At 44.1% G+C, this 72,089-nt stretch overlaps 1 long non-coding RNA gene across 1 annotated transcript; it reads left to right on the top strand.

Annotated features, from left to right (window-relative positions):
- The first annotated feature begins 13,472 nt into the window (after positions 1–13,472).
- On the top strand, positions 13,473–69,998 carry LOC124787969. Its single transcript, XR_007016045.1, has 3 exons — positions 13,473–13,581; positions 25,520–25,723; positions 68,972–69,998. It is a non-coding gene; the product is annotated as an uncharacterized LOC124787969 (long non-coding RNA).
- The last annotated feature ends 2,091 nt before the right edge of the window (positions 69,999–72,089 follow it).

Here is a 72,089-nt window from a genome sequence, read left to right as displayed (position 1 = left end):
CCACAATCTATTGGTTATGACCTGTAGATTAAAACTGAAGAAACTGCAAAAAGGTGGGAATTTAAGGAGATGGGACCTGGATAAACTAAAAGAACCGGAGGTTGTACAGAGATTCAGGGAGAGCATAAGGGAGCAATTGACAGGAATGGGGGAAATAAATACAGTAGAAGAAGAATGGGTAGCTTTGAGGGATGAAGTAGTGAAGGCAGCAGAGGATCAAGTAGGTAAAAAGACGAGGGCTAGTAGAAATCCTTGGGTAACAGAAGAAATATTGAATTTAATTGATGAAAGGAGAAAATATAAAAATGCAGTAAGTGAAACAGGCAAAAAGGAATACAAACGTCTCAAAAATGAGATCGACAGGAAGTGCAAAATGGCTAAGCAGGGATGGCTAGAGGACAAATGTAAGGATGTAGAGGCCTATCTCACTAGGGGTAAGATAGATACCGCCTACAGGAAAATTAAAGAGACCTTTGGAGATAAGAGAACGACTTGTATGAATATCAAGAACTCAGATGGAAACCCAGTTCTAAGCAAAGAAGGGAAAGCAGAACGGTGGAAGGAGTATATAGAGGGTCTATACAAGGGCGATGTACTTGAGGACAATATTATGGAAATGGAAGAGGATGTAGATGAAGATGAAATGGGAGATATGATACTGCGTGAAGAGTTTGACAGAGCAATGCAAGACCTGAGTCGAAACAAGGCCCCCGGAGTAGACAATATTCCAGTGGAACTACTGACGGCCGTGGGAGAACCAGTCCTGACAAAACTCTACCATCTGGTGAGCAAGATGTATGGAACAGGCGAAATACCCTCAGACTTCAAGAAGAATATAATAATTCCAATCCCAAAGAAAGCAGGTGTTGACAGATGTGAAAATTACCGAACTATCAGCTTAATAAGTCACAGCTGCAAAATACTAACACGAATTCTTTACAGACGAATGGAAAAACTAGTAGAAGCCAACCTCGGGGAAGATCAGTTTGGATTCCGTAGAAACACTGGAACACGTGAGGCAACACTGACCTTACGACTTATCTTAGAAGAAAGATTAAGGAAAGGCAAACCTACGTTTCTAGCATTTGTAGACTTAGAGAAAGCTTTTGACAATGTTGACTGGAATACTCTCTTTCAAATTCTAAAGGTGGCAGGGGTAAAATACAGGGAGCGAAAGGCTATTTACAATTTGTACAGAAACCAGATGGCAGTTATAAGAATCGAGGGACATGAAAGGGAAGCAGTGGTTGGGAAGGGAGTAAGACAGGGTTGTAGCCTCTCCCCGATGTTGTTCAATCTGTATATTGAGCAAGCAGTAAAGGAAACAAAAGAAAAATTCGGAGTAGGTATTAAAATTCATGGAGAAGAAATAAAAACTTTGAGGTTCGCCGATGACATTGTAATTCTGTTAGAGACAGCAAAGGACTTGGAAGAGCAGTTGAATGGAATGGACAGTGTCTTGAAAGGAGGATATAAGATGAACATCAACAAAAGCAAAACAAGGATAATGGAATGTAGTCTAAATAAGTCGGGTGATGCTGAGGGAATTAGATTAGGAAATGAGGCACTTAAAGTAGTAAAGGAGTTTTGCTATTTGGGGAGCAAAATAACTGATGATGGTCGAAGTAGAGAGGATATAAAATGTAGGCTGGCAATGGCAAAGAAAGCGTTTCTGAAGAAGAGAAATTTGTTAACATCCAGTACTGATTTAAGTGTCAGGAAGTCATTTCTGAAAGTATTCGTATGGAGTGTAGCCATGTATGGAAGTGAAACATGGACGCTAAATAGTTTGGACAAGAAGAGAATAGAAGCTTTCGAAATGTGGTGCTACAGAAGAATGCTGAAGATTAGATGGGTAGATCACATAACTAATGAGGAAGTATTGAATAGGATTGGGGAGAAGAGAAGTTTGTGGCACAACTTGACCAGAAGAAGGGATCGGTTGGTAGGACATGTTCTGAGGCATCAAGGGATCACCAATTTAGTATTGGAGGGCAGCGTGGAGGGTAAAAATCGTAGAGGGAGACCAAGAGATGAATACACTAAGCAGATTCAGAAGGATGTAGGTTGCAGTAGGTACTGGGAGATGAAAAAGCTTGCACAGGATAGAGTAGCAGGGAGAACTGTATCAAACCAGTCTCAGGACTGAAGACCACAACAACAACATTGAGATTATGTGATGCTGATGATTATTGGAGTTTTGGTGGATAAGAGGTAAAGTAAGTGAGGTGCATATTTTTTTTGTTGGTCTTATGGAACAAGGAGGATGAAGATAGCAGACTAGAACACTAAAGTAGAAGGAAGATAGTCTATACACACACTTTGTTAAATCACTAAGCAGTATATATTTTTTTTTGAAGAGAGGAAGTATTTGCATATCTTGGCTCACTGACAGTTGTTCAACAACAGTACATTTGATCTGGCTTGGCAAACATTGATCTTGACATGATGACTATGACGTTGACTTAACTATTATTGACTGTTATACATTGCTGCCATTACTACTTGATACACATGATGAACATCAAATTTTGACAGAATTGCATTTACACAGTTAACACTATTCAGTTACACAGTAGTACTTAATGTGGATGAAAGATGAGTGAGTGTGTTTTGTGTGTTTTCCTTTCCTAATCCTACCCACCTATCTCCTGAATATTATTTTATTTGTTTGTAGTGGCTTGCACTGACACCCATAAATATTATAGGTTTACTGGTATTTGAGTATTTGTAATAGTTAATATGACATTTATCTGATATCATTTTTGTGTTTATTAGAATTTATATGTTTAGTGTTTAAAAGCATTTGTATGTGCATTCAAACTATTGTTCATGCCTGAACTGTCTGATTAGTGAAGGTGAATATTATGGACTGTTACCTGCACTTTTCAACGTAATGTGTGACACTTAGGAATGATTAATTTCTGCTGATGAACAGTGTGATTAGTATGTGTATTCAAACTCTTGTTCATGCTTGAACTGTGTGATCAGTGATGGTGAATATTATGGACTGCTCTCTGGACCTGCTCATCATTGCTAGGTGCAACTGATGGACTACTTGTATGGAAATGAAGTCACTTGTTGCTGTCTGCACCTACTCAACATTGCTGGGTGCCACTGATGGACTGATTCTACTGAACTAATGTGACTTGTTGCTGTCTGTGCCTACTCAACATTGCTGGGTGCCACTAATGGAATTGCTTCTACTGAAATGAAGTCACTTGTTGGTGTCTGCACCTGCTCAACATTGCAGGGTGCAACTGATGGACTGCTTCTACTGAAATGATGTCACTTGTTGCTGTCTGCACCTACTCAACATTACTGGGTGCACAGATGAAGCTACTTCTATGGAAATGATGTCACTTGCCGGTGTCTGCACCTACTCAACATTGCTGGGTGCCACTGATGGACTGCTTCTACTGAACTAATGTGACTTGTTGCTGTGTGTACCTCTTCAACTTTACTGGGTGCCACAGATGGAACTGCTTCTACTGAAATGATGTCACTCGTTGGTGTCTGCACCTGCTCAACATTGCTGGGTGCAACTGATGGACTGCTTCTACTGAAATGAAGTCACTTGTTGCTGTCTGCACCTACTCAACATTGCTGGGTGCCTCTGATGGATTGCTTCTACTGAACTAATGTGACTTGTTGCTGGGTGTACCTGCTAAACTTTACTGGGTGCCACTGATGGACTGCTTCTACTGATAAGATGTCACCTGTTGGTGTTTTTTTTTTGTACTGTATAAACTAATCATTGAAAGCATTTTATGTGAACATTTGTATAAACTGATTTTTTGTGTATTGTGTAAACTATTATGTAAAGCCACATGTATGAAAAGAATTTGTATTGCCTACTGTATTTTATATATCAGGTTATTGAAAGGTCAGTGCAAAGCCAAAATTTTAACTAATTATGTGATATTTAGGTATTAATATTATCTTTTATTTTTGTCTGTATTTTTCTGGACGAATTTGGTGGTATTTTCACCACCAATGCTGGCAAAAATACCATCAAATTCTGGCCTGTGGAGGAGGGGCATATGAAAGGTGGCTACACTGAGCCACTGCGCCAGAGATTGCGCCACCTCCACAGTGCTTGGAGAGAGCTCGTAGTAGTCAGTGCCTGTTAAGAACTCGTGGAAGTCAGTGCCTGTCGAGGTCTCGTGGTAGTCTGTGCTGAGATGTTGTAGCAGAGAGTGTTTGTTGAGATGTGCTATTAGGCAGTGCTTGCTGAGATGTGATATTGGAGAGTTCTGGTTGAGATATAATGTAAGGATTAGAATGATTTTCATCAATATAAATGAGGTAATTAACCCAGTTTGTTTTTATTTTAGTGTCCTAAATAATGCGTCATGACAGGTTCAGTCAACAAAGCATCTGGCTTGTGTTCTTGTATTAGAGTGTAATTCTGGTTTTCTTGAGTAATTATGGTATTTTTATTTCCTTTAGTTACTTCAGTATAAATGGTATTTAAAATTTCTTGTCTTGTTGAAGAAGAACCGTGCCAGATGTGTACGTTGAGTCACACTCCCACACACAGAACAATTACATATGTGCTTTGGTTTCGTAGGTTTCATAGTTGCTGGGGACTTAATTAATTAACTGTGTTTATGAAAATTTTCATTTCATTCTTTGTTGTTGTTCTTTGCAGTCAGATAGCGTAATAATACTAGTCAGGGCCAACCGTTTACGAGACAGCGTAATCGGACATACAGCTACTAAAAATCTAAAAATATTTTCAATCTTGTATTTTAATTAAGCCCCCATGCAAACTTTCACGATTCGAGGAGCGGAAGTTAGGTGGCCTAACCTCCTCTGCCTGTTTTCGGGGGAGGAAGGTAGGGTGGTAATGAGCGGAGCTCGAAACCTCTGCGAAAAAACGGCCGAAGGCATTGGAGACATCCTCAGGGGCCACAAGGACGTCATTCGCGACCGTCAAGCCAGAAACTGGTGAGTGGACCTTGGTGCCAGATAGCCGGCGCAGGCTACCCCAGACAACAGAAGGAGTAAAACTGTTAAAGGTGCTTGTGAAAGCAGCCCAGCTGGCTTTCTTGCTTTCTTTAATAATACGACGACACTGCGCACGTAATCGTTTATAATTGATACAATTCGCCACTGTAGGGTGGCGTTTAAAGGTGCGTAAAGCACGTCGACGAGCACGTAAAGCGTCTCTATATGCTGCGGTCCACCAGGGGACCGGTACGCGACGTGGAGAAGAAGTAGTGTGAGGGATGGAATATTCAGCAGCAGTGAGAATGACTTCCGTGAGGTGTGCGACCTGACTATCGCAGCTTGTGAAGGTTTGATCCTGAAATGTCGCCCTGGAAGAGAAGAGCCCCCAGTCTGCTTTGGAGATGTTCCAACTAGTTGAGCACGGAGAGGGGGTATGATGCAGGAGATGGATAACACACGGAAAGTGGTCGCTCGAATATGTATCGGACAGTGCATACCACTCAAACCGGCGTGCAAGTTGGGTAGTGCATATAGAGAGGTCTAAATGGTAATAGGTGTGAGATGTGCCGAAAAAAAAGTAGGGGCGCCAGTATTGAGGCAGACAAGATTGAGCTGGTTGAAAAGGTCTGCTAACAGGGAGCCCCTCGGGCAGGATGCTGGAGAGCCCCAAAGGGGATGGTGGGCATTGAAGTCTCAACAAAAATGGTGCAGGTAGCTGAGCAATACTTTGCATCATGTCTGCCCTGGTAACGGCAGATGACGATGGAGTGTAAACGGTACAAATGGAAAATGTAAAAGTGGGGAGAGTAACTCGGACGGCAACTGCCTGCAGGCCGGTGTGCAATGTGATGGGATCGTAGTAAATATCATCCCGGACCAGCAACATAACCCCTCCATGAGCCGGAATACCTACCACAGGGGGTAGGTCAAAACGCACAGAGGTGTAGTGTGCCAAGGCAATTTGATCGCATGGGCGTAGCTTCGTTTCCTGGAGGGCTACGACGAGCGGACGGTGCAAGCGGAGCAGCAACTTCCTTTCGGTTGGAGCGAATGCTGCGAATATTCCAGTGAATAAGTGCCATCGTGAGAAGAAAAGGAAGATAAAAGAAGGGGTCACCTCTAAGGCCGCTGAGGGCCTGGCTTCGAGCGACCACTGCCGCTGCTATCAGTAGGCGGACAGTCATCGTCCATTGGTTCTATAGGTTCATCGGCCATCTTGTTAAGATGGCCAGGAGGGGGAGCTTCCTCTGCAGGTGAATGGCCATATGTTCGGCTACCAGCGGTGCGGCCAGGCGAAACGGATGACGGCCTGGGGCGGCAACCGCTGGGTGGCGCAGGAGAAGAAATGCGCCGTGGCGGAGAAGGAGAACTGTGCTTCCTATGAGCCTTCTTTGAAGGTCGTTTAGTGGAAGTACTGGTCGATGGCTGGGAGTTCGAGGTACGCAGGAAGTCTGCACGGGGCGGTTCCTTCTTGAAGGTCCGTGCATCTGACTTCTGGGTCTTCGTCTTGGCAGAAGCTGATGAAGGTGCTTGTGTCTGAGGGGTGACGGGAGGAAGAGGAGACGTCGACCGCGCGATCTTGGCACTGGCCGAACGGACGACCGTGGTGCTGAAGGTCAGATCGCATGTCTGCGTCGTCACCTCCCTGGTAGTCCGAGGAGAGGCGAGGACAGTACTGTATTTCCCCGCTGGGAGCAGCGTTGGCTTCCTACTAGCAAATAGCTTGCGAGCAGCCGAGGTGGACACTTTCTCTTTGACCCGAATTTCTTGGATACAGCGTTCTTCCTTGTAGATGGGACAGTCGCGGGAGGATGCTGCATGGTCACCCTGACAGTTCACACAACGAGAAGACGGAGGTGGACAGTCACCCTCATGGGCATCCCTGGCACAAGTCACACATTTAGCCGCATTGGAACAAGACTGGCGAGTGTGATTAAAACTCTGACACTGGTAGCAGCGCGTAGGTGTCGGGACATAGGGGCGAACAGAAATAACCTCGTAGCCTGCTTTGATGCGCGACGGCAGCTGAACACTATCAAAGGTCAAGAAAAGTGTCCGGGTCGGCACAAGGTCATTGTTGACCTTTTTCATGACCCTATGGACAGCCGTCACGCCCTGCTCAGGGAGGAAAGACTGAATCTCCTCGTCAGTCAATCTGTCGAGTGATCTAGTATATACCACACCAAGAGACGAATCAAAGTGCGGTGAGCCTCCACCTGGACAGGGAACGTGTACAGGAGTGTGGCCCGAAGCAGTTTTTGTGCCTGAAAGGCGCTCTCGGTTTCTAGTAACAAGGTAACATTACGCAACCCGGTACAAGACTTGACAGATCCGGCTATGGCATCGACGCCCTTCTGGATAACGAAAGGGTTGACAGAGGAAAAATCCTTTCCGTCCTCAGATCGAGAAACTACGAGGAACTGTGGGGCAGGCGGTAGTACTTTTGTCACTGGCGGCTGGTCAAGTTTCCGTCTGTGGGCAGAAGTCGAGAGAGAAGCAGAAGAGAAATCCATTGGGAGGAATCCCCCATGATTGCCAGCGTCTCCGATGGCGCGCTCCTTCCTTGTGGGGACCCTCTCAGAGGGCACTCCCGCCTTAGGTGAATGTTTACACCTCAGGTCACACCTCCCGAGAAAGACGGAGGGACCAATCGGCATGGTCGGAAGGTGTCAGCTCAGGCAATCACCCCTCCCTGGGCGTGGCCTTTACCAGGGGTACGTGCGTGCCTTACTTGTCTACCCAGGGCGGGGAATTACGCGTTACCCCGTCACCGGCTACGCGTGCGAACGCGTGGGTCGGCCTTCAGGCGCGTACAGGGAGGAAGGAAGAAGAGGAAAAAGAAGAGACAGAGGGAGAGAGAGGACAGACTGTCTCAAACGCCGAGGCGGAGACCAGAGAAGGCAAGGAGAAGAAGGCAAGGAGAAGAAGGCAAGGGAAAGTGTAAGTAAGACAGTGAGATGGAGAAGAACAAAGAAAGGAACCAACCAAAGGAAGGAAGAAACGAGAAGAAGTGAAAAACCAAAATGACCGCAAATATAGGTCGTGGAACCGTCCGTCTCCGGACGCAGGCGCTAACTACCCCCTTGAGGGGGAGGGACTCCTTTTAGTCGCCTCTTACGACAGGCAGGAATACCTCGGGCCTATTCTAACCCCGGACCCGCAGGGGGGTTGCTGTGGCTGAAAACAAGACCAAGATCAGCATGCAGGAAAATGCTCTATTATCGGGATCATGCATCATCCCACAAGTCAGCAATAACAATGACGAAAGTGCAGTTGATTTGGTTTCTCATACATCCTGTTCACCAGATTTAGCCCCAAGTGACTTCTTCTTGTTCCCTAACTTGAAAGTTTTATGAAATGAAGAACTGATAGTTGCAGTCAACGAGTATTTTGCAGAGTTTGACAGAACATATTATTCGGATGGGATGAAAAAGCTGGAGCATAGCTGGAGCAAGTGTATATCCCTCAAAGGAGACTAGGTCGAGAAGTAAGGTGAACTGTTTACGAAACAAACACTTTCTTTTGCTTTCTTATCACACAGACCATCGTATGTAAACTTTAACAAATGTGCGTCTTGATGTGAAAAGCCGTCTGGATAAGATCCTGTCGGTTTGAAACCGGTTACGGCGATATTTACGTAAATAAGTAGAATTATCAACAGCGGCTGTTTGATGTCTTCTTCTCTGGAATAATCAATTTATAATAATGATGTGGTAGGCGCAGAAGTGAATTCCGTTCAAATGAAAATGGGTAAGCGATGAGTTTGTTTCAATCCACAGACGTGAGCCGACAGGGAAGGCCGTTAAGCCGTTCACTTTGAGTGTACAGAGTTCAGCGTGTTGCTGAACGCTCAGAAGCGATGCGACTTGTGCATACTGTGCTTGGGCCCCAACGAGGTGTAAGCGATGGCATCTGGCTCAAGCGGCAGTTGTCGGCTGTATCTAGCTCATAAATTGCACTGTTTACGAAATGGAGGGACGTAAAATTCCTACATTTGCTCTGTTAAAACGTACATTTCTTCCCTTGCCCATATACTAGTCAGGTTTTTCTGCCTGTAGTACACGTAAATGAAAACTTCAGTATCCGTGAACATGATGTAGGGGAAAAAGGAAATTTTTTGGAAATTTGTGGTAAGGTCTTATGGGACCAAACTGCTGAGATCCTCGGTCCCTAAACTTACACACTACTTAATCTAACTTAAACTAACTTACGCTAAGGACCACGCACACGTGCCCGAGGGAGGACTCGAACCTCCGACGGGGGAAGCCGCGAAGACCGCGACAAGACGCCTCAGACCGCTCGGCTACCCACCGCGGCGAAAAAGGAAAGGTACCATGTCCAGTGAACAAGGACATCGCTCATAAAAGCTGCATTACTAATAGTTCGGTACAACTTTACAAAAGTTCTCCATATGGGGTAAAAATTATTTTATCATTCTCGCTTTTTAGTAAGGTCGTTCTTGTTTGATCACTGATCTCTTTCAATAACATAATCTGTACAACATATGAAATACAAAACTTAAGCCGGCCGGGGTTGCCGAGCGGTTCTAGGCGCTACAGTCTGGAAACGCGCGACCACTACGGTCGCAGGTTCGAATCCTGCCTCGGGCATGGATGTGTGTGATGTCCTTAGGTTAGTTGGGTTTAAGTAGTTTTACGTTCTAGGGGACTGATGATCTTAGAAGTTAAGTCCCATAGTGCTCAGAGCCATTTGAATCATTTGAACAAAACTTAAATGAAGAAATGGCAAAATGTCTTCCTGCAAGTAGTGGAAGCTGCCTTGTAGATTAAGCCAATCGAACAAACTCACTCCTCAAAAAGAGCGCACTTATATTTATAACGTCGAATATTGTAGTATATACTTACATTAAACTCATAAGAAAGTATTAGAACCTATTAAAACGCAGAGGTCGTAGTGAGACACGAACCACCATCACTCCACACCTTGCCTTCTGCATCTGTGACGCTAGTGACGTCCCTAACGTAACCAGCGTGGTATGACTCTACCTAGCATCTTACTATCTCCTGAGACCTTTAAACGTAGCTATGTTACTAACTGAAATTTAATTATGGCAAATTGTACGACGAACAATGCGTTTTTGATAGATCTTCAATGTGCCGTTGCTTTCAAACGGCGTATTCTTATAATACGGCACACAAGAGCGAAAATTCTTTAACCACGATATGACGTTCCTCGTCATTTCATTACAAGAATCATAGAACTATAGAGAAGTCTTTTTGAGATTCTCAGTTTGGTGGTGTCCAGAAACGGCCTGTACAGGTGGTCCATTGATCGTGACCGGGCCAAATATCTCACGAAATAAGCGTCAAACGAAAAAACTACAAAGAACGAAACTTGTCTAGCTTGAAGAGGGAAACCAGATGGCGCTACGGTTGGCCCGCTAGATGGCGCTGCCGTAGGTCAAACGGATATCACCTACGTTTTTTTAAAAATAGGAACCCCCATTTTTATTACATATTCGTGTAGTACGTAAAGAAGTATGAATGTTTTAGTTGGACCATTTTTTTCGCTTTGTGATAGATGGCGCTGTAATAGTCACAAAAATACGGCTCACAATTTTAGACCGTCAGTTGGTAACAGGTAGGTCTTTTAAATTAAAATACAGAACGTAGGCACGTTTGAACATTTTATTTAGGTTGTTCCAATGTGATACAAGTACCTTTGTGAACTTTCATTTCTGAGAACGCATGCTGTTATAGCGTGATTACCTGTAAATACCACATTAATGCAATAAATGCTCAAAATGATGTCCGTCAACCTCAATGCATTTGGCAATACGTGTAACGACATTCCTCTCAGCTGCGAGTAGTTCGCCTTCCGTAATGTTCGCACAGTCATTGACAATGCGCTGACTCATGTTGTCAGGCGTTGTCGGTGCATCACGATAGCAAATATCCTTCAACTTCCCCCACAGAAAGAAATCCGGCGACGTCAGATCCGGTGAACGTGCGGGCCATGGTATGGTGCTTCGACGACGAATCCACCTGTCACGAAATATGCTATTCAATACCGCTTCAACCGCACGCGAGCTATGTGCCGGACATCCATCATGTTGGAAATACATCGCCATTCTGTCATGCAGTGAAACATCTTGTAGTAACACCGGTAGAACATTACGCAGCAAATCAGCATACATTGCACCATTTAGATTGCCATCGATAAAATGGGGCCAATTATCCTTCGTCCCATAATGACACACCATAAATTACGCCAAGGTCGCTGATGTTCCACTTGTCGCAGCCATCGTGGATTTTCCTTTGCCCAATAGTGCATATTATGCCGGTTTACGTTACCGCTGTTGGTGAATGACGCTTCGTCGCTAAATAGAACGCGTGCAAAAAATGTGTCATCGTCCCGTAATTTCTCTTGTGCCCAGTGGCAGAACTGTACACGACGTTCAAAGTCGTCGCCATGCAATTCCTGGTGCATAGAAATATGGTACGGGTGCAATCGATGTTGATGTAGCATTCTCAACACCGACGTTTTTGAGATTCCCGATTCTCGCGCAGTTTGTCTGCTACTGATGTGCGGATTAGCCGCGACAGCAGCTAAAACACCTACCTGGGCATCATCATGTGTTGCAGGTCGTGGCTGACGTTTCACATGTGCCTGAACACTTCCTGTTTTCTTAATTAACATAACTATCCGGCGAACGGTCCGGACACATGGATGATGTCTTCCAGGATACCGAGCAGCATACATAGCACGCGCTCGTTGGGCATTTTGATTACAATAGCCATACATCAACACTATATCGACCTTTTCCGCAATTGGTAAACGGTCCATTTTAACAGGGTAATGTATCACGAAGCAAATACCGTCCGCCGCTATCGATAGGGGATCTCAAGTTGATTCCGTATTTCCAGATTTCCGGAAGCCTTTTGACACCGTTCCTCACAAGCGACTTCTAATCAAGCTGCGGGCCTATGGGGACTGGATTCTTGATTTCCTGTCAGGAAGGTCGCAGTTCTTAGTAATAGACGGCAAATCATCGAGTAAAACTGATATGATATCAGGTGTTCCCAAGGGAAGCGTCCTGGGACCTCTGCTGTTCCTGATCTATATAAATGACCTGGGTGACAATCTGAGCAGTTCTCTTAGGTTGTTCGCAGATGATGCTGTAATTTACCGTCTAGTAAGGTCACCTGAAGACCAGTGTCAGTTGCAAAGCGATTTAGAAAAGATTGCTGTATGGTGTGGCAGGTGGCAGTTGACGCTAAATAACGGAAAGTGTGAGGTGATCCACATAAGTTCCAAAAGAAATCCGTTGGAATTCGATTATTCGATAAATAGTACAATTCTCAAGGCTGTCAATGCAACTAAGTACCTGGGTGTTAAAATTACGAACTTCAGTTTGAAAGACCACATAGATAATATTGTGGGGAAGGCAAGCCAAAGGTTGCGTTTCCGGTGTGGGATCCTTACCAGGTGGATTGACGGAGGACATCGAAAGGGTGCAAAAAAAGGCAGCTCGTTTTGTATTATCACGTAACAGGAGGGAGAGTGTGGCACATGTGATACGCGAGTTGGGATGGAAGTCATTAAAGCAAAGACGTTTTTCGTCGCGGCGAGATCTATTTACGAAATTTCAGTCACCAGCTTTCTCTTCCGAATGCGAAAACATTTTGTTGAGCCCAACCTACATAGGTAGGAATGATCATCAAAATAAAATAAGAGAAATTAGAGCTCGAACAGAAAGGTTTAGGCGTTCGTCTTTCCCGCGCGCTGTTCGGGAGTGGAATGGTAGAGAGATAGTATGATTGTGGTTCGATGAACCCTCTGCCAAGCACTTAAATGTGAATTGCAGAGTAGTCATATAGATGTAGATGTTGCGTGATACGACGTATTTATACGTTTGCGGCTATTACAGCGCCATCTATCACAAAGCGAAAAAAGTGGTCCAACTAAAACATTCATATCTCTTTACGTACTACACGAATATTTAATAAAATGAGGGTTCCTTTTTAAAAAAAAAAATCCGTTGATATCCGTTTGACCTATGGCAGCGCCATCTAGCGGGCCAACCATAGCGCCATCTGGTCTCCTCATTCAAGCTAGACGAGTTTCGTTCTTTGTAGTTTTTTCGTTTGATGCTTATTTCGTAGGATATTTGGTCCGGTCATTATCAACGGACCACCCTGTATACATATGGGCTTCAATTGAAAGGCAACATGGCGCGTCGCGACTCTGTACTGAATGGAGATGGCGTGTATTTGACGTAGGTGGCGATCTGCTATCTCTCTAATCAGCTTTCAGACGCACGTTTAGAGTATCTGAGGTGCTAGACATCGCTCTGCACGTGCAGAAAGACTCCACAACGTGCTATTCGGCGCTATGACGTCGGAAACTCGGCTCGCTCAACGTTCGAATGCGCGGCCCGTGAGCCGGCGGCTGTAGCAGGTGCGCTCAGCGGCTGTTGATTCGCGGCTGCTCTGGCGGCGGGCGTTGTCTGCGTGGCGACCGGCGGGAGGGCGACCTTGCCGCACTCGCCGGCGCGCCGCCGCCAGCCGCGGACGTGGCTTGGCCCACTCCAAAATCCGGCGCTAACCTTGTGCTGGACGTGCCGTGCACTGCGGCCGCACCCACGCCACACCGCCCCGACAGGTATGCGCGCGTCTGCCTCGCTTCCCTCGACTAGTCGCGCGTTTCTCGCTCGCTTTTCTCTTGTCTCACCATCGATCGCAGCTCATGTCGTGCAGCGACCTGCCTCGAAGGTGGCGCTACACATGTACTTGCGCCCTATCCATTTACTGTAGCCGTTGTTACAATACTGTCCTGTACTCGCACTCTGAGAAGACTCTCGGCGAAGTAGTAGCTGAACTGATGGAAATTGTAATGTCATCGACCGGTATTGACTTCTTTCTGCTCGCTGTCTACATTATCGAGCGTACAATACTGCATTCGGCGACTCTGCATTAGCGAATGCAGAAAAACCATGTTCAGTTGACGGCCGCTGAAGTGTTATGTGCAGTTAACTTCGAAAAAAAAAAAAAACTTGTTTATTGACATATTTGACTTGTAACGCGCTGCGTTGTCTATAAGCAAAAGTTGGCTGCAACCGTGAGCAAACGAGTCGAGATATGTTGACTTCCACCCATTCAGCTACCATCAGGCACCTTGCCACGAGTATTCTTGGAGTCCAAGTGTAGCACGAGGGTAGTCCATGTTTTAACTGTTGTTTTTGTGGTCTTCAGTCCAGAGACTGGTTTGATGCAGCTGTCCATGCTACACTATCCTGTGCAAGCTTCTTCATCTCACAGTACCTACTGCAACCTACATCCTTCTGAATCTGTTTAGTGTATTCATCTCTTGGTCTCCCTTTACGATTTTTACCCTCCACGCTGCCCTCAAATACTAAACTGGTGATCCCTTGATGCCTCAGAATATGTCCTACCAACCGATCCCTTCTTCTAGTCAAGTTGTGCCACAAATTTCTCTTCTCGCCAATTCCATTCAAAACCACCTCATTAGTTACGTGATCTACCCAACTAATCTTCAGCATCCTTCTGTAGCACCATATTTCGAAAGCTTCTATTCTCTTCTTGTCCAAACTATTTCTCGTCCACGTTTCACTTCCATACATGGCTACACTCCATACAAATACTTTCAGAAAAGACTTCCTGACACTTAAATCTATACTCGATGTTAACAAATTTCTCTTCTTCGGAAACTCCTTCCTTGCCATTGCCAGTCTACATTTTGTATCCTCTCTACTTCGACCATCATAAGTTATTTTGCTCCCCAAATAGCAAAACTCAGTTACTACTTAAAGCGTCTCATTTCCTAATCTAATTCCCGCAGCATCACCCGACTTAATTCGACTACATTCCATTATCCTCGTTTTGCTTTTGTTGATGTTCATCTTATATCCTCCTTTCAAGACACTGTCCATTTCGTTCATCTGCTCTTCCAGGTCCCTTGCTGTATCTGACAGAATTACAATGTCATCGGTGAACCTCAAGGTTTTAATTTCTTCTCCATAGATTTTAATCCCTACTCCAAATTTTTCTTTTGTTTCCTTTACTGATTGCTCAGTATACAGATTGAATAGCATCGGGGAGAGGCTACAACCCTGTCTCACTCCCTTTTCAACCACTGCTTCCCTTTCATGCCGATCGACTCTTACATCTGCTATCTGGTTTCTATACAAATTGGCCGACCGGAGTGGCCGTGCGATTCTAGGCGCTACAGTGTGGAGCCGAGCGACCGCTTTGGTCGCAGGTTCGAATCCTGCCTCGGGCATGGATGTGGGTGATGTCCTTAGGTTAGTTAGGTTTAATTAGTTCTAAGTTCTAGGGGACTGATGACCTCAGAAGTTAGTCTCATAGTGCTCAGATCCATTTGAACCATATTTTTTTGTACAAATTGTAAATAGCCTTTCGCTCCCTGTATTTGACCTCTACCACCTTCAGAATTTGAAAGAGAGTATTCCAGTCAACACTGTCAAAAGCTTTCTCTAAGTCTACAAAAGCTAGAAATGTAGGTTTGCCTTTCCTTAATCTATTTTCTAAGATAAGTCGTAGGGTCAGTATTGCCTCACGTGTTTCAACATTTCTACGGAATCCAAACTGATATTCCCCGAGGTCGGCTTCTACCAGTTTTTCCATTCGTCTGTAAAGAATTAGTGTTAGTATTTTGCAGCCGTGGCATGTTTTAACTATCACCTCAAAAAAATAATGTTCCGTAATTTACTCTTTGTTTTCAAGTACATGTCCGCAGTCCTAATACTCACTGAAATCCCCGCATTGCAATACCGTAGTAAGCCGCCAAAGGAGCCAAAATATAGTGGTACAGCCCAAGTATAAGGTGGCGTATCGTGCCGCAATTCTTTTCCAGCAGCAACGGAAATACTACAGCTATGTCAGGCCAATCCAGATGACTTACGTAGCCTTCTGGTATTGTACGATGCGACTGCGATATTTCCCCTACTGCCGAAAAAGACTTACGTTACGATACACCGCCTCATCCCTGGACTTTACCTTTATATTTTGGCCCTTCCGGTGACGTGCTGAGGTACTGCGGCGTGCGGATTTCAGTGTGTACCAGGATTGCAATCAAACAAGCAAACAATTACCACAACCAACTTTCCTTCTGCAGCGTAGTGTGTGCTGACTTGAAACTTCCTGGCAGAGTAGTACTTACACGAGAAACGCGTTAAGTCCCAGGTTCGAGTCTTGGCCCAGAACACAGATTTAATCTGCCAGTAAGTTTCACATCAGCGCACACGCCGCTGGTACCAGTCCCCTAAGCTATGGCTAAGCCAGGTCTCCGCAGTATCCTTCCCTCCAGCAGTGCTAGTCCCGCAAGTTATGCTTGACAGCTTCTGTGAAGTTTGGACGGTAGGCGATGAGATACTGGTGGAAGTAAAGATGCGAAAGCGGCTCGTTTATCTTGCTCGGGTAATTCAGTTGATAGAGCACTTGCCCGCCGAAGACAAAGGTCCCAGCTTCGAATCCCGGACCAGAGCAATATTTTTATCCTCCACGAAGTCTCAAACAAAGAATTAATTATGCAACTTCATTTTTTCGAGGTGATAATCTCTCTTGTCACGTAGTTGCCTATTTTCTTACTGATTTTTTCATTTTGATTTCACATCCTATGTCTACATACAACCCTCGACTTGCGCGCCCATCTCTATTTCAAGAGGGAATTACACTTCCAAAAGACTAGCGGTGGCCCAGCGTGTCGTATGGCGAGCTGAAATTAGAAATAACACCCAAAATTCTCGCGGCTATTGTCAGTTACACAAAACTTCTCATGTTCTTTTCCTGGTGCATTGTTTCTTCTGTGGCCTCACAGGGACGTTTCGAGCCCTGCAGTCTTCACCTCGGGCCGAATCTACTGCACTGCTGTACATTGTCAGTTAGCTGAAAACTACCTTCGGTGCGAATCCTGTTTGATTCTCTTCACCAAAATGTTAACCCAGCATCTACTAACTAGTCTGTGGGGTGCTTTTTAACTAAAAAAATCGGTACTATGGTTCAATAAAGGGATTCAAGTTGCAGCACAGTTTAATCATGTATGGCTGAAAAGACAGCAGAAGGGAAAAAAAGGAGTAATGATGCAGTCAGAAGTGGAGCTCGATGTCCGCATCATGATCGGTCCGTCCCTGTCGGCTCGCTCTCACGTCTACAGCTGATGCTGCTGTTGCTGTTCTTAGTATGTAGTCTTACTGGAGTAACGTCAGCTAGATCCTACAGGACACAACGATGTTGCTAGCAACACTGATGTTTTCCCACATCGTAAATTCCCATCTGGAATAACTGTTCTATCGCAGGTGGTACTCTTCAGTTGTAACTTTCGATTTACTTCCACGTCATTGTAGGAACGGAAGACAGCCTGACCCATTCTGGTTATTTTTAAACCTCATTAGAATAAGAACGTGTAGCAGAAAAAAAAATCTTTCCTGAATTCAATAAAACTAATTATATCGAGTGTCAAATAACCCACAGCTGAGATAGCGGACAACCTCTCGTGTAAAATTTCTTGAAACACAGATAGCATATCTAAATCCCTTCTGATATCACAAACTAGATATTATGAGTGCGGCACAGGAAAGTATTGCCTCCGGTATTGGGGACTTGAAATAGGCGAGAAATCTCAATTCGTCCACCTTTTTCCAAACTTTGATAGATATTGTTTCAGGGAGTTCGTTCCAAATTATGGTGCGGCATTATTAGTAAATACACAGATATGATTGCTCTGATTCCAATTTATATTTGTTTCTGTATAGCATAACATTCAAATATCTTCAAAACAGTACAAATGGTCTATGGTATGGCCTGTGAGTCTTATTTGGATATAAACTTATTCCGTTCGCCCTCGGCCTTTGCTGCTGAAAATAGAAAACGCCACTTTACTCTTCGCCTTCAAGCTTACATTCAACACTGCTCTGATCTGTTTCGGGTTTGTTTTTGTAGCAGTGTTGGTTGCACTTCGACAGTGATACACTGCAGTGGCAGTGTCTTGAAGGGAGGATAGAAGATGAATGTCAACAAAAGCAAAACGAGGATAATGGAATGTAGTCGAATTAAGTCTGGCGATGCTGAGGGAATTAGATTAGGAAATGAGGCACTTAAAGCAGTAAAGGAGTTTTGCTATTTGGCGAGCAAAATAACTGATGATGGTCGAAGTAGAGAGGATATAAAATGTACACTGGCAATGGCAAGGAAAGCGTTTCTGAAGAAGAGAAATTTGTTAACATCGAGTATAGGTTTAAGTGTCAGGAAGTAGTTTCTGAAAGTATTTGTATGGGGTGTAACCATGTATGGAAGTGAAACATGGACGATAAATACTTTGGACAAGAAGAGAATAGAAGCTTTCGAAATGTGGTGCTACAGAAGAATGCTGAAGATTAGATGGGTAGATCACATAACTAATGAGGAAGTGTTGAATAGGATTGGGGAGAAGAGAAGTTTGTGGCACAACTTGACAAGAAGAAGGGACCGGTTGGTAGGACATGTTCTGAGGCATCAGGGGAGCACAAATTTAGCACTGGAGGGCAGCGTGGAGTGTAAAAATCGTAGAGGGAGACCAAGAGATCAATACACTAAGCAGATTCAGAAGGATGTAGGCTGCAGTAAGTATTGGGAGATGAAGATGCTTGCACAGGATGGAGTAGCATGGAGAGCTGCATCAAACCAGTCTCAGGACTGAAGACCACCACAACAACAACAACAACAACAAAAACAACAACAACAGTGCAGTGTAGAGAGGTTTACTGACGAAGAGCTGGGTGACATGCGCTGCAGCGATGGCAACCACATCACAGTTTAGTCAGAGTTGCTGCCTTTCTCTGTTGCTTTTCTTTTGCGTTACATGTTTCGTTGATTGCACGCTACAGGCGTTTTTCATTATCGTGAAAGTACCTTCACAGAAGTGACGTGAACTGCGGCAGCAAATCGAACATATCATAACTACATTACACTGAAGTGATAGCGATATGCACATATACAGATGATGGTAGCCTCACACAAGGTATAAAAGGGCAGTTCATCGGCGAAGCTGTCATTTCTACTCAGGTGATAAATGTGAGGGTTTCAGGTGTAATTGTGGCCGCACGACGGCAATTAACACACTTTGAACGAGGAATAGAAGTTCGAGCTAAACGCATGAGACATTACATTTCGGAAGGGTTCGGGAATTCAATATTACGAGATTCACAGTGTCAAGAGTGTGCTGAGAGTACCAAATTTCAGGCATTACCTCTCACTACGGACAACACTTAACGACCGGGAGCAGCGTAGTTTGTGCAGGGTTGTCATTGCTAACAGACAAGCCTCCCGGCGTGAAATAGTCACAGAAATCAGTATGAGACGTACGACGAAAGTATCCGTTAGAGAAGGGAAGCGAAATTTGCGGTTAACTATAGCAGCAGACGAACACCGTGAGCACAACTTCGCCTTCAGCGCCTCTGCTGGTGCCATGATCATATCGGTTGGACTCTAGATGATTGGAAAACCGTGGCCTGGTCAGATGAATTCCGATTTCAGCTGGTAAGAGCTGATAACAGGGTTCGAGTGTGAGGCAGACCCTAGGAAGCCATGGACCAAGCTGTGCACGTTGGTGATGACTCCATAATGGTGTGGGCTGCGTTTACATGGAATGGACTGGGTCCTCTGGCCCAACTGAACTGCTCGTTGACTGGAAATGGTTATGTTCGGCTACATGGATATAATTTACTACCATTCATGCATTCCATGTTCCGTCTGCAGCTCGTGGTCGTGCGGTAGCGTTCTCGCTTCCCGGGTTCAATTCCCGGCGGGGTCAGGGATTTTCTCTGCCTCGTGATGACTGGGTGTTGTGTGCTGTCCTTAGGTTAGTTAGGTTTAAGTAGTTCTAAGTTCTAGGGGACTGATGACCATAGATGTTAAGTCCCATAGTGCTCAGAGCCAGAGCCATTCCATGTTCCCAAACAACGATGGAATTTTTATGGATGACAGCGCCATGTCACCGGGCCACAATTGTTTGAAGAACGTTCTGGATAATTCGAGCGAATGATTTAGTCACCCGGATCGCTCGACGTGAATCCCATCGATCGTTTATTGGACACAATCGATAGGTCAGTTCGTGCTCACAATCCTGTACCGGCAACACTTTCGCAATTATGGATGGCTGTAGAGGCAGTATGGCTCAGTATTTCTCCAGCGGACTTCCAACGGCTTGTTGAGTCGATACCATGTCGAGCTGTTGTACTACGCCGGGCAAAAGGAGGTCCGACGCGATGTTAGGAAGCATCCCATGACTTTTGTCACCTCAGTCTATTAAACTGTGACGAGCCACTGCAGGCCCCAGCTTCCCTTACACCAAAATACTCAAAAAATAGCCACGAACAACCTCCAACTTCACACTTATGCTGTGCTCACTACGTCCAAAGAAGTTCGTAATTGGAAATCCACTTTACCCAGTATTTATTTGTTCGCAAATGTTTATTTTCCTGGGTGTGATTTAAGCAAACAATGGAAACTTAAGTTAGGATAGCTGAACGGGGTTTGATTGGAGTTAATCTTTAATAATAGTTCAGGTCTTCCTGCTGCCCCACTTCGTTGCGTGCTCATACTGGTGCTGAGAGCGTGTATTGCTTTTATGAGTAACCGATGGAAACCGATACTACTTTTTTTTCCAGAAAGCAAGCGAGTACTGCGAGTCTCTGACGGCAGCCTGGTTCAGATTCCATGGGAGGACAGACTACAGCAGTGACGTCAGACGACAGATGCGACTGCCGTCGTGCCTGCGACCTAGGCCTTGCACTACTTGTACGCTGGAGATGAAGGGCAGGCAACACAGCAGCCATTGTGTCTCTGTTTGCTGTTCTTGTTGAGTTCACGCGCTGGCACCTGCTTCTCTTTCCTACTCTCGTTTCAGTCATTCTCTGAGAGATTCAGGAGAGTAAGGGGACTACTTGAGTCCTAAGTTGGGTTCATACAGCGTTTCTGGCTACTAGATGTTGCACCCTCCAGAATGACTTGTTATTGGCTCATTGCTGATAGGTAAAGAACTGTACCAGCGGTATGTGATGAATATGAAACAAAGTATACTTATGCTTTCCTTCCAGTGCCAAGTTAACTGTTCCTGGATGGTGTAGAAGATATTCCTCTAACCTATCCATTCTTATGCTAACGATTTTACTTCGACTTCTTTCCTTCCAATTATTTTTGATACACTTTCATTTGAATCTTGCCGTTCCCCACTTAACTTTTGACATTCACCGGTAACACCACATTTAAAATGCTTCCAGACATACTAATTACAATAACTTACTAATCTTATATATATATATTGTAGAGATATTTACTGTGAACTTTTTTCGTGAAACTCTCTTTAGAAGTTCCAAAACTTTTTGGACCACTAAATATTTTGCATATCACTGCACTGACAGAGTATGTTGGTATAGAATTTAATAATCAGATGCATACATGCATTGATCTCATAGATGATTGCCTGAATCTGATTTTAGTTTCAGATCTGATATCATGGGAGACGGACCTTTGGAGTAGTTTTTAAACTATGTGAAGAAATCACTAGCAGCTGGTATTCACGAAATAACCTGTAATTCTCCTAGTTTGAATGAAAAATACTGGGCAGCCAGTTCTTTGGTAAGGATACATCTTGATATCGAATCTAGCTGTTTTCGGAACGGTTAAGATACAGGGCTACAAAGAAGTGCGTGCTCTGTAGGAGATGTCGATGAGTTCACCTCATCATTGTCAGGCGACTCAGTTAATCATTTTTCTTTTCTGTTTCCCCTGGACTTCCAGTTTCTTTCCCCTACAACAGCGGTCTGTGTATCTAAAAAAGTACCAAGACTTACCACCATCCGTTTCGATGTTACGTCATACTTTCCCCCATGAGGGCATAGATGAGGTGATTGCAGAGCTCAGATGAGGGCAAATCCGTACAATGCCGGATAGAAAGAAAGACAGAGTTTAGAGTCTCGTTGACGTGGAGGTCATTAGAGAAAGCTGGCAGACAGATTCCACTGCGATCTTGTTCTAGGAAAAACGCTGCCTTTCATTTGGAGGTTGGTTGGACAAGGAGTTGATTGCCCTTCCTTCCGAATACGAGGCCAGTGTCTTAATTATGCCCCTCCATTTTTCCTCTCCTACCACAACGAATATAAAATTCTCGGTACATAAACCGCGTCGAATCAAAGATAAAATTCAAGCTTTCGAAGGTCACTGTTATTGTTCTCATAGTTGCGAAATCAATTTTGAACCGTAGGGATTTCTACAATGGCGAGCCAAAGAAACTGGAATACTTGCCTAATATCGTGTAGGGCCCCCGCGAGCACGCAAAAGTGCCGCAACATGACATGGCATGGACTCGACTAATGTCGAGGAATTGACACCATGAATCGTGAAGGACTGTCCAAAAATCCGTAAGAGTACGAGGCGGTAGAGATCTCTTCTGAACAGGACGTTGCAAGGCATCTCAGATACGCTCAATAATGTTCTTGTCTGAGGAGTTTGGCGGTCAGCGGAAGTATTTAAACTCATAAGTGTTTTCCTGGAGCCACTTTATAGCAATTGGGAACGTGAAGGGTGTCGAATTGTCCTGCTGCAACTGCAGAAGTCCGTCGGAACGCACAATGGATATAAATGGATACAGGTGATCGGTTGCTTACGTATATGTCACCTGTCAGTGTCGTATCAAAACGTATCAAATGTTGTGTGTGAAATCCTATGGGACTTAACTGCTAAGGTCATCAGTCCCTAAGCTTACACACTATTTAACCAAAATTATCCTAAGGACGAACACACACAGCTATGCCCGAGGGAGGACTCGAACCTCCGCCGGGACCAGCCGCACAGTCCACGAACGCAGTGCCATTAGAGCGCTCGGCTAATTCCGCGCGGCAAAACGTATCAGGGGTCCCATATTACTCCAGCTGCACACGCCCCACAGTATTACAGAACCTCCACCTGCTTCAACAATCCCTGCTGAGATGCAGAGTCCATGGATTCATGTGGTTGTCCCCTCGCCCGTACACGACCCATCCGCTCGATACAATTTGAAACGATACTCGTCCAACCAGGCAACATGCTTTCAGTCATCAACGGTCCAATCTCGGTGTTGACAGGTCCAGGCGTGCAGTCATCAAGGGTACATGAGTGGACCTTCGGCTCGAAAGCCCATATCAATGAAGTTTCGTTGAATGGTTCGCACACTAATCCTACTTGATGGCCCAGCATTGATATCTGCCGCAGTTTGCGGAAGTGTTGCACTTCTGTCACGTTCAACGATTCTCTTCAGTCGTCGTTTGTCCCGTCCCGTTCTTACAGGATCTTTTTCCGGCCGCACGGAGATTTGATTTTTTACCGGATTCCTGATATTCACGTTACACTCGCGAAATGGTCGTGTGGGAATATACCCACTTCATCGCAACCTCGAAGATGTGTCCCATCGTTTGTGCTACGACTATAACACCACGTTCAGACTCACTTAAATCTTGATAAACTGCCATTTTAGCAGCAGTAACCGATCTGACAACTGCGCCAGACCCTTGTGTTATACAGGCGTTGCGGACGGCAGCGCCGTATTCTGCTTGCTTACATATCTCCGTATTGAATACACATGCCTATAATAGTTTCTTTGGCGTGTCAGTGTGTATGGACATACCCCACTTTAAGCGTTGCTAGGTGCTCTCCACAACAGTAAATCACGTAATTTCCCATAAGTATTTCTTCTGGAAGCATTTGAAATGTGGTGTTATCGAGGAATGTTAATTGGTAAGTGGAGAGATAAGGCCCAAATGGACATGTTGGCTTAGCGCTGGAAAGGCCTGTTCAGAGGAAAAGTTAGAGCAAAAAAATGGCACTGAGCACTATGGGACTTAACTTTTGAAGTCATCAGTTGTAGTGTAACGACGTAAGTTTTTTATAACCGATTTTCGTTTGATATATGACCATGTGCAGACTTCGTCACCTACGTCAGTTACAACCCACTTCAAAATGATTTATATGCTTTTTAAATTGTCATAGAATGGTTCTTGAACGAAACTGTAAAACATCAGTTGAGTCGTATGCAAAGAATTACATCACTTGGGCCGATTTGTCTTTCGTAAACTTTTTCGATTTAAATTTCGTTTGTTTCTCCTCAGAAATTATATTGACACACGTTATCTTGATTTAATCGATATCAGAATCACACATTAAATAAACCTTTGAGATTCAAAGTTTCGATGAACGCTGTCAGCATCAATAATCTTGTCAAATATATTATTATTCATAAATAATTCCTCAGAACACGTGTTTCAACTTTAGTAGCATACACTATTTTATTAGCTTCCTACACATACAGATGTGAACTTGACCGTTGACAAACAATGACTGACTTTTTAATAAGATTACGCTCTATATGACGTCATTGTTGGACAAAAAGAGTACAAAAATTCATTTTTAATTTTTAGAAGCACGACGCAACAACTCGGTTCCAGGATCTTCTGTTGCTCCTTGGCTGTCGACCCGCGACGTATAGCGGCCAATTTCCTCTCTGGTCGCGGCAACGAAGATGCTGTCTCCGTTCGTTGCGCCGCCCTCTCAGTACATGAAACACATAAAAAAATACAAAACTTTTAGATAATTCACAGCTATTACAAATATTAAGAAAAATACATAAACAAAACTAAATTAAACTTATAGTCACCTGCAAACTGGGCTGACATTGGTGGATGGGTGACGCTTAATTTCGTCCCACTACACAGTCCCCTAGAACTTAGAACTAGTTAAACCTAACTAACCTAAGGACATCACACACACCCATGCCCGAGGCCGGATTCTAACCTGCGGTCGCGCGGTTCCAGACTGCAGCGCCTAGAACCGCTCGGCCACTCTGGCCGGCAAACTTATAGCAGCGGACGATGATTATTATATGGGGGATGCAGAGTGTAGCAATCACATAGAAATGGGAAGATTGGCATAAGACAGAAAGTGACGGGAAGAGGGTTTCAAACACTTCATAGACTAATGACCTCTATTTTTGAAGTTTCAGTGACGGTCACTTAGAAATTCTTTTAAAAGAGGAACTGATATAACTTTCTTTGCTAATGACCGCTTTCATTTTAATTTTACCTAGTTTCATCAGGCTCGAATTGCAGCATTCTGACTGCCGATTTATATTCATTTTACTTTGTTATCTTTTTTGTTTCTTTTTTCTTTTTTGTGAGAGACGGATAGAGAGAGGCACTAAATAAGAAAACTGGACTTAAATTCGGGAGAATGAGCATTCAATTATAGGACCAGTAATCCAGACGTCACTGTTTTTTGTGATTTTCTTAAACCACTTTGTTCCCATATTATTCCGTAGATTAACGTTTTGTCTCGAAGAAACTATAAAACTTAACCAACTGCAAATTAAAAATAGATGTAGAACGAGCCCCAACTAATACATATCTAATCACATGTGTTAGTTCTGCACGCGGAAATTTATTTCTATTTTAGGTCCTCGTCCAGGTTTTGAACGTTGTTGACATTCCGGTAACCGATGTTTCTTCCTTGCGCAAGAATCTGAATGGAGTGTGGAGCACGTGCGCGGCGTGTTACAGGGGATGCCGAGCTGTGTGGGCGCGCGCCGCCCACGGCCTGAATAGCGAGCCGTAGCGTGGCGTGGCGTGGCGTGGCGTGGCGCTGAGCAGAGGCCCGGCGCGCCGCCTTGAGGAAGGTCCGGGACGCGACCGCCGCCGCCGCAGCCGCCGTTTGTTTGCTCTGCCGCTGCCGCGAGGTCACTGCGCGCAGCACAGCTCTCGCTGGTAAGCACTCCCCCACTCCCCCCCCCCCCCCTTCCAACCGTGCTTGGCGCCTAGTGGCGCGATAACAGTTTTCTTCAACAGCTGAGTACTACTCCTCCAGCGACGATGGTATGAGCCAGCAGAGAACTCGTACAAAACTCGGCGTAGCTGGGGCCGTATTCAGTAACACTTTCTAAAGCATCATTCAAAAAACGGAAAGAAGGAAACAAATATTCCGCGAGCTGTGTGTGTGTGTGTGTGTGTGTGTGTGTGTGTGTGTGTGTGTGTGTGTATCCCATATGTCCCACACAAAAGCATGTAATTAATGTAAGCCGGCCGGTGTGGCTGAGCGGTTCTAGGAGCTTCAGTCTGGAACCGCGCGACCGCTACGGTCGCAGGTTCGAATCCTGCCTCGGGCATGGATGTGTGTGATGTCCGTAGGTTAGTTAGGTTTAAGTAGTTCTAAGTTCTAGGGGACTGATGGCCTCAGATGTTAAGTCCCATAGTGCTCAGAGCCATTTGAACCAATTAATGTAAGAACGGCAAAATTCAAAATTAGCTTGTCTTCCATCTGCCGGGCACGAGAAACTGTATTAGGTAGCAGGGCTGGAGACTGATCAGGATTGAAAAAATCTTAATAGTCCTGAACGTTCCAGTTATTTTAGGACGAAACCTCTGGATAAAATTTCATAGCCCGGAGCACGTCCAAAAAATTCAATGGTCGAGTCTCACAGTGACACGTGCTATATGCGTGATGTCAGAATAGCAATTTGTTCTTTAAAATGCTAACAAATTTTGGTAATCTATTTATAATGTAACGTCCTAGTTCCAGAGTAACGAATCTCCACTAACACAGTTCGCTGTCGACGCTTGTCAGAACATGATGATAATATCAAGAAGGAAATAATTCTACGTGTCGGAGCGTGGAATGTCAGGAATCTGAATGTTATAAGGAAGCTACAAACTCTGAAAAGGAAAAAGCAAAAGCTCAATCCTACAATAGGACTCCGTGAAGACATACAGAAAGAAGGAGCGGATATTTTGTCAGATCAATGAAGGATCTTATTAACAGCAGGAGAAAATTGTATCACGAGAGTAGGATTCGATATGAACGATAAGGTAGCATAAAGAGTAAGTTACTGTGAACATTTCAATAACAGGATTAATCTCATCAGAATTGACAGCAAAGCTACGCTAAGAACAATGGATCACATATGCATTTCGACGCCACAAGTAGAAGATGAGGACATACAGAAAATATATGAGGATACTGAACAGGTAATTCCGTATGTAAAAAGAGATAATAATCGAATAACCGCGGGGAACTGGAATGCGGGACTAAGTTGTGGAAGAATATGCACTCGGTAGTAGAAATAAGAGGAGACGAAGTAACTGAGTTCCGCAATGTATTTCAGTTAGTAATAACGAATATACTGTTCAAAAACCACAAGAAAAAATGTTCAGAGACATGGGAACATTCCAGCTGGATTACATCATGATCAGGCAGGGATTCCAAAATCAGATACTGGATTGCCAGGCGTACCAACGAGCAGATGTAGAGACTCAGTTCACAATTTAGTGACGATGAAGAATAGACTTAAGTTTATGAGAATCGTTAGGAAGAATCGATGTGTAAAGAAGTGTAATACTAACGTATTGATCAATGATGAGATGTGTTTAAACTACCTGGGCTACAGATACTGCGATAGTGAATAACATAACTTGAACGAGAATCATAGAAGTTGGACAGACAAATACGTGTGCGAGAAAGTAACTACGAAAAAAACCCTGGACTACCGAAGAAATACTTCACCTGGTTGACCAAAGGGGGAAATAAACTTTCAGAAAATGAAAGGAATACAGTATATGTTACTTATGAACCATGGACCTTGCCGTTGGTGGGGAGGCTTGCGTGCATTTGCGATACAGATGGCCGTACCGTAGGTGCAACCACAACGGAGGGGTATGTGTTGGGAGGCCAGACAAATGTGTGGTTCCTGAAGAGGGGCAGCAGCCTTTTCAGTAGTTGCAGGGGCTACAGTCTGGATGAGTGACTGATCTGGCCTTGTAACACTAACCAAAACGGCCTTGCTCTGCTGGTACTGCGAACGGCTGAAAGCAAAGGGAAACTACAAGCGTAATTTTTCCCGAGGGCATGCAGCTTTACGGTATGGTTAAATGATGGTCGAAGTAGAGAGGATATAATATGTAGACTGCCAATGGCAAGGAAAGCGTTTCTGAAGAAGAGAAATTTGTTAACATCGAGTATAGATTTAAGTGTCAGGAAGTCGTTTCTGAAAGTATTTGTATGGAGTGTAGCCATGTATGGAAGTGAAACATGGACGATAAATAGTTTGGACAAGAAGAGAATAGAAGCTTTCGAAATGTGGTGCTACAGAAGAATGCTGAAGATTAGATGGGTAGATCACATACCTAATGAGGAGGTATTGAATAGAATTGGGGAGAATAGGAGTCTGTGGCACAACTTGACAAGAAGACGGGACCGGTTGGTAGAACATGTTCTGAGGCATCAGGGGATCACAAATTTAGCATTGGAAGGCAATGTGGAGGGTAACAAATCGTAGAGGGAGACCAAGAGATGAATACACTAAGCAGATTCAGAAGGATGTAGGTTGCAGTAAGTACTGGGAGATGAAGAAGCTTGCACAGGATAGAGTACCACGGAGAGCTGCATCAAACCAGTCTCGGGACTGAAGACCACAACAAAAACAACAACAGGAATGAAATCAATAGGAAGTGCAAGCAAGTTAAAGCGAAATGACTGCAGGAAAAGTGTAAAGAAACTGAAAAAGAAATGGTAGCTTTGAAGGACAGATTCGGCATATAAAGGCGTAAAAATAGCTTTCGGTGAAATGAAAAGCAAGGGCGTCAACATTAGGAATTCACATGTGTTATAAACAAGGAGAGACCAGACTGCTGGAAAGAGAACATCGAGGGCCTCTACGAAGGTATGAAAATGTCTGCTGAAGCAATGTAAGAAGGATGTCCAATACTGAGTCAGAGATTGACAGAGTTCTTGAAAACTTGCGAACAAGCAAGGCAGAAAGGATTAATAAGATTCCTTCACAATTCCTAGAATCATTGGGGAGAAGTAGCAGTTAGACGACTGTATAAATTAGTGTGTAGAATCTTTGGGTCTGGATACAGATCGGACTGTCGAAAGAATACACAGGAAATATCAAAGGAGGTAACTGAGAGATCTGTCGCATAATCAGCTTAGTAGCTCATATATCCAAATTGCTGACTACAATATTACACGGCAAAATGGAGAAAAAAACAGGGGATCTGTTAGATGACGATCAGTTTATTATATTAAAGGCACAAGAAAGGCAGTTCTGACATTGTGCTTAGTAACAGAGGCAAGAAATCAGAAATTCAAGACTTTATAGGATTTATCGACACAGAAAAAGCGTCCGGCAACGTAAAATGATGCAAGATATTGAAATTTTCAGAACAGGAAGTGTAAGGGAAAGAGAAAAACGGGTAATACACAGCATGTACAAGAACTCAGAGGGAACAGTGAGAACGGAAGACAAGAGAATTGCCGTTAGCAAAAAGATTCTTATACAAGAATGCATTCTTTTTCCAATACATTTCAACCCCTGTATCTAAGAAGTAATGAATGAATTAAAAGAAAGTTTCAGGAGTGGGATTAAAATTCAAAGTGAAATGATATCAGTGATAAGATTTGCTGACAACGCTGCTACCCACTTTGAGTAAAGAAGAATTATAGGACATGTTGAATGGAATAGCAAAAAAAGTTACATAGTAATTGGGGACCAACTACACTGCACAACAAAATTAAAGGATCCCTCTTTCGAAAGCCGTTTATTGTCTCCCACTGCGACGTGTAAGTTTGAGATTTGGGTCAAAGGTGACTACAACCTTTCTCTGTAATCGTACGAAATACTAGATCCGCGCGACGTTACCTTCGGGCTCGACGACGGTTCAGACAGCAAGGTACCAACACAAACGAACTAAAGGCCACACTTCACAAGTCCATGTGCAGGTTAATGATGTTACATCGGCACCAAATTTCACCACAATTCTGCACAAACGCCACCTTGGACCTGCCATACGACGGGAAGTTTTTCGCACCCCCTTTTACCTTAATTTCACCCCTTTCTTTGACGTCTTTGCCATGGTGGTCAGAATCGCGACACCCAACGCTGAAATCACACAGTTTCCTTTTGGGTGGTCGAAAAACATTTAAGGTACACCGCTGCTCAGTATTTACACGAAAAGACTTCCATGATATTAGAGGAACTCGTGGCGGCCGCCTCTGCTGTCTGCTGACTGATGACAAATAATAGCTCTATGATTTACGAGCAGCAGGAGGTTACTTAAAGGGCTACTAGTAGAAAGTAATTAAATGTTTGTATAAACTGATTAGATAGCTCATATTTCAACAAAATGTTGAAAATTTCTTAAATGACGAATATCATTTGGATCACCTTGGCTGTTATTTATGCAGAATCGACAAATCCACCATTTAGTGGACTACAGGATCTTTCTCACTCGTCTTTGGAAGCCTGTGTCCATTTTAGAATATAAATGATCCAAAATAAAGGAATAAAGTATAGCGTAGATAAACTCTGCATATGCAGGTTCATAACTAAAGACAGAAACCCGATGTCCATGGCTCGAATCCCTGCTACTACTACTGAAATTTAGCATTTATTGTCCTTGCTAAACTTCGTGATAGGAAGAATATCGTAGCTTGAACGCCATGTAAAACTAAGCTACGTCCAACAGGGCTCGAAACGTCAGTCAATCCATGGAAGATAAGCACAAATTTACTTCGCTTGAACAGAGCACTGAATGCTTTGTACTGCTCAAATCATTCATTTTATTGCTTACTGTTGCTCGTTGCGATACCTGATGGCTTAGAAACTTCTCTAACAAGTTCAACAAGTCGTCGTGTTCACAAGAAAAGAGAAGTGGATGGAGGGTTGTGTATCATAGCAGTGAATGTCATTACAAGGACGAGTTATAAAACAAGACGTAAAAACAAGGAGAAAACAAAAATCGGTATTGTAATACACATGCCTGAATAAAGTGGGAACCAAAATCGCTTCGTAGAAGAGGAAGCAGCGAGTATAGCTCGCGACATCACTTATGCATCGCTGGAAGTCTCAGAAAGCAGACCCATGTACAGCGCCGACCTATGCAGATTTCACGACACCACTTTCTTCAGCTGATGGCATCTGGGACGTTACCAACATATGACAAACTTCCACGAAGGCGACTGGAATGTCTCATTTTTGTAGTGTTCGAACAGGTACGAAACTCACCGAACAAAATATTAATCACCTCCTCAGAAGAATACTTGGTCGCTTTGGAAGGAAAGAAGGAAGGAAGGAAGGAAGGAAGATTAATGTTCAACGTCCCATCGACAACGAGGTCATTAGAGACGGATCCCATGCTGAGATTAGGAAAGGATAGGGAGCGAAGTACACGGCTTGACAGTTGCCAAGGAACACAGGCGTAATGGACAGGAATAATCACAAATAATGATGGACAGGCCATGCGGTTCTAGGCCTACAGTCTGTAACCGCGCGACCGCTACGGTCGCAGGTTCGAATCCTGCCTCGGGCATGGATGTGTGTGATGTACTTAGGTTTAAGTGGTTCTAAGTTCTAGGGGACTGATGACCTCAGATGTTAAGTCCCATGGTGCTAAGAGCCAACCATTTTTAATGATGGACGACATGAAACAGTACACACGAAACAGAAGTTGGGCGAAATATTTATGACGAAAAACAGGACAGATGTCACCAGATGGGTAAGTAGGATAACAGACTTTAATAACGTCCATGTTTGACTCAGGTCATACTCCCACCCTAACAGGTCGATGTCTGATTCTCAGTAAGGAATATGGCCTCCTCGGGCACTGCTGCTGACCCCAACCAACATACTTCTTACACCAATAAATTCTGTCTGGACGATGGTGTGGTTGAAGTGGGGTGCATTTAACAGGCTTCCGAGCATACGAACCAACTTCAGTTAATCGCAGTGAAATGGTTTTGGCGGAAACGTGTGTCGGTAGAACTTGCGAGGTCTGCACCGACCTGCCTAGGAGTGAGACGTCTGTTCCTTTCCACCACAAAAGCTACGTCCTCATACCCTTGCGGCGTGGTGGTCCGTCTACGACCACGGTTCTACTTTCTCATAGCATTTCCACCTTCAGTGGCCTTTTGGCCTTTTTTAATCGCGAGATGTCACTTTGACCGGCTTCGAGCCGTCCAGCTGCTGGTCCACAATCGTAATCACTCAAATGATGTCTTGCAGATATGTTACCGTACCACACAGGGCGTCACGGTAATCGGTTCCACAATAACCTTCGTCAAAACACCGTACTGCATGAACTGTCGAATGCATAAAGCGCTTTCGTGCGCAGGTTTCGCTGCAGTCAACAAGTTCCAACTTCTACACTTCCTTTTACTATCATTAGTCGAGTATCATTAGTTGAGTGTTCCGTACAAGTTGTCAGTTGTTCCGTCGCAATTGGCGGTTGTTCCTTGATAAGTGTCAGTTGCTCCTTAGCAGTTGTCAAGCAGTGTAATTCGTGCCCTTTCAAAGGAACCATCGCAGCCACTGCCTTAAGCAATTTGGAGAAATCACGAAAAACCCAAATCTGGATGGTCGGACTGGGATTTGAACTGCCGTCCTCCCGAATGCGAGCCCAGTGTGATAACCACTGACCAACTCGCTCGGTGGTCGCTTTTTGAGCACTGTAGATGGTTCGCATTTATACCAGGCGCCACTCCACAACTTCATGGAAATGAAGTGGTGCGTATGATCCAGCAGGTGTATGGAATCACCGCGGACACATGGTTTGACGTGGAAACAAGGCAGAATGGCAAAAAGGAGCTATCGAGTTTGGAGGTGCCCATAATCTTACCTTGTATCAAGTTTCCTACTTTGCTGGTGTATCAGCGGGGGCTGTCCACAGTATCTACAAAGAATAATGTACCACTTAGAGCCATGTAACACGCCTGAAGAACAGTGGTCGCAAAACAGATCTTAATTGACAGGAACCGGAGACGAGTGTCAGCAAACAACGCAAGACGCTGAGTGCACTAATGGTCCAAGGGGCACTTCAGGCCACATGTGATTCTGTGACATTTTGGAGTGTTTCTCGTACCACGATATGGGCCCACTCCTCCAGGTAACCGTGAAAGAGAACCAGGCAGTTTACTGCAACATTCTCGGTGGTTGTGCATCTTAATGATGAGGTGGTGAACACCTCCATCCTCCACGGTGACAACAGCTGTGTGTTCACAGGGCTGCACACATACAAGCGGTCTTTAGTTTGATCAACATTCGGGCACCGTACTGCACCGCGAGTGGCAATCTCAACAGCATAGAAAATGTCTCTTTGTAACAGCCTGTGCAATGTTGCAAACAACAGCCCAGCAGTTTTTAGCTCTAGGCGGTATACAATGGCTTCAGCAGGATATGGCACACGTGATGAAGCCTGTGAACTTTCTTCCTCACCAAACTGAGGCGATTATCAGTCACAGAGGCTGTTTGGCACAGTATTTGCGCGATGTCTCCTGGCGCTGACTAATTTTTCCGTTCGTAGCTCTTATTTGCAATGAATATCAAGGGAAGGCAAGTGCGAAAACAATCACACTGCAAGCTTAGCAGCTCACGCATTGTAGCTGCTAACAAGAATAATGTACAGAAAAATGGAAAAGGATCAGTTACATGACGAGCAGTTAGGCTTTGGGAAAGGTAAATGCACCGGAGAAGCAATTCTGGTTGCACTTGGTAATGGAACCAAGGTTGAAGAAAATTTAAGAGAGGATCATAGCATTCGTCGACCTAGAGAAAGCGTTCGACAATGTAAAATGGTCAAGATGCACGAAATTCTGAGAAAAATGGGGGTAAACGTTAGGGTAGTATACAATCTGTACAAGACCCACGAGGGAACAATAAAAATGGAGGACAAAGAAGGAAGTACTCGGATTAAAAAGGAAGTAAGACAGGGACGCAGACTTTCGGCCCTGCTGTTCATGCTGTACATAGTAGAAGCAGTGATGGAAATAAAGGTTCAAGAGTGATTAAAATTCAGAGTGAAAAGAAATTAACGGTAAGATTACCTGATGACATTGCCATCCTCGCTGAATGAGAAGAAGAAGTAGAGAATCTGTTGGACGGTATGAACAGCCTTATGAGTAAAGAATATGACATGAGAGTAAACGGGGAAAAGACAAATGTAATGAGTTGTAGCAAAATTAAAACTGGGGATCAAGAAGTAGACAAAGTTAATGAATTGTGCTACCTTATAAACAAAATTAACGGTGACGGGCGAAACAAGGAGGACATCAAAAGCAGCCTACGCAAGCAAAGGGAGTACTGCTGGTCAAGAGAAGTCTACTAGTATAAAACACAGGCCTTAATTTTAGGAAGAATTATCTGAGAATGTACGTGTGAATCACAGCATTGTATGGCAGCGAATCATGGACAACGGAAAAACCAGAACAGAAGAGAACCGAAGCATCTGAAATGCAGTGCTCCACAAGACTATTATGGACTGATAAGATAAGAAATGAGGAAGTTCTCCGCAGAACAGTCGAAGATAGGAACATATGGAAAACACTGACAAAAAGAAGGGACAGGATGACAGGACATGGGTTAAGATATCAGGGAATAACGTCCATGGTACTCGCGGGAACAACAGAGCGTAAAAACTGTCGGGAAAGACAGAGATTTGAAAACATCCAACAAACAAACAAGTAATTCAGGGCGTAAGGTGTAAGTGCTACTCTGAGGTGAAGAGATTAACTCAGGAGAGGAAGTCGTGACGGGCTGCATCAAAATAGTCACAATTGGGGGGGGGGGGGGGGGAGGGGGGGCGCCTACGACACGATGGTTAAGACGTGTACCACACGAATAGTGTAGGGTGACTTCGGCAGCTCTTTCGGCGCTACTAATAGTCGCTGTGATAGGATCACTTAGAGCAATTAACAGCAACCGTGCTTAAAATGAAATATCTGGCGCAGCTCAATATTTCAGGGTCAAGCCTGTCTACTCGAAGCGTAGTAGAGGAGGTAGCATTTGGAGGACTACTAGAAGACTAAGGGACATAAATGTGTTACATAGTGAACAAGATTAATAAACATCACACAGTTCCCAGAATTTGATAGAGTCGTCGCCGGCCGAAGTGGCCGTGCGGTTAAAGGCGCTGCAGTCTGGAACCGCAAGACCGCTACGGTCGCAGGTTCGAATCCTGCCTCGGGCATGGCTGTTTGTGATGTCCTTAGGTTCGTTAGGTTTAACTAGTTCTAAGTTCTAGGGGACTAATGACCTCAGCAGTTGAGTCCCATAGTGCTCAGAGCCATTTGAACCATTTTTGATAGAGTCGTCACTGCGAGGAACAGATGGAGTATCTGAATATACTCTCTAAGACAACAACACAGAAACCAGATGGCAGTTATAAGAGTCGAGGGGCATGAAAGGGAAGCAGTGGTTGGGAAGGGAGTGAGACAGGATATAGCCTCTCCCTGATGTTAATCAATCTGTATCTTGAGCAGGCAGTAAAGGAAACAAAAGAAAAATTCGGAGGAGGTATTAAAATCCATGGAGAAGAAATAAAAACTTTGAGGTTTGTCGATGATATTGTAATTCTATCAGAGACAGCAAAGGACTTGGAAGAGCTGTTGAACGGAATGGACAGTGTCTTGAAAGGAGGATATAAGATGAACATCAACAAAAGCAAAACGGGGATAACGGAATGTAGTCGAATTAAGTCGGGTGATGCTGAGGGAATTAGATTAGGAAATGAGACACTTAAAGCAGTAAAGGAGTTTTGCTATCTGGGGAGCAAAATAACTAATGATGGTCGAAGTAGAGAGGATATAAAACGTACACTGGCAATGGCAAGGAAAGCGTTTCTGAAGAAGAGAAATTTGTTAACATCGAGTATAGATTTAAGTGTCAGGAAGTCGATTCTGAAAATATTTGTATGGAGTGTAGCTATGTATGGAAATGAAACATGGACGATAAATAGTTTGGACAAGAAGAGAATAGAAGCTCTCGAAATGTGGTGCTACTGAAGAACGGTGAAGATTAGATGGGTTGATCACATAACTAATGAGGGGGTATTGAATAGAATTGGGGAGAATAGGAGTTTGTGGCACAACTTGACAAGAAGAAGGGACCGGTTGGTAGGACATGTTCTGAGGCATCAAGGGATCATAAATTTAGCATTGGAGGGCAGCGTGGAGGGTAAAAATCGTGGAGGGGGACCAAGAGATGAATACACCAAGCAGATTCAGAAGGATGTTGGTTGCAGTAAGTACTGGGAGATGAAGAAGCTTACACAGGATAGAGTAGCATGGAGAGCTGCATCAAACCAGTCTCAGGACTGAATACCACAACAACAACAACAACAAGGCAACAACGAACGACACACTACACAAGAATTATCTAAATGAGACGGAAATCGTTAGATGTAATTTACATGTACAGACAAACAATAATTTTGGATATGCACCAAATGCGGCCTCGAATCCATTGACTGGAATAGAACTGCGTTCAGTGATGAGGCCCACTTCGAACTGTGCACCGATGACCAGCGAAGGCATGTCTGGAGGTGCCCCGGGCAGTGGTGGGATGCCAGCCTAACTGTCGCCCGCCATTCGGCGCGACAACCAGGATTAATGGTCTGGGGTGCCATTTATTTTCGTAGCAGAACCCATTTGGCTGGCCGGCCGGTGTGGTCGAGCGGTTCTAGGCGCTTCAGTCTGGAACCGCGCGACCACAACGGTCGCAGGTTCGAATCCTGCCTCGGGCATGGATGTGTGTGATGTCCTTAGGTTAGTTAGGTTTAAGTAGTTCTAAGTTTTAGGGGACTGATGACCTCTGATGTTAAGTCCCATAGTTCTCAGAGCCAATTGAACCATTTTGAACCATTTCGCAGTCATACGAGGCACCCTTACAGCAGTGTGGTACGTCGACGATATTCTACGCGCTGTTACGATGCCCTTCATCCTGGACTTACATTTCAGTAAGATAATGCCCGCCCGCATACAGCGAGAATTTCTGCTTTTTGTCTTCGTGCTTGTGAAACTCTACCTTGGTCAGCAAGGTCGCCTGATCTCTTCCCAATTGAAAACATTTGGAGCACTAAGGGCAAGACCCTCCAACCATCTCGGCATTTTGACATTCTAATGCGCCAGTTGGACAGAATTTAGCACGATATCCCTCAAGAGGGCATCCAACAGCTCTGTCAATCAATGCCAAGCGGAATAATTCCTTGCGCGAGTGCCAGATGTGGACCAATGCGTTACTGACTTGCGAAGCTCTTTGTCTTGAATAAAACAATTGTTTTCTGAAATTGTAATTTTTTTGCCTGTACATGTACATTACGTCTACAGATTTCCGCCCCATTCAGCTACACTCGTTTTTTGTCTTAGAGTGTAACTAGCTGGTCCGTCTATTACGCTGTAGAGTTAAGATACTATTACGGATCATCTAGAGATGAGGGTACAGTTGCTATTCTGAAATCAAGTAGATGTAGAAAGACTAAAATTAATTCATTCCACTTGATAAGGAGTTGGATGCGTGTCGCTGAATAAAAGACAAACTCTTTTCAGTGCTTAACTTGCTGAGGCTAGTCCCCAACGCTATGTCTGGACAAGCGACGCCACTGTCCACCGGTCCTCAACTCCGTCGACGTGGACTCACATCCGATACTCTTGACCTCCCCGTCTTTAGCATACAAGACCGCCTCTCTAATAATTTGTATCATTTAAATGACTGAACAGAAAGCCAAGAGAGGAATAAATATTGCACGCTCTCAAAACCAATGGTCCTCAGCTCGTGGTCTCGCGGTAGCGTTCTCGCTTCCAGAGCACGGGGTCCCGGGTTCGTTTCCTGCCGGGGTCAGGGATTTTCACCTGCCTCGAGATAAATGGGTGTTGTTGTGTCGTCATCATCATCATCATCATCATCCATCCCCATTACGGTCGGAGGAAGGCAATGCCAAACCACCTCCGCTATGACCTTGCCTAGTACAGCAGTGCGGGTCTCCCGATCGTCCCCTACTCTCTGTCAAGGAATATGGGACATCAAAACCAATAATATCTGCTGAATATTCATACTGATGTGTTTGGGCCATTGGACGGGTTAGTAAGTTCCAAAAGTGAATGTAATGACAGCAAATGCCACACGAACCAAGTTAAATGCACTACAGCTACATGCTTAGAGATATACGAGTGCGTACTGAAATATAACACCTTTTTTTTATGAGAAAACTCTTGAAGTTTTTTTTTAAATAAAACAAATATTATGAACATTTCACATCTTTATTCTTCATGTCTACATATTTATTTCTCAATATAGTCACCCTGGTGATGAACGCACTTCTCCCATCGAGAGGTCAGTTTTTTGACAGTGTCACAGTAGAATTTTTGACTTTGTCGATAGCGCCACAACGCTTCACCACTGTAAAAATGATGTCCTCGAAGGTGTTCTTTAAGCTTTGGAACCAGCTGAAAATCGGACTGGGCCAAGTCCGGACTATATGGAGGATGGTCGGTGACAGTGAAACCAAGGCAGATGTCAAAACCCTCGTGTGAGGTTTGGCATTTTCATACTGAAGCAAAGGGTGCCTCAAATGTTGAAGAACTCTACGAATTCGAAACTCGATCACAGCATGCTATTTCTCACGCACCGACATGTTACAGATCCCACCGCCATGTTACACGCTAAAATTTGGGCCCCTCTAGCAGCATAAGGCTGCAGACATGTGGACATGAAGAACATGAATGTTGAATGTTCATAAAGTTTGCTTTACTTAAAAAGCCTTTAGAGTTTTCCAATAAAAAATTCTGAGGCCTTACACTTCAGTACTCATTCGTAAATAATTCGGAGGCTAACGAGAGGCGCAGTCTGCAATTCATATTTTGTAAGACTTGCATTAATAATTCGTTCTGGTCATTGTGATTTAGTGTTACCGTGTTTTCTTTTTTCTTATTTGGAAAATTCAAGATAAGCCCTGAGGGAGTACTGAACAATCACCCATCCGTGTAATTCCGTCCTTATCGGAACGAACAATATGTACCCTGCCTGACCAGAAAGGGTAAAGCACCCAAAAGACCTGGTTGGATGTCAGTGTAACTTCATACATGTACTCACCATCGGCTCTGATTAAGGGTGCAGTTGTCTGAGAAAGCAGAACGACCGCCAGAGTATATTGATGCTGCTCTTGTTTAGTATTGTTACCAGGCCTGGTAGAACTGGCGTGAATAACGTCAGATGTTGAGTAATGACTCTGGAGCAAACATAAATGCCGCGTAATCGTATGAGAGAGCATTATCATTACGTGACAGTTTGATCGGCTTCATTGTGCGTCTCCATATGGCCGGCTGGTTGAATCACGCAAAATCCAGATTTGTGAGGCATTCGGATGTGACAGTAGCACGATGTTGGACTGCTAGGGAATGTGAGAGCAAGTATTCTCTTCATCACGGCTGCAATCGATCACATCTGGTCACCACAAGGGATAATTGCCGTATTGTGCATCAGATCCATCATAACCATTTCACATCTCTGACGTCCATCCGCGAACTTGTAATAGGCTTCCTGCAATATCCTGTGTCATCCCACACCACCGGTTGGTGACTATCAGTAGCCGGACTCGAAATTGCTGTCCCATATGAAGTCGGTCACTAACACCGAAACACAACCGGCTCCGTTTGAAGTGGTGTCGTGATCGGGAAGCATGGACTGCTGATAAATGGTGTCACATAGCATTTAGGGGTGAGTCACAAACCTGAACTAACCAGGGTGATCATCGTCAGTGAGTATGGAGGCAGCCTGGGGAGAGATCCCATTCTTCCAATGAATTGAAGAGGCACCGCGGTGTTACTCTTGCCGTCATAGTGCCGGGACCATTAGGCTCTGAGCACTATGGGACTTAACTTCTGAGGTCATCAGTCCTCTAGAACTTAGAACTACTTAAACCTAACCAACCTAAGGACATCACACACATCCATTCCCGAGGCAGGATTCGAACCTGCGATCGTAGCGGTCGCGCGGTTCCAGACTGAAGCGCCTAGAACCGCTCGGCCACTCCGACCGGCCATTAGGTATGACTTCAGATCACGGGTGATAGGACTGAGAGAACCTCAACAGCATAACGTTACGTCACGGAGATCCTATGTCCTTATACGCTATCTCTCGTGTGACAATACCATGGTGCCATTTTTCAACAGGACAGGACACACATCGCCCGTGTCTCTATGAACTCTCTGCATGATGCGTCCAGGCAGAGGAGAGTCCAACGTCAACTGATACATAGGCTCATACTGCTAAGTTCTTTTTAAAGATCACATACCCTACCAATCCATGAAGTTTTACTTCTTTTCCACCACCTCTTCTGGGTGCTTCGTGTTTTTTTTTTTTTTGGTAAAGCAGTGTAATTTTGACTCTTAGGGTATCACTCTCAATATGAATACCTGTAAGCAGACAAATTGAAACACTCAGTCGATCTCATCGGCGCATTCTATCACGAGTAATGAAGACCAAAAAGAAGCGAAATAGAAATAATGCAGAAATAATGTGAATAACGAACAAAGACAACTGTCCTGCACGGCACCTCAAGTACAACACTTAACCGTATCTTTCACTTATGATTATCTGAAACCATATGATCTTTATTCCGACTTGTATTCGCACCTTAGGCAATGCCATCTTCAATTTCTAACATCTAATCTCCTAGCTGCTTCTTGGTATAAGGGGTCTTGGAACAGGAAAATTTAGGAAGGAAGGAAGGAAGATTCGGGTTTAACGTCACGACGACATCAAGATCATTACAGACGGAGCACAAGCTCAGGATGTTTCAATGATGGGGAAAGAAACTGGCTATGTCCTTTCTAAGGAACCGTCCCGTCATTCGCCTGGAGCGATTTACGGCAATGATGGAAAACCTGAATGTAAACCGCCGCCCGTCCAAATGCGAGTTCACTGTGCCAACCACTGCGTCATCTGGATCGGTAGCAGGAAATTTTGTACACGTCGTATATTTTCTCCACGTTATCTGGGAGTTTCAACAGATATTGCTTGTCCTCTTAAAGGAAACAGTTCCCTAATGGCTCCAGGTCATGAGACTTGATTTTTCATGTTGGTATATTAAATTTGTTTCATTCAGAATTTGAAAACACAGAGTTCATCTATTCCGAGGAAAACAAATTTTAGAATATTATCTCACACACAGTTCTAAACAAGTGCGAAAACTTGCTTAGTACTCTCATAAAAGTAAAGTGAAAAACCCATAGATTTGTTCGAAAATCTAAATGGGGGATGTATCTGTGTATATATAAGCTGTCTAGTTACATTAATGTGATCACCTGTCAGTATCCCGAATAACTATCTTTTCCAGCGCCGTACCGCTGCTAGAGATGCTGTAAGAGTCCGTGAGATTCTGGAAGGCACCGACAGAGCTGTGGAGCCTTGGCGACTCCAGTGCTGTGGCCAGCTGCGGCTGTGTTTCCCGGTTGAGGGTCCATGGTAGGAACAGCTTGATCGAGGTGGTCCCACAGATTCTTGATTGGGTTTAAATCGGGGAGTTTCGTGGCCGGTGGATGACGGTAAACTCATCTGGTGCTCTTCAGACCAGCACGTTGCATTCTCCAGCCGGCAGATTCTATCGTGCCGAGGAAAAGCAATCTGCATGCAGGGGAGGTCATGCTTGGCAAGGATCGAAGCATACTTGTGTTGATTCATTGTGCCTTCCAGAAAGACAAGATCACCCAGCGAAAGCCACGAAAACATTCCCCAGAAAACAACCCTCCCTCTTCTGCCCTGGATCCTTCCGACGATTGTCGCAGGATGTTTGCTTGCAGACGTTCTACGCCAGCGACCATCTGTCCGATGGAGCAAAAACTTGATTCATCAGTATAGGCCACCTGTCGCCATTCAATTGACGCAGAGTTGCGGCTCTGGCGAGCAAATTCCAGCCTTCGTCGAAGGTGAACAACAGACAACAGTGGTACATGGACCAGGCGTCTTGTGCGTTCGTTGAACGGTCGTTGAGGAGAGAGTGTTGGTACTTCCTTGGTTCATCTGGGCGGTCAGTTGCTCAACAGTTGCACGTCTGTTCGCCCGTACACATCTGGAGTTATAAGAGTCAAACGAAGTACATGAAAGGACGGCAGTAGTTGAGAAGAGAGTGACTCAGGATTGTAGCCTATTCCGCATTTATTCTGTCTTTACAGTGAGCAATGAGTAAAAGAAACCAAAGACACATTTGGAAAGGGAATTAAAGTTCAGGAAGAAGAAATAAAAAACTGGAAGTTTTCAGAGGATATTTTAATTCTGTTAGTGACAGTCTTGTAAAGAGGTTACAGGATGAATATCAACTTAATTAAAACGAGGGTAATGTAATGTAGTCGAATTAAGTCTGGCAATGCTGAGGGAATTGTATTAGGAAATGAGACATTAAAAGTGGTAAATGTGTTTTGTTATTTGGACAGCAAAAAACCTGATGGTAGCAGAAGTGAAGAGCAATCTGCTAACATCGAGTATAAATATAAGCGTTAGGAAGTATTTTATGAAGATATTTGCGCGGAGTGTAACCTACGATAGCGAAACGTGGATGATGAACAGTTCAGTCAAGAAGATAATAGAAGCTTTTGAAATGTAGTGCTACTGAAGCATCTGAAGATTAGACGGATAGACTGCGTAACAAATGAGGAGGAGGTGCTGAACAGGGAAACTTCCCATCGCAGTCCCATCAGATTTAATGGTAAAGTTGCGCTGCGGATACCCCATCAAAAAGTGACCACATATCAAGTACGAAAATAAGAAGTGTGAGAAAAGATGCAAAATACAAACAGTCAACGATCCAAGCTCAAGATTTGCAACATCGAGCAAGTTGCAAGGACCGTGGTCTTGTGGTTATGTGGCCACGATGTTGGACTGCAAAGCGGAAGATCTGAGTTCAAATCTCCCTCGTCCCCCATTATTTTCACAAATTTATGAACTGTGCGCCCGGTCATTGACGTGTCCGTTCTTCTTCTATAGTCTTGGCAGTTGTCATATTATACACTACTGGCCATTATAATTGCTACACCACGAAGATGACGTGATACATACGTGAAATTTAACCGACAGGAAGGAGATGCTGTGATATGCAAATGATTAGCTTTTCAGAGCATTCACACAAGGTTGGCGCCGGTGGCGACACCTACAACGTGCTGACATTAGGAAAGTTTCCAACCGATTTCTCATACACAAACAGCAGTTGACCGGCGTTGCCTGGTGAAACGTTGTTGTGATGCCTCGTGTAAGGAGGAGAAATGTGTACTATGACGTTTCCGACTTTGATAAAGGTCGGATTCTAGCCTATCGCCATTGCAGTTTATCGTATCGCAACATTGTGGCTCGCGTTGGTCGAGATCCAATTTCTGTTGTTCAGGAGGGTAATAGGGAACCCCGTGCTGGATCTCAACGACCTCGTATCACTAGCAGTCGAGATGACAGGCATCTTATCCGCATGGCTGTAACGGATCGTGCAGCCACGTCTCAATCCCTGAGTCAACAGATGGGGACGTTTGCAAGACAACAACCATCTGCACGATCAGTTCGACGACGTTTGCAGCAGCATGGACTATCAGCTCGGAGACCATGGCTGCGATTACCCTTGAGGCTGCATCACAGACAGGAGCGCCTGCGATGGTGTACTCAACGACGAACCTGGGTGTACGAATGGCAAAACGTCATTTTTTCGGATGAATCCAGGTTCTGTTTACAGCATCATGATGGTCGCATCCGTGTTTGGTGACATCGCGGTGAACGCACATTGGAAGCGTGTATTCGTCATCGCCGTACTGGCGTATCACCCGGCGTGATGGTATGGGGTGCCATTGGTTACACGACTCAGTCACCTCTTGTTCGCATTGACGGCACATTGAACAGTGGACGTTACATTTCAGATGTGTTACGAGCCTTGGCTGTACCCTTTATTCGATCCCTGTGACACTCTGCATTCCAGCAGGATAATGCACGACCGCATGTTGCAGGTCCTGTACGGGCCTTTCTGGATACAGAAAATGTTCGACTGCTGCCCTGGTCAGCACATTCTCCAGATCTCTCACCAATTGAAAACGTCTGGTCAATGGTGACCAAGCAACTGGCTCGTCACAATACGCCAGTCACTACTCTTGATGAACTGTGGTATCGTGTTGAAGGTGCATGGGCAGCTGTACCTGTACACGCCATCTAAGCTCTGTTTGACTCAATGCCCAGGCGTATCAAGGCCGTTATTACGGCCAGAGGTATTTGTTCTGGGTACTGATTTCTCAGGATCTATGCACCCAAATTGCGTGAAAATGTAATCACATGTCAGTTCTAGTATAAAATGTTTGTCCAATGAATACCCGTTTATCATCTGCATTTCTTCTTGGTGTAGCAATTTTAATGGCCAGTAGTGTACATTGGTTATGGAATATGAGTCGTGTGATAAGCATTTACGACCGTATGAAAGTAAATATGATGATTAGTGAGAGCAAGCGAGATGCCCATAGACCTCTCACGGAAATGAAAACAAACGGGTGCGAACTATGATACGACAAAGGAATTTGTTGGTTGGTTGGTTGATTTGGGAGGGGGGACCAAACAGCGATGCAGCAAAGGAATTCAAGAATCAGAACGTCCAAACGGAACACAAGATTCAGAACGTGTGGTATTTGTGTAGAAGAAATAGGATGTACGTACTTCTGGATGTTCCTTAGTTACACTTCGCTACTGCACACGGACTTTAGACCAAGACGCAGACTCAGATTTGAGTACAGCGAACAGAATCGTTAATAACCAGATAGACAGTTCATAATTATGTGAAGAAAGTGAAACTAGAGGTAGATTTGAACTAGGATCTCCTTCAAAGTCCAACAGCGTGACCACATAACCACGATGACATGGTTATGCGAATTTGCTCTATGTTGCATATATTGAATTTGGACAGTTCAGTGTTTGTATTTTGCATCTTTTTTCACAGTTCAGTACACCTTCTTCCTGTTTTCAAGCTTGATCAGTGTTCAGGTCTTGACAGTCTGTCAACTGCGCCAACTTACCACCAAATCTCATGGTGGAGCCATAAGAAGTTTCCCTTGTGAGTAGGATTGGGCAGAAAAGAAATTTATAGCACATCGTGACTAAAGGAAGAGATCAGTGGATAGGGTACATCCTGTGGCGCCAACGAAGAGCCAGTTTGGTAATGGAAGGAATTGCGGAGGTAAAATTTGTAGAGGGAAACAAAGAGCTGACTAGAGTTGGCATGATCAAATGGACGTAGGTTGCAGTAGTTGCGCAGAAGAGGATTCCACAAGATAAACTTACGTGGCCGCGATAAAATTACGTGGCCGCGCGGGATTACACGAGCGGTCTAGGGCGCTGCAGCCATGGACTGTGCGGCTGGTCCCGGCGAATGTTCGAGTCCTCCCTTGGGCATGCGTGTGTGTGTTTGTCCTTAGGATAATGTAGGTTAAGTAGTGTGTAAGCTTAGGGACTGATGACCTTAGCAATTAAGTCCCATAAGATTTCACACACACACACACACACAAATTTACATGGAGAGCTGCATCAAAGCAGTCTTTCAACAAAGACAACAACAACAAAAACAACAGCAACTTGCGTCACTTCTGGGTACTCAACATCCAGGTTATTACCACTTCTTTAGTCTGGGATGGAGCTCGGATGAAGAATGATATTTGTTAGACGGATAAAGTAATTAGTCGGACTGGAGTGTAATAGTCAACCAACTACACACCTCCGTTTTCGTGGCCTTCCCACCGTTGCGTATTGTAGTTACCGCCTTGAGTAAAACAATCCGATAGTCCTCGTAACTTTCTCAGCTTTTTGCCAAATGAGTATCGCACTGTTCTCTTTATTTAGCCGAAAGTACACTATCTGACGAAAAAAAGTCAAGCGTCCGGAAAAGGAATGAAACATCACGGACTGACAGTACGTGTCTTAAGTCAGTGATTACAAAATCGAGTCAAATTTACAAAGAACTTGTCACTATCAACCTTACTTATCAGTATAATGTTGCACCTCCTCTGGGCTGGATGCATGCACTGATTCTGTTGGAAAGCTTGTTACAAAGGCGTTTTATCCTCTTCTAAGACAAGCTGGACCACAACTGTAACTGGTCCTTGATACCCTGGGGCGGAGTTGACGTCCGAGCTGGTTCCACAAATGTTCTACCGGGGTCAGATCTAAAGATCTTGCTTGCCACGGGAGTGCCTCAACATCACTCAGACAGTTCACTCAGACATATACCATGTGTGGACGAGCGGTTTACTGTTGAAAAATGACATCACGATACTTTCGCATGAGAGGTTACCCATGATGACACAGGATCTCCGTGACGTACCAATGTGCAATGTGAGTTCCCTCAATCGCTGTCTAAAATTATACCCGATGGCTCCGAACACCATTGTGCCTGCTGAAAATATTGGAAGAATGGTATCACTCCCAAAGTCGAAGTTACACTGATGTGGGTATTTCCATTTATGTGTCACACAGTCAACACGCAAGACTGGCAGCACAAGGTTCGCAAAAGCGGTCATCTTATCACAGAAAGGCAAATGTTTTCAAACAGTAGGCGGCCGCTGTGGCCGATCGGTTCTAGGCGCTTCAGTCCGGAACCTCGCTGCTGCTACGGTCGCAGGTTCGAATCCTGCCTCGGGCATGGATGTGTGTGATGTCCTTAGGTTAGTTAGGTAATTCTAAGTCTAGGGGACTGATGACCTCAGATGTTAAGTCCCATAGTTCTTAGAGCCATTTGAACCATTTCCAAACAGTAAGCAGGATGTGACCACGAGAAAAAGATGGAATAACCAAAGACGAGATAACGTTCTACAAGTCAGAGCATGGAATGCCAGCTGTTTGAACGTAATAGGAAACCTTGAAAATCTGAAAAGAGAAATGCATAGGGGGGTTTGTAAAGTGAAATGGATGAATAAAGAGTAATTTCAATAGCAGCAGAAAATAATATAACGAATGTAGGATTAATTATGAATAGGAAAGTAGGGTAGATAGTGAGCTACTGTGAACAGTTCCGTGATATCATTGTTCTCAACAGATTCGACAGCAAATAATTTCCCACGAAGTTCAGGTACGCAGGTCAACCTCGCAAACGGAAAGTGAAGAGATAAAAAAGGAAAGTACATGTGAGGATGATGAACGACTAAGTCAGCATGTAAATGAAACTGAAAATCTAATAATTATGGTGGACTGAAATGCGTTTGTAGGGGAAGAAGAAGACGAAAGGGTTACGGGAGAATATGGAGACGGCAGTAGGAATGAGAGAGGAGAAAGAGTAATTCAGTAATAAATACTGTTCTGTTCTGCAATAAATTTCAGATTTTAATACGGACTACTCTGTTCAAGTATCATAATAGGAAGAAGTATACTTGGAAAAGACCCGGCAACACGCGAAGATTACATCCAAATTACATGATATCAGACAGAAATTCCGTAATCAGATATCGGTTTGTAAGGCGTACCCGGGTGCAGATATGGACTCACATCACAATTTAGTAATGATGTAGAGTAGAATGAAGTTTAAGAGAATCGTCAGAAAGGATAATCGTGGATGGAAGTGGAATACTGTAGTACTGAGGAATAATGCGACGTATTAGAAGTTCTTTAAGGATGTGTCTGCTGTGAAAAGAATACGAGAGTAGGCATTTCAGTTGAAGAGGAGTGAACATCTCTATGAAGGGTAATAACAGATATTGGGCAAACTCTGGTACAAGGAAAGTAACTGCGACGACACCTTGAGAACGGAAGGTCGACGAAAGAAAGAAGTAAAAAACTGTTCAGGGAAAGATAGGAATCATAGTATGAAGGCTTTCACGACCGGATGACATATCTTCTGGTAAACCTTGCGGGATGTAAGGTCGTGGTCCATGAAACTCTTCAGCTCCTAACGTTTCGTCCAGTGCTTCGCTGGACATCTTCAGAGGGGGGTTTCTCCTCCGGTGAGTCGGCAAGACTCACCGGAGGAGAAACCCCCCTCTGAAGATGTCCAGCGAAGCACTGGACGAAACGTTAGGAGCTGAAGAGTTTCATGGACCACGACCTTACATCCCGCAAGGTTTACCAGAAGAAAGATAGGAATGCAGTAATATAAATTCCTTGTACGACGTGGAGGGTAGATAAGGCGGAATGGCTGGAGGAAACACGTGAAGAAACTGAAAAAGAAATGATCGTCTGGAGGTTTAACTTTACAGAAAAAGTCAAAACAACGTTTGGTGATATTAAAAGCAAGGATGGAAACATTAAGAGGGCAATGAGAATTCCTCTGTTAATCGCAGAGGAAAGAGTGGTTAGGTGGAAAGAGTCATTCAAGGCCTCAGTGAGGGGGCAGGACTCTTTCTGATGACGTGATAGAAGAAGAAACAGCAGCCCATAGGGAAGAGATGAGGGATCCAGTATCAGATTTTAAAAGAGCTCTGGAAGACTTGAGATGAAGTAAGGCAGAATGGATAGAAAACACTACACAGGCATTTCTAAAATCACAGGGGAAAGTCGCAACCAAATGATTATTCAAGTTAATGCGTAGACTGTAGGAGACTGGCGACGTACGGCCAGACTTTCCGAAAAATTTCATCCACAAAATTCCGAAGATAGTAAGGGCAGATACTTTCCGGAGCGGGAAGGAGCGCCTGGTCCCCGGCACGAATCCGCCCGGCGGACTTGTGTCGAGGTCCGGTGAGCCGGCCAGTCTGTGGATGGTTTTTATGCAGTTTTCCATCTGTCTCGGCGAATGCGGCCTGGTTCCCCTTATTCCGCCTCAGCTACACTATGTCGGCGGTTACTGCGCAAACTTCTCCGCGTACGCGTACACCACTATTACTCTACCACGCAAACATCAGGATTACACTCATCTGGTGTGAGACGTTCCCTGGGGGGGGGGGGGGGGGGGTGTCCACCGGGGGCCGAACCGCACAATAACCCTGAAAGAGCGGTTCGGTGTGGGACGGCGGAGGGGTGAAGTGGACTGCGGTAGTCGTCGTGGGGTTGTGGATCACTGCGGCTGCGGCGGGGACGGAGCCTCTCCGCCGTTTCTAGCCCTCCCCCCCCCCCCCCCCACCGGTTAACATACAATACAGTACAATACAAGGGCTGATAGCTACGAAACCTATCGCACAATCAGCCTAACAACTATTGCATTCAAGCTGCTGACAAGAATAATATACAAAAGAAGGGAAAATAAAATTGCGAATAGGTTAGATGATGATCAGTTTGACTAGGAAAGCTAAAGGCACCAGAGAGCCAGTTGTGCATGATAATGAATCAAGACTGAAGAAAAATCGAAGTACTCTCATAGGATTTGTCGACCTCGAAAAAGCATTCTACAATGCAAAATTTTGGAAGATATTCGAAACTCTCGAAAAAATTGGCGTAATAAGAGTAGGCAATAGGGAAATATGGGTAATGTACAATATGTACAAGAGCTAAGGAGAACGATGAGACTGGAAGACCAAGAACGAAGTTCTCAAGTCAAAAAGTGTATAAGACAGCAATACAGTCTTTCGCCCCTACACTACAATGTATGTAGTTCTGCTGTGGCACGGATAAGAGCTGCACCATACTGGGCACACGTCTTCATGGACTTTAAGCTGGGTGATGGCGTAAGAAGTACGCTTATTTGCTTACTAACTTCCACCAGTTTCTTTACCACAGCAGAAAGTTTGCGACCTTCATTTATTATTTGGAGAATCGTCTTGCATTGAAAACCCAGCGTCACAAACAGCAGAAAGGTTCTCATGTGTCCATGCAGGTTACTGGTAGTGGGGTGACAGTATAGGGCAAAAACATGTTTGTCTTAACCATGAGCCGTGCGGTTCTAGGCGCTACAGTCTGGAGCCGAGCGACCGCTACGGTCGCAGGTTCGAATCCTGCCTCGGGCATGGATGTGTGTGATTTCCTTAGGTTAGTTAGGTTTAATTAGTTCTAAGTTCTAGGCGACTGATGACCTCAGAAGTTAAGTCGCATAGTGCTCAGAGCCGTTTGAACCATTTGAACCTTAACCATGAATAGCGGACAGGCTCCAACGTGCCAGAGATTAGGATCGTGCAGGTGAGTGCCTGCATGGTGGGTCTCATGCAATCAATTGGTGCAGGACTGATAAATTAAGTGGGATGGGCTGCTATTGCCGGACGGGCGGGGAGCTGGGGGTGAGGGGAGGGGGGCGTTCAGTCAGACAGCGCTGGGTAATGGTCTGCCCAGAAACCAGAACAGCTGGAGTGATGTCACGTGATAGAGTCGGTGTAGCAGTATGCGCAGGTGATGCTCACTTGCGATTGCACAAGCAGCAGGCACCACGGGCCCTCACAGTGCGATATTTGTTTAAATCAAGATGCAAACATTTCTATTGTGGTTGTTTAAACTTAGGACAAGTGAATCGCAAATTTAAGGCGGTTCCTGTTTATACTGTGACGTCAGAGGGGTGTGGGAAACTTTACATGTTAAATAAAGACGCAGTCATTCCCATCCTATACTGCCATAAATGTTTAAACAGAGCTTAATTTCAAATGTGGGGTAAATGGACTCTGAACTTTAATGTTTAGGGAAAACAAATTTTTCTTAATTTCCCACCATTTTGAACTTAGGATAAAAGATCTGACAACTATGCAGGCTGACCTGGTATCCCTAGATACTCCATATTGGATCCTGGTGCCATAGGGTTGGGGAAAATCTGACTGCTGTACAGGCTGGCCCAGTATCATCAGGTCAGCCATCTTGGATTCTATTCTTACCACAAGTGACCTGGTGAACCATACAGACTGTCCAGTGTCCACAGATGCACCGTCTTCGATTCTGATATCATAGGTCTGTGAAAAGTCCAGCTTGGCTATTATACTTAGGTAAAGTTGGCTAGGTCTGCCATCTTAGATTTCTGAATTTCCGCCCATTTATTGGAATTTCCCAACATTTTGTACGTACGGTAATTGGCCTATGTCGGATGCATGGGGGAAGATCTGGTAACACCGCATTGTGATGTCATTGACAAAGTCGCCAGAAATCTGGCGACAATTTTTAAGTGATCAAGGAGCAGCACAGCCCTACTACTGCCTTGGGCTATTGTAAATTACACGTATGTTCGACAAAGTACCAGTGAATCTACGCCGAAATAATAACATGAAGCCAGCCGTGTGGCCGAGCGGTTCTAGGTGCTTCAGTCTGGAACCACGCGACCGCTACGGTTGCAAGTTCGAATCCTACCTCGGGCATGGAGGTGTGTGATGTCCTTAGGTTAGTTAGGTTTAAGTAGTTCTAAGTTCTAGGGGACTGAAGACCTCAGATGTTGAGTCCCATAGTGCTCAGAGCCATTTGAACCATTTTTTTTAATAACATGATCCTCGAAACACTTCGTTTTTACTAATTTAGAGCATTTTGTGGGTGCAAATAATTTAAAGTCCCTTAACAGTCTCTCTGTTGTATCACGAGGGGGCTTCAGGAAGTAAATTACCCATTATTGTGGAAAGCCAAGTAGAGTTTATTGAACACTGCACTATGGTTCTAAGTGACACAGATACACGACATTACTTTCGAATATAGTCACCAACTCTCTGTAAGCAATGGCCGGACACTTCCTACCAATCGTTCAATTCCTCCTCTGTAGAAGTCCTGTCCTTGGTGGTGGTGGTGGTGGTGGTGGTGGTGGTGGTGGTTAGTGTTTAACGTCCCGTCGACAACAAGGTCATTAGAGACGGATCGCAAGCTCGGGTTAGGGAAGGATTGGGAAGGAAATCGGCTGTGCCCTTTCAAAGGAACCATCCCGGCATTTGCCTGGAACGATTTAGGGAAATCACGGAAAACCTAAATCGGGATGGCTGGAGACGGGATTGAACGTCGTCCTCCCGAAGGCGAGTCCAGTGTGCTAACCACTGCTCCACCTCGCTCGGTCCTGTCCTTGGTCATGAAGTCATTCGAAAACTGTAATGTGAACGATCTCATCGCCGCGAAACTTGCGAACGCTGCCACACAGTTCCTCGGTTGCCTGGACACTGTCGTCTGTGGTCGATGTCGATGGCCTTCCTTGCTGATCAGCTCCATCCACGTCTGTACAGTCTTGTTGGCACCATTTCACTACAGCTGGACGTGACACTGTATTTGGTCCACATACCAACAGATTTTCAAGGTGAATCTGTCTGCAGTTTAGATGTTTTCCCCACAAGAATCCAAGAATCGTACTATCCCGCATACTTCAGCTTCGAAGTACCTACCAGATACCGCGCCATTTCGCTCACGCATTGGGGTAGGGTAGTAGTTGTTTTATGTCCACGCAACAGACCAAATAACAGGCATCACACAGAGCCGTGGTAGTAGATTCAGACTGTAGATCTCCCCAGCTAACTGCAACATTCCACATACCAGCCTTACTATTTGTTATGAGATTACCCACACTGCATTGCGAAAATAATATATACTAACATTCTGCGTGGTGTCTGTTTGTTCTAAGTCGTGTCTATCTACGACGCTCTGAGCGTGTTTTTTAGGGAATTGACTAGTTTGAACCTGGGACATGTTGCTGGTAAGAAGACGCCAGACCACACATGACATGTAGAGTTCAGAAGAGTTCAGTGAGACTAGCGATGATATAACGAAATACTTAATGATTTCAGCGTCAGCTCCACTGCACTCCCTGTAAAAGAATTTTAATACTAACTAAATTTAGTGGAAGGGGTTCAAGGCTTTCCTATTTTTAGTTAGCTGGTAAAATAACGTCGAAAAAGCAGTTAAGTTTACCATTGGAAATTTTATTCTACTCACAAAACATTGTTTATAAATTGCACTATTGATAAAAGGAAATATTTTAACACAGGATGATAAAAACCAACTGCGTTCAACAAAAATGTGAACGAATATTCCCTGAGTGGGTTTCCAAGTTCTACAATGGATCGAAGGATGGCCTATGCCATATCACATCTATGATCTAGGTTTAAATTAAGTTTCACAAAAGAGAAAACTATCAAAATGGTCTACACTGACCCTCAATTATCTTTAATTACTTATCTAACTTGTCGTAAATTACAGCGGCTGATGTGGCTTCTCAATAATTATATAACAGAAAAATCATCGCATTTCAGATTTTAACTTACGTAGCAAATGTGAATACCATGAGCTTTAATTGATGATCGACACTAGTATTACGCAAAAAGGGGGTTTAACAGATGAGACTTCTGCAGTTATGAGTGAAGCTTTATGCGCTGTTATGCGGCATCGCGTGCGTTCATTACTTTATCGTTGGTTAGGCAGTGTCAGGGGGCAGCGGGCGGCGCAGCTCCATACAGCTCGCCATCTCGGAAGCAACTCTCTCCTAACTTCTCCTTACTACAATTTACCGAAGTTGGTTTTAAAAAAAACTATCTGGCTGTGTTTTCATCTGACCAATCAGGGTCTCAATGTTAACCTTAGGCTCCACTTACAAAAATTCTGTCTATCCAATGAGAAACGTTATACTTTTCGTGGTGGGGCAATGTTTTTAACGTTTGGAACGTAACAGAGAGGCGAAAAAGTCTGACGCTAAAACTTCCAGCTGGTGTGGCCCTTTTAGTGTGATCGTAAGATCTATACTGTTCCTCTGGAGGGCTCTATCTTTTAACATGGGCTGGGGGGGGGGTGGTCCTGGCGGTTGGCTGGTGACGTGGGTGTCCGTCCCTTATCGTAGGGCATTCTAGCTTAACACGGTTCTGCTCTCTGCTTCTGTTCTCGTTTCTCCCCTCGGAACTGCGTCTGTCTCACGGTGGGAAGGTATGACATGCATTTAGGCATTCTTGTGTTAGTCTGTGGTATTCCATTTGCTCACTCGTTACTCGTATTACTTTGGTTAATTTAATGCCACAATTTATTTGGAGCTATGTGACATACTGCTGGATTTGCTTATCATGTCAACGCTTTCATGGAAGGTGTCGGATTTGCCTGACACCTTACAACTGTATAACATCAATAATGATATCAGTTAGTAATGAGCAGTCAAACCGTTAATATCACTTCCATGTAAAGTCAAGCTACAGCACCGCCATCATGTAAGTATTGTCGGTTTGCTTGCACGTCCTTGTGTGTGTGTGTGTGTGTGTGTGTGTGTGTGTGTGTTTCGCTTAACTTGTTATACTTTTATTTACAGATGATGACGTGGAGTATCCATTGACAAAGACACTTTAACAGGAGCATTATCCATTTTCAACACGTCTTTTACCCTATATTCCAGTTGGCATAAGCACGTCAGCATTGGAATGATGTCTGATAGTGAATTCAAGCCAGTTGTGAGATTTGAAAATCAACATTATTGTGGCACTAAAGTGGTATTATACCCTAGAGAATTGTGTCAATTATGCGATAACTAAATTGTGATTGAAGGCATACGACAAGACAGAAACTACTCGTAAGTAGGAACAGAATTTCGAGAATATAATGTTTATCAGCTATGCTATACAGCATGCACAGACTGGTCTGGCAGTATAATGTTTATAGCTTCTACGTAACTTTATAGACCAATTTCCTATAACTGGTACGGCAAACTCTGAATCCAACAGAAGAAAATGTAGCCCAATATTTTGATTTGTGTTGATAGGTAGATATACATAGATGTCGATACATGGAACTATTTATAAGTTCACAACACTTGAAGTAGGCATAGTATTGCATTCTTATCACTATTGCCATACACCATTAGATCGACAAATGTCGGTCCATCAGATTGCAGGAAGAAAAACATTCTAATTTGTTCAAATGGCTCTGAGCACTATGGGACTCAACATCGGAGGTCATCAGTCCGCTAGAACTTAGAACTACTTAAACCTAACTAACCTAAGGACATCACACACATCAATGCCCGAGGAAGGATTCGAACCTGCGATCGCAGCGGTCGCACGGTTCCAGACTGCAGCCCCTAGAACCGCTCGGCCACAACAGCCGGCTTCTAATTTGTCTGATAATACACCCAGACAGCGTTTGCCTAAAAAATGTATGTGTATTAGCCAAAACACCATTCCCGCGCACATACCGACTATGTGAAGAGGTACTCTCAGATATTGATGATACTACTTTCACAGTAAGTTACGATTTCCCATCACAATCAAATACCGTGCTTATATTCATCAATGTCTAATCAAGATAAAATACGAAAGTACTTTTGCTATTACTATGCAGAGCGGTTGATGACTTTTACTTATGTCAGATCTACCGTAGGATCACAAAGCAACTGATTACAGATAATGTAAACCTTATTATCGTCTTCAAACAAGAAAATATGAGTTTAAAACATATTTACTGGATAAATGTAGGAACTAACATCACATTCGATGAATTTACAAATTTTGCGGATATTGTTGTAGTCATTCATAGTACAGCGTTTTTTGACAATCGATACAACTGGGCAGTTAAATTACGACTGATACCAATGGAAATTTCAACATTCGTATTTATACTGACACGAAAATTCAGATGCTCGAAAACAGTATTCATTGTCATAGATGGAGCACTCAGCAAAAGTATCATGGAAGTAAATAATCTTTCTCAGGCCATTTTCAAGTTAATGAATTGAATGAAAGGATTGATGTAATTCAAAAGAAAGCGGATGAGAGTGCATGTATGTTGGATACTGTTCCCGACTGCTTAGTATATATCGACATTCAACAGAACATAAAGTCACTGAAATCTGCAAGGCTATCCTGAAGAAACTGTGTTTGCTGAAGTTAGGGCATTTGAAAGAGACCATTCACCCAGAGAAACGTTTAGGCCTGTTACAGAATCTCCCAAATGACTCTCAAAGACAAAGACTCTGAATATGCTACTGCTGATTTCATTAAACATTACTACGATAGTTGTGTAAATAAAAGATATGGAATGTTAAATGGTGTACCTGACATTCAGAATAAGAAAATTAACAATCGATCTGTATAATACATCTACTGCAGTGACCCCAACGAAATACTTGAATGATTCTACATCTACATTTATACTCCGCAAGCCGCCCAACGGTGTGTGGCGGAGGGCACTTTACGTGCCACTGTCATTACCTCCCTTTCCTGTTCCAGTCGCGTATGGTTCGCGGGAAGAACGACTGTCTGAAAGCCTCCGTGCGCGCTCTAATCTCTCTGATTTTACATTCGTGATCTCCTCGGGAGGTATAAGTAGGGGGAAGCAACATATTCGATACCTCATCCAGAAACGCACCCTCTCGAAACCTGGCGAGCAAGCTACACCGCGATGCAGAGCGCCTCTCTTGCAGAGTCTGCCACTTGAGTTTGTTAAACATCTCCGTAACGCTATCACGGTTACCAAATAACCCTGTGACGAAACGCGCCGCTCTTCTTTGGATCTTCTCTATCTCCTCCCACACTGATGAGCAATACTCAAGTATAGGTCGAACGTGTGTTTTGTAAGCCACCTCCTTTGTTGATGGACTACATTTTCTAAGGACTTTCCCAATGAATCTCAACCTGGTACCCGCCTTACCAACAATTAATTTTATATGATCATTCCACTTCAAATCGTTCCGCACGCATACTCCCAGATATTTTACAGAAGTAACTGCTACCAGTGTTTGTTCCCGTATCATATAATCATACAATAAAGGATCCTTCTTTCTATGTATTCGCAATACATTACATTTGTCTATGTTAAGGGTCAGTTGCCACTCCCTGCACCAAGTGTCTATCCGCTACAGATCTTCCTGCATTTCGCTACAATTTTCTAATGCTGCAACTTCTCTGTATACTACAGCATCATCCGCGAAAAGCCGCATGGGACTTCCGACACTATCTACTAGGTCATTTATATATATTGTGAAAAGCAATGGGCCCATAACACTCCCCTGTGGCACGCCAGAGGTTACTTTAACGTCTGTAGACGTCTCTCCATTGATAACAACATGCTGTGTTCTGTTTGCTAAAAACTCTTCAATCCAGCCACACAGCTGGTCTGATATTCCGTAGGCTCTTACTTTGTTTATCAGGCGACAGTGCGGAACTGTATCGAACGCCTTCCGGAAGTCAAGAAAAATAGCATCTACCTGGGAGCCTGTATCTAATATTTTCTAATATTTTCTAATATTTTCTGGGTCTCATGAACAAATAAAGCGAGTTGGGTCTCACACGATCGCTGTTTCCGGAATCCATGTTGATCCTACATAGTAGATTCTGGGTTTCCAAAAACGACATGATACTCGAGCAAAAAACATGTTCTAAAATTCTACAACAGATCGACGTCAGAGATATAGGTCTATAGTTTTGCGCATCTGCTCGACGACCCTTCTTGAAGACTGGGACTACCTGTGCTCTTTTCCAATCATTTGGAACCTTCCGTTCCTCTAGAGACTTGCGGTACACGGCTGTTAGAAGGGGGGCAAGTTCTTTCGCGTACTATGTGTAGAATCGAATTGGTATCCCGTCAGGTCCAGTGTACTTTCCTCTGTTGAGTGATTCCAGTTGCTTTTCTATTCCTTGGACACTTATCTCGATGTCAGCCATTTTTTCGTTTGTGCGAGGATTTAGAGAAGGAACTGCAGTGCGGTCTTCCTCTGTGAAACAGCTTTGGAAAAAGGTGTTTAGTATTTCAGCTTTACGAGTGTCATCCTCTGTTTCAATGCCATCATCATCCCGGAGTGTCTGGATATGCTGTTTCGAGCCACTTACTGATTTAACGTAAGACCAGAACTTCCTAGGATTTTCTGTCAAGTCGGTACATAGAATTTTACTTTCGAATTCACTGAACGCTTCACGCATAGCCCTCCTTACGCTGACTGACATCGTTTAGCTTCTGTTTGTCTGAGAGGTTTTGGCTGCGTTTAAACTTAGAGTGAAGCTCCCTTTGCTTTTGCAGTAGTTTCCTAACTTTGTTGTTGTACCACGGTGGGTTTTTCCCGTCCCTCACAGTTTTACTCGGCACGTACCTGTCTAAAACGCGTTTTACGATTGCCTTGAACTTTTTCCATAAACACTCAACATTGTCAGTGTCGGAACAGAAATTTTCGTTTTGATCTGTTAGGTAGTGTGAAATCTGCCTTCTATTACTCTTGCTAAACAGATAAACCTTACTCCCTTTTTTTATATTCCTACGAACTTCCATATTCAGGGATGCTACAACGGCCTTATGATCACTGATTCCCTGTTCTGCGCTTACAGAGTCGAAAAGTTCGGGTCTGTTTGTTATCAGTAGGTCCAAGATGTTATCTCCACGAGTCGGTTCTCTGTTTAATTGCTCGAGGTAATTTTCGGATAGTGCACTCAGTATAATGTCACTCGATGCTCTGTCCCTACCACCCGTCCTAAACATCTGAGTGTCCCAGTCTATATCTGGTAAATTGAAATCTCCACCTAAGACTGTAACATGCTGAGCAAATTTATGTGAAATGTATTCCAAATTTTCTCTCAGTTGTTCTGCCACTAATGCTGCTGAGTCGGGAGGTCGGTAAAAGGAGCCAATTATTAACCTAGCTCGGTTGTTGAGTGTAACCTCCACCCATAATAATTCACAGGAACTATCCACTTCTATTTCACTACAGGATAAACTACTACCAACAGCGACGAACACTCCACCACCGGTTGCATGCAATCTATCCTTTCTAAACACCGTCTGTACCTTTGTAAAAATTTCGGCAGAATTTATCTCTGGCTTCAACCAGCTTTCTGTACCCATAACGATTTCTGCTTCGGTGCTTTCTATCAGCGCTTGAAGTTCCGGTACTTTACCAACGCAGCTTCGACAGTTTACAATTACAATACCGATTGCTGCTTGGTCCCCGCATGTCCTGACTTTGCCCTACACCCGTTGAGGCTGTTGCCCTTTCTGTACTTGCCCAAGGCCATGTAACCTAAAAAACCGCCCAGCCCACGCCACACAACCCCTGCTACCCGTGTAGCCGCTTGTTGCGTGTAGTGGACTCCTGACCTATCCAGCGGAACCCGAAACCCCACCACCCTATGGCGCAAGTCGAGGAATCTGCAGCCCACACGGTCGCAGAACCGTCTCAGCCTCTGATTCAGACCCTCCACTCGGCTCTGTACCAAAGGTCCGCAGACAGTCCTGTCGACGATGCTGCAGATGGTGAGCTCTGCTTTCATCCCGCTAGCGAGACTGGCAGTCTTCACCAAATCAGATAGCCGCCGGAAGCCAGAGAGGATTTCCTCGGATCCATAGCGACACACATCATTGGTGCCGACATGAGCGACCACCTGCAGATGGGTGCACCCTGTTCCCTTCATGGCATCCGGAAGGACCCTTTCCACATCAGGAATGACTCCCCCCGGTATGCACACGGAGTGCACATTGGTTTTCTTCCCCTCTCTTGCTGCCATATCCCTAAAGGGCCCCATTACGCGCCTGACGTTGGAGCTCCCAACTACCAGTAAGCCCACCCTCTGCGACCGCCCGGATCTTGCAGACTGAGGGGCAACCTCTGGAACAGGACAAGCAGCCATGTCAGGCCGAAGATCAGTATCAGCATGAGACAGAGCCTGAAACCGGTTCGTCAGACAAACTGGAGAGGCCTTCCGTTCAGCCCTCCGGAATGTCTTTCGCCCCCTGCCACACCTTGAGACGACCTCCCACTCTACCACAGGTGAGGGATCAGCCTCAATGCGGGCAGTATCCCGGGCACAGCGTCAGCTCCAGCTGGGAGTACATCTCATTCGAATGAAATAATTTTAATTATTTCAGAATTTTGATAAAGATGTCTTACTGCATAATTAGTACTTCAAGAGCTCCATAAACCAACATACAACACATTTCTGCATAGGCACTTTATAATCCGAGGTTTGGATCATTTACAGCAGGCACATCTTGTGAATATGAGGCTATATTCACGACACAAAAAGGTTTCAAATACATTTTAATGGTTACTGATAAATACTTAAAATTTGCTTCGACTTTCCTGTGTGAACAGCTATAGGGAAGGCAGCTGCACAGGTGTTTGATCAATTAGTGCAGATGGGAACTAATTGTGTCCCACACAATTTTCAGGCAGATCAAGCTGTCAAGCTGCAGTGTTTTATAATAAATGTTGCAAAGCAGCACTACTTGACATTCTCTCATTTGAATGCAAGTATTGTGGAATATTTGCATTGAACGAAAAAAATTACGAATGTGGATGAGTTTTAACCTTTGTGGTTCATGTAAACTGACTGATAGCCTTCCATAAATCATTGATTTATAAGACCTGACCATGTAGTGAACAATAAGAATGACACCAGTTTACATTCATGATAATAGCTTCTGAATACAGAGTGCCGTCATATTAAAATGGTAGATTCACCCAAACAGAAATTAAATGTGCATGTTTTAGTACATATTTTAAAATACAAGGCCACCTTTGAGAAATCGTATCTACCATACTGGTCGATGGAGATATTTCCAGTTTCCAAGGTGCAGCGAATAAACTCTGGAACTTACATCTTAAAGGATAGAAACAGCAGCGAAATCGCTAGTAGTTTTTCCACAGAAGAATTACAGAGAAGTAGGGAACCAGACGTCTTTCTTATACAATGTGTCATAAGATGATGGTGGAATAAGGCCCTTGTTACATGGATTGATGGGAAGATGTCAATGATTTGCTATATGATAAGGTGCACGAATCTCAAGCAGCGTCGTAACATAACATTTATGATAGGATGCACATCAGCGTAGATAGTGGTATTCTCAACAAGTTACCTACAGAACTTCGCATCTCAACTATTGTGGGCTGGGAATAATGCTTGAAAGACAACTCGGGCAGCGTGAAAAGGGAATCAAGGTTTTAGATGAGGCCTGCAGATAACATGATAACGCATGCTACCAAATAAGGATCCCCTAGGACATCATACTATAGATAGAATTTTAGCTGACAGACCCAAATAAATAAGTGCAAGATGGGATATCGGTTTTGGCCAGCATAACCACTGCGCCTGTAGGAGATAAAGTAATGTGCGCAAAACTTGAATTAGGCGTGGAGTTAAATTTCATTTGAATTACGAATGCAGATCGCTGTACACTTAGGATGAAGAATACGAATGGTGTTTAAAAAAATGCATTATTTTATCATTGGCGGCAACTAAAGGAGCCTCAAAAGGAAAACTAAAACACCTAGAGTCCTACAGTTGCCCACCACATTGGGTGGAATCCTCCCCTTCATAATTTCAGGTCTGGCAGGACTTTCAACTATTGGCTCTTTAGCCATTTGCGCTGCAGCTATCGCAAGAACAGTGAAAAATGTGGAAGACGTACAGCAGCAGCTTGTCAAAGCAAAAAAACATAATACGCCTATGGGATCTGTGTCTATTGGAAAAGGTCTGCACTTAAAATTGCACAGGAAAGAGCTTGGATTGTTCATTTAAAAATTCTGCTAGCTCTATTATCCATCAGACCACTTACAAATCTTTATCTGCTGAAAGTCGTCGAAAGTTCTCTATTCCAAGATATCGTGACATGTTTTTGCCTACTATCTTAATACATGCTGAATGCAGAATTATAAATTTAGACGTTGAGGAAGAACTTGAATTACACCGAAACTTTACCGGTAACCACACATTCTACAGTTTTCAACGCTACCAGAACTTCAGTGTACATGCGTGCAGACACCTATGTCTCATGTTCATCCTGAGAGCTACAAACAAGAAGAAGATATAAAAACAATAATTGCGCATACCAGTTAGTCAGTCGAGCACAAGAACTGGAGTCATACAATATCACTTGGAAAGGTCAGTCGTCGGTACTATGTGCAAATTCCTCTTCATCAATCGAGTTAAGTAAAGGGGACTGAAGTACTTTGTTGACTGGGTTAAAAACACACAACACTATTCCTAATATCACAGCATTAGACTGCAAACAATATCTGACAAGAGGTAAATTTGTGCAAAATGCCAAGACAATTACAGCTTTGATTATTTAAACGTATATTTCAAACAGACAGTACCAGGGTTCGAGGTTTGCTTTAAGGTCAATATGCTTAAAACGGAAGTAAGAACGAGGTGAGAGACCTTACCCCAGAAAGTTACGCTAGTAGAATAGTTCGTACCAGACAACATTCAGAAGAAGCAATAGTCTCATGGGAAGTAAGATACATGAGCTATTCAAATCATTCAGAGTTTCCATAATGCGGGTGACGGAAAAGGTGCAATTAAAAGGGCGAGGTGGAGCTGATTTGTGCACTAGGACCCGAATGTTTTATTCGGGGCGTGGGAAATGATAGAACAAGACTACTGTCCATAATAGAGGCGAAGACATTGGTCTAACAGGCGCAGTTGACGTAGCGCTACAAGTGCGATAATGTGTATGAAAGAGAAAAATCAAGTTCCTGTCGGAACACACTGCCAGCGTAGTAATAAACAGATGTGGGATACAAAGCGTTACAGCTGTGGGAAACCACAGCATACATCCAGATACTTCAATAAGCACTGATAGGACACGAAAATAAAATTGGTGGAGGCACTCATCAGGGTGGAGGAAGCAAGGAAATTTCAAGATTTCTGTTACCACTGTGATGAGACAGGGTATACAGATGAAAAGTGTACGAAGGAAAGAAATGTCAGAGGCGTGGACTAAGGCAAAGGACTGTCGGACTCCCAAGTCATATGTGTAAGTGCAGACATACAGCGCACCAGTATGAGGAAAAACTCGGGAAATGACTGGCGAGAAAGACTGGGAAATAAGGAGGTGGCACGTGCAGTAGTAACACGTCACCACAGTGAAGTGGCATAATGTTAGAGTACTAGACTAAGAAGTCGAAAACGACACAATGACAGGAGACTGCAAAGAATTCGAGAAAGAGATGAATTTCTTAATAGATACAGGGGAACATATTGCTTTAATTAAAGAAAAAGCTGTGACCATTTATATATCAATTAATAGTCTTGAGGTTCAAAGATTAAAACGGTTAATGCATGGTTGGTACGGCGAAGCTGACTTTAAGGATTACCGGAAATGTGTTAGGAGACCACAAATTCCACGTTCTGAGAAAGGAAACAGACATCCCTTACAGTGATTTAGTAGGAATGGAATTCCTCAAAAGACTGCCCTCTGTCATTGACTGTTTGACATGACGTTTAGAGATGAATGGCTGGTACCCTCTGTGTTTGACGATACCTGAAGGTGAGATAGGACAAATGGAGCAATGAAAGTTTGTAGTACAGATGGATCCTCGAAAAGACCATCAGGAATATAAGAAAGCGGTATATGAGTACTACCGGAACAAAGAATGGAACGAGCTGGGCGAAAGTAATTTAAAATGGTATCGGGTAGTCAGTGGAAATAACTGACCAAAGCAATTGTCAGGTGAAAGATATCCATCTTATACAACGCGTGGAAGGAAAAGCGAACTATGACTATATTACAAGGAAAGTTAAGAAACGTAGGAGAATATTTGTGCTAAACAAGGGTGACAGGAGATAAATTGCAGAATATCTGAATAGTCAACCCCAAAACTTCATTGCTGAAGACGATATGTAGCACAAATATAAAAAGAAAAGCATTGTTCAATGTACCTTAGACAAATATATTCCGAGCAAGGACTTAAGGGATGGGAAAGCCCCATAGTGGCTCAACAGCCGCTTTAGATAACTGGTACATAAACAAAGAGAGTTTCGTTGTTTCTTTATAGATTGAAGAGGAGTCAAAATCTAGCTGATAGCCAAAAGCTCAAAGAAGCGAAAATGAGCGCAAGGAGACCACTGAGGGAAGCTTTCAATGACTCTGAAAGCAAAATTTTGTCAATTGATCTGGCTGACAACACTAAGAGGTTTTGCTCTTACGTAAAACAGTAAGCGGTTCGAAATAGTCTATTCAGTCACTCAGTGACAACACAGACGTCGGAAAGGATGATAAAAAAGAAGGCTGAAATATTGAACTGGGTCTTCCGAAATTGTTTCACCGCGGAAGATCGTAATATGCTCTCTCCTTCCAATAACCGTACAAACTTCATAATGACAGATATTGAGATAACCGATTGGGGAGTAGAAAAGCAACTACAATCGTTTAGTAGTGGAAAGGCACCAGGACAAGATGAGATACCTGTAAGATTCTACAAAGATTATACGAAAGAAACTGCTCTCCTTCTAGTGGCAGTTTACCGTAGTTCGCTGGGATAACAATGGGTACCTAACGATTGGAAAAAAGAGCAGGTTATTCCCCTTATCAAGACAGGTCGGACAGATGCACATGCGCATAATTATAGGCCTATATCGCTGACGTTAATGTATTTTAGAATTATGAAATATATTTTATACTCAAGAACTATGACGTTTTTGGAGAACGAGAATCACCCCTATGAAAATGAACATGGATTCCCCAAACAGAGATCTTGCGAAACTCATCTCTCTGTTCGTTCGTGAGATTCATGGGATTAACAGCGCTGGAGAGAACGACACGCAGGTTGGTGCCGTGTTCCTTGACTTCACGAAGACATTTGACGCCATCCCGTACTACCGTTTAATGAAACCAAAAACGAGGTTACCGGGTATCGGACCATCTCTGCGACTGGATTCAATACTTCCTTGCAGATATAACTCAACACATCGCTCTTACCGGACCAAAATCTCCAGATTTACAGAGTGCCCCAAGGAAGTGTGATAGGACCGTTACTGTTCACAACGTATATAAACGATCTAGCAGAAAGCGTCGGTAGCTCTAAGATTGTTCGCTGGTGGTGCTATTGCCTGTAAGAAATAAGCAACGCTAGGCGTCAGTATAGTTTCGCAAAATGGCCTACAGAGGATTCATAAATGATGCAGGCGCTGGCAGTTGTGCCTAAACGTAAATAAATATAACATATTGCGCTTAGATAGGAAAATAAATCCACTACTCTACATCTACACTATTGATGACAGTTGCTGGAAACAGTATCTGTGGTAACCTACCTAGGAGTACACATCCAGAGCGACCTTGAGTGGAATTATCACATAAATAAATAATAGGAAAAGCATATACCAGACAGATTCATAGAACGAATCTTAAGGAAATGTAACCCATCCACGAAGGAAATACAGTGACGTTCAACAAAATCCATTGGCAGGCAGAACAAGAGAGGCGTTGTGTATCAAGGAGAGGTTTACTACGGAAATTTCGAGAGAATACTTTCTGAGAAGAGTCTGACAACATGTTACCTCCTCCCGCATACATCTCGCAAAATGAGTACTATGAGAAAATTCGGGAAATAAGAGCTAATACAGAGGCTTACCGACAATCATTCTTCCAATACGGAAGGTGAAATCAGAAGTACCCTCCTCCAAACACGGTCAAGTGACTTCGGAGTGTGGCCGTAGATGTAGAAAGTGAACTTGGCAGCCGTTAGATATTAGCCAAACGCGTTATAGTAGGGATAAAGTAGAGCGCATAAATACACTACTGGCCATTAAAATTGCTACACCAAGAAGAAATGCAGATGATAAACGGGTATTCATTGGAAACATATTATACCACAACTGACATGTGATTACATTTTCACGCAATTTGGGTGCATAGATCCTGAGAAATCAGTACCCAGAACAAACACCTCTGGCCGTAATAACGGCCTTGATACGCCTGGGCATTGAGTCAAATAGAGCTTGGATGGCGTATACAGGTACAACTGCCCATGCAGCTTCAACACGATACCACAGTTCATCAAGAGTAGTGACTGGCGTATTGTGACTAGCCAGTTGCTCGGCCACCATTGACCAGACGTTTCCAATTGGTGAGAGATCTGGAGAATGTGCCGGCCAGGGCAGCAGTCGAACATTTTCTGTATCCAGAAAGGCCCGTACACGATCTGCAACATGTGGTCGTGCATTATCCTGCTGAAATGTAGGGTTTCACAGGGATCGAATGAAGGGCAGAGCCACGGGTTGTAGCACATCTGAAATGTAACGTCCACTGTTCAAAGTGCGTCAATGCGAACATGAGGTGACCGAGACGTGTAACCAATGGCACCCCATACCATCACGCCGGGTGATACGCCAGTATGGCGATGACGAATACACGCTTCCAATGTGCGTTCTCCGCGATGTCACCAAACACGGATGCGACCATCATGATGCTGTAGACAGAACCCGGATTCATCCGAAAAAATGACGTTTTGCCATTCGTACACCCAGGTTCGTCGTTGAGTACACCATCGCGGGCGCTCCTGTCAGTGATGCAGCATCAAGGGTAACCGCAGCCATGGTCTCCGAGCTGATAGTCCATGCTGCTGTAAACGTCGTCGAACTGTTCTTGTAGATGGTTGTTGTCTTGCAAACGTCCCCGTCTGTTGACTCAGGGATCGAGACGTGGCTGCACGATCCGTTAGAGCCATGCGGATAAGATGCCTGTTATCTCGACTGCTAGTGATACGAGGCCGTTGGGATCCAGCACGGCGTTCCATATTACCCTCCTGTATCCACCGATTCCATATTCTGCTAACACTCATTGGATCTCGACCAACGCGAGCAGCAATGTCGCGATACGATAAACCGCAATCGCGATAGGCTACAATGCGACCTTTATCAAAGTCGGAAACGCGATGGTACGCATTTCTCCTCCTTACACAAGGCATCACAACGATGTTTCACCAGGCAACGCCGGTCAACTGCTGTTTGTGTATGAGAAATCGGTTGGAAACATTCCTCATGTCAGCACGTTGTAGGTGTCGCCACCGGCGCCAACCTTGTGTGAATGCTCTGAGAAGCTAATCATTTGTATGTCACAGCATCTTCTTCCTGTCCGTTATATTTCGCGTCTGTAGCACGTCATCTTCGTGGTGTAGCAATTTTAATGGCCAGCAGTGTATTAGCAAAATTGAATGTAATACTCGTATGTTGATTAACTGGATCACATGCAATGTAGAAAGACTGCAAAGAATGAAGTCCGTACTACATTAGTTAACACGGTGCAGACCCGACAGAAAAGGGGATTTCTTAATTTCGTAGGCAAGATATTTTTAGCAACGTTGGACGAGGTGGATGCTGCATATTAAGATTGATAGAATGGAGTGTAGCTCAAACAACTGCTGAAACTGTCTAAAGAGTTGTAGTCTGGACCACATTGTCTGGTTTGAGCCAGACCGCAGATTGTATCGTCATGTGGGGGTTCGTCCAGATTCACTAACCAGACTGAATCTACTCCCATCCGAAAAGACCTCAGTCCTCGTTGATCCAATCCCTACCGCTTGTAACGATCGCAAACGGTGCTACCGATGTGCAGGTGTAAATGTGACACAAAGTACTGGTCATGAGGGAAAGAGACCACCTCTGTGCAGTCGCTTTGCCACTGTGGAGCGTGAAATTGTGTGTGTTACAGTCTTGTTATAAGTGGTTGCAATTGCGCCCTTTGTTTGACATGGGTTCATTCTCGTTGCGCGATGTAACGGTCATTTGCTGCTGTAGTTGACCGTGACTGACCACCTCCTCTCCCTTGGGTAACAGCCCGTTGTTTGGCTGTTCAAACCCCCCTTCCCCTCCCCCTGCACACGAAACAATGCTGCAAGCAGTACCAAACTCCTGTGCAACATACGTCCCACTTCGTCCTTATCCCAGTTTGCCTGCTATTCTTCCCTATGTGAAGTCATCCAAATGCCTCTGGCCCATGCTGTAATGAAGAACACCGCGATGGAGCACTGTAACTCCTCGGAGATTGACACACACTGTCTTTTCCCATTCGTTCAGCTACCACATCTTGCGGAGCCACTCCCATTTCGCGCTGTAGTCTCAATGACCTCACACCATGTAAAGTCCAACTTTCTGTGCACGACTGGGAGATGTCTGGCAACATGCTACCTTGCTTTTATTCATTTCCACGGAATAATTAATATAGCATATTACTTTATCCATCTTGTCCTTAAGTTTTGCAGAGTGGGTTATATACTCATATACAGATATATCTATCTCTATATCTGTATCCACGGCGAGTGCTGTTGTTTTCATGTATACTCAACAAATGTACTGTATTTTGTTGTAGTGAGTGAGAAACAAGGCATGTGATACGTCATGGGTCATTAAATCACTGTGCGCCAGGTCACACCATCTCAGGACCCTGTTGTTTGTTGTTGTGATCTTCAGTCGAGAGACTTGTTTGATGCAGCTCTTCATGCTACTCTATCCTGTGCAATCTCCTTCATCTCCCAGTACCTACCGCAACCTACATCCTTCTGAACCTGTTTAGTGTATTCACCTCTTGGCCCCCCTCTACGATTTTTGCGCTCCACGCTGGCCTCTAATACTAAACTTGTGATCCCTTGATGCCTCAGAATATGTCCTACCAAGCGATCCCTTCTTTTAGTCAAGTTGTGCCACAAATTTCTCTTCTCAATTCTGTTCAATACCTCCTCATTAGCTATGTGATCTACCCATCTAATATTCAGAATTCTTCTGTAGCACCACATTTCGAAAGCTTCTATTCTCTTCTTGTCTACACTATTTATCGTCCACGTTTCACTTCCATACATGACTACACTCCATACAAATACTTTCAGAAACGACTACCTGAGCCGGTCGGTGTGGCCGAGCGGTTCTAGGCGCTTCAGTCTGGAATCGCGTGACCGCTACGGTCGCAGGTTCGAATCCTGCCTCGGGCATGGATGTGTGTGATGTCCTTAGTTAGGTTTAAGTAGTTCTAAGTTCTAGGGGGACTGATGACCACAGATGTTGAGTCCCATAGTGGTCAGAGCCATTTGACTTCCTGACACTTAAATCTATACTCGATGTTAACAAATTTCTCTTCTTTGGAAACGCTTTCCTTGCCATTGACAGTCTACATTTTATATCCTCTCTACTTCGACCACCATCAGTTATTTTGCTCCCCAAATAGCAAACTCATGTACTACTTTAAGCGTTTCATTTCCTAATCTAATTCCCTCAGAATCACCCGCTTTAATTCGACTACATTCCATTATCCTCGTTTTGCTTTTGTTGATGTTCATCTTATATTCACCTTTCAAGACACTGTCCATTCCGTTCAGCTGCTCTTCCAGGTCCTTTGCTGTCTCTGAAAGAATTACGTCGTCGGCGAACCTCAAAGTTTTTATTTCTTCTCCATGGATTTTAATTCCTACTCCGAATTTTTCTTTCGTTTCCTTTACTACTTGCTCAGGACTGATGATGATGATGATGATGACTTGACCGCCTTCCCACCCATGATGAATTCATGAGCCTAACCCTGAATGAAACTCATGGATGTGCATCACATTTGAAATGGAGCTCTTCGGATGAGGCAGAGTTTTAACTGAGGAATATATGAATAAATTTTTTCGTATCATTCTTAGAGACTCTCGTGCTGTATGTTTTTTCTTTTTTTTCAGAAATGCCGCACTGTCTGCACCCCCCATTGCCTGCATCCACATTATGACCATCATCCCTAAGAATGGCATCACCTGCACTGGAGAGCCAGAGGCCGCAACATGGCCAACGCCGACGACATCCACACCCTCAGCTCCAGTCGTCGCAACACAGAACATGTCCAGACTACAGCGGCTGGTACCGACAGCTTCGCCAGTACGTGGGCCACTGCAGGCAGCAGTGCTCTCACGGATACACACACAATTTGAATGGAGCCTTTGTAGTCTCAGTGAAGATCGTCTCTCAGCCATCAGCCACCTCTCTGCCCATTCCTATAGGTAGGATGAAGATGATCACAAGAGCAGTCATACTCAGTATCTCGAGATGCTCTTAGGGATACTATATTATTTACCCATTTCGATGACACGGTCAGATGCCGTGATTTGGTCCTTGCCTGCCTATATGCTTTGGAAAGGGGACTTTTCAATATCGTGAACAATCTGCATTGTGTCGTCATTAAGCGTAGCACTATGATATGCTGGAAGTTCTCTCTCCCCTTCGGAGGGTGTCTCTGAAAACATTGTTATACATAATTGGAGTGATAGTGGCATGATATCGTGGGGTGCCTTAACTGCCGAGTGGTTTGAGGGCCTCATTACAGGCCTGAATGTCTCAGTTTTAAGCAAGAGATTCTGGGAAATCTGTGAGTAGAGTCCTATATCTAGACGTTCACATGTGTGTGTCTGTTCCAGTACATGGTGGGTTCATCCTACATTCCTCTTCTGAAGAATGTAGCTGATAGACAGGGTGCTTATAATGTCTAAATAATGACTGCTGTTGCTTTGCTTAGTCACTTCTGGCTTGTGCAAGAAATTATAAGACAAAGGCACAGCATGTCAGTAAATGTCAAATGGATATTTTTGGGAATTATAAGCGTGATGGTATTGAACTCCCCATGAGCCATCAGGATATCAGTAAATGTGAGAGGTAGAATCCCAATATGCTTACTCATGTATAAGGCCTGAAAGAATACAAGTCAGATGGTGCTGATGATGATAATGTTGTGCATACAGTCGTTGGACCACTTCACCTCTCTAAATTCGCTGGTTGGCATCCGACACATGCAGGTTTGTTGTTAATCTCTCAGGGTGAGAAACAACACTGCCTCGGAATCAAAAACATGTTCCTTCCCCTTTAACCCCCCCCCCCCACACACACACAGTTAAGTTCACAGAGGCATAAAAAGCATTTCTGTCCAAAGTTCCTGAACTCGTTTATTATGAGTGATTAACACATCAGGTGGACAGTTCTACATAGGAAACAGTATGTGTAGAGATGCCCACTGAGGCAAAATAAATTCTTAAAGTTTAAGAATTTTCTCTGCAAGTAACAAGTACCCTTTGCTGCATACACGGAGTGTCTTCTCGCTGCTGTGATGGCCTGTGACGGTGACTGCACTGCCTCACATAGTGCTCCCTCAGATCAGCACATAACTTCCATGGAAGTGCACCAAGTTGTACATGAATGTGAGTCGAGTTGTAATCATTTTGGAGTATAGATCGGGTAAGAGCCTTCAAGATGGTTGCTCTGAGCTTGAAGACCTTGCAAGAAAGGTTGATGCGATTTACCACACCAACGTTCCTACGACCAACATGCATGAAGACAGATCATACTAAAAGGATGAAGTTGATTGCTATATTCGTGAGCATCCATTAAATAATAAAGTTTAAACACCACTAGGGGTCACTGTCAACTAAATGGCAAATTCCATTGAGCCGCACACAACTCACGAGACTGTAATTGCAACCTTCCATGACACATACCCGTTTAAATCCATAATTTAAGGGGGTATGATGCCCTCTGCCATGTTGAGCTCTTGACTGATTTCAGTCTGTGCAGTAATAAGATTAGTGTCCTGCCTGACAGCACAGAGAAATGTACTTTTTTTGGAAAGAGCATCATTAAGAAAATTGTGCTGCACTTTCTGGACTAGCTGAGTTATGCAGGCACCACAACAAAAACTTGCTGAAACCATGCATCAGAAGATCTGCATCTCACTCGAGTTACACATCCTGATAATGCTAAGTTTTAGCTCTTAACGAAAAAAAGGCCATCCCACAGCTACGTGATTACTCTGAAACTCACAGTTAAGTGCGTGACAGAGGATTAATCGAACCACCTTTGAACTACTACTCTACCGTTCTACTCTCGAAAAGCGCGTGGAAAAAACCACTACTTTAATATTTCTGTGCAAGCTCTGATTTCTGTAATTCTATTATGATGGTCATTTATCCCTATGTAGGTGGGCGCCAACAAAATATTTTCGCACTCTGAGGAGAAGGTTAGCGATTGAAATTTCATGAGAAGGTCCTACCGCAGCGAATAACGCCTTTCTTTTAATGACTGCCATCGCAATTCGTGTATCATCTCAGTGGCACTCTCTCCCCTATTTCACGACAATGCAAAACGAATTGTTTTTCTTTGGATTTTTTCGATGTCCTTCGTCAGTCTTATCTGATGCGGTCCAACAGCGCACATCAGTACTTCAGAAGAGGGCGGATAAGCGCAGTCAAAGTGGCCTCTTTAATAGACTTGTTACAGTTTCTAAGTGTTCTGCCAGTAAATCGCAGTATTTGGTTTGCTCTCCCCACATCATTATCTGTGTAATCGTCCAATTTCGACGGAGAAGCTCAATGAAACCACATTGCCCTACATAACTGTAGTCTCCAGCAAAATTAAAGGAACTGCCATAGAGATATTAGGGCTTGTACAGAGGCTTATAGATAGTCGTTTTCCCTTCCCACTGTGAGTGAAACAGGGAAAGAAATGACTAATAGCAGCACAAGATACCCTCCGGAGTATGTATGTTGATCTAGATATAGGTGGGGATATTTGAAGCGGACAACGGGTACATGGTGAGCGTTTGGCGGGAGTTTAACGACTGTAACTTAGGGGTACTTGCAAGGTTTTATACGGACGCAGAAGAACGCTTACTTGAAGAGATTTTTAAACAATTCTAGATGTATGCTTGGGTGGAAATATAGATGTAGATGTGGAAAAAAACTTTCTGGATTTTGCATTACTACGCCGCACCAGGCCTTTTGCGGGGCGCCATGCTCAAACTCACACATGTAAACATTG

The sequence above is a fragment of the Schistocerca piceifrons genome, chromosome 3 (genome assembly GCF_021461385.2).
Source record: "Schistocerca piceifrons isolate TAMUIC-IGC-003096 chromosome 3, iqSchPice1.1, whole genome shotgun sequence".
Taxonomy (NCBI): domain Eukaryota; kingdom Metazoa; phylum Arthropoda; class Insecta; order Orthoptera; family Acrididae; genus Schistocerca; species Schistocerca piceifrons.
The sequence above is the reverse complement of the archived record's forward strand: the minus strand, read 5'-3'. Positions and strand labels throughout refer to the sequence as shown.